The sequence below is a fragment of the Ixodes scapularis genome, unplaced genomic scaffold, assembly GCF_016920785.2.
Source record: "Ixodes scapularis isolate PalLabHiFi unplaced genomic scaffold, ASM1692078v2 ptg002746l_1__unscaffolded, whole genome shotgun sequence".
Classification (NCBI taxonomy): domain Eukaryota; kingdom Metazoa; phylum Arthropoda; class Arachnida; order Ixodida; family Ixodidae; genus Ixodes; species Ixodes scapularis.
Window position 1 is genome coordinate 164,622 of NW_024610268.1, and position 72,089 is coordinate 236,710.

At 48.3% G+C, this 72,089-nt stretch overlaps 1 protein-coding gene across 1 annotated transcript; it reads left to right on the forward strand.

Annotated features, from left to right (window-relative positions):
- Positions 1–5,373: 5,373 nt before the first annotated feature.
- Positions 5,374–53,840, forward strand: LOC120849361. The gene is made up of 4 exons (XM_040221568.1): positions 5,374–5,443; positions 9,097–9,188; positions 41,132–41,230; positions 53,733–53,840. Exons 1-4 carry the CDS (start codon positions 5,374–5,376, stop codon positions 53,838–53,840), a joined length of 369 nt encoding a protein of 122 aa, XP_040077502.1.
- The last annotated feature ends 18,249 nt before the right edge of the window (positions 53,841–72,089 follow it).

Consider the following 72,089-nt stretch of genomic DNA (forward strand, 5'->3'; position numbering starts at 1 on the left):
GCGTCGAGGCGTCGAAGCGGCTCTCGTCCAATGAGGGTCGGTCGAACTATCACGTGATCCTACACAGTACGCTGTTTCGTATTCAGCACATTTCAAAGTGTTCAAAAGCATTTTTATTTTCCATTTAAAAATTGAAAAGGTGTTTCTTTTGACACACAAACCCGTTTTATTTACTTATTTTTTTCATTTAATTCTCATTTTGTAGCATTTGCGTCAACATTTACATCGCGTGTCGAGAATTCTGTTATTTGGCAACGCTGATAACGCGCGGTCGGCGGTGCTTGGCTTTGTCTGCATGCGGGTGCCCCCGCGTTAGCTTCCGCGCGAGCGGTCATAGCGCGTCGCGTTTTCGCGTGTAGAAAAACGCGCCATGCGGTCTACGCAATTTCATCACCTTCATAGTCGATGCTTTTGTTATTAAGAAAATACCGTGCCATTTAAGGATACTTAACTTCAATACATTTTCGCTTCAACAGTATGCCGGTGCAAGCATGTCCTCGAATATATATATATATATATATATTTTTTTTTGTCGTGCAACGCCTGTTGTTCTATTGCATAGTACGTACGAATTTAAAATGATGAAGTGCCGCTTGACATCTAAAATACATTTTCTGTGAGCCAATCGCGCGTTTTATGGCGGGACGTAAAATATTAGAAAGAACCGCAAAGTCGACCCCCAGCAATAGTCATTTCCAAACCGCACGATGGTGACGAAGAAATAATTTGTTGATATGTAGATCAGTGTGGGAACACATCTTCAGCAGGTGTCAGACGTAGCTAAGAGTCGCTGCGGGCTATCAATTCGCATCAGGAGTTGGCAGTTTGGTGCCACTGTAGAATTCTGCGAGAATATTTGGTTTTGCGGCAGTGGTTCATCATGCAATCTCATTGGTGAAGGAGCGATAATGAGATTTTCGGAACTCATCACTCTGCGTTTCTTGAGTTGTCAGCGACCATGGTCGGTCGTTACTTTATAAAATATTTAAGATTGATGTGCTGCACTTGTTTTACATTAGTTTGAAATATACTTTAATTAAAAAATGGTTGTAAGCATAGCTTTGATAGCACTTTACCTTTTAAAGGTAATGAATGTAGGTCATAATTAGGGCAAACTGGTAAACCAGTTTAAAGTCATAGAAGATAGGAGTAATTCTTGCAAATAACTACCATATTTTACGGGTAATGCTATAGTCGGCGCACAGTATGCAGTCCAAAGAGGAGAATTCTGACTAGGATGCTTTTTCTCGAATAGTCGGCACCTAGTGCATTGTCTGTACATATGAGGACTCGTGTCTTTTGTGGGCGAGCGCACGCTGAATCCCCTTTTTCAGGCTTCGGCACAGCAAGTAATCTTTCTTTATTCTGTGTAGGCATTTATTTCAGAAGCTTTGTATGAGTTCTAAAGCCTCTCGATGTGTTTGTGTTCGTCTTGCTGATGTCATCAATGAGCTAATGCATGAGGTCCCTGCCTCATGCGGCCCTTGGAAGCGGATGGGGGCGGGGCACTCACTCCTGTCGCGTGTTTCGTGCGTTCACAAAACAATAGATGTCGACACTTGTAGGAAACGTGACGCGTGAATTTTATCAAGAGGCTTTATGATGTCCGCATCTTCACACTCTTCTACTGAATATCGAACTTCTTTGCAGCTACGCGGTTTGACTTCGCCTCTTCAGCGCTCAGTATGAAGGATGCCGCGAACTCTCTTTCTATCAGAGCCATCGCAGACGTAATTCCTCAACGCTTCCACTATCGCTGCTTGATCTCTAGAAATGTGTTTACATCCAAGAAGAGGGGTGGTTTGCTGACAAGCCAAGAGTTATTCCCCTCCGGCTAAAAGTGAATGTGTCACCTATGCAGGAACGTACACTCGCTAAATAGCTGTCCTTAACTATTGTCTGCTTATAGTCAAAAAGGTTCTTAACATATAAGGGAACTGAACCACGTCCTTATTTACGAGCAGCGTGTAGCATTCCTGACTATATGAAATGGCTCGAACCAAAATAAATAAAAAAATATGATGAAGGGGTAGATTTAACGAGGGGTGCTTTATATAAATATCAGTCCACCATGGATTATTTGCGTGGTTTACCAAGTAGTATGACGCGCTCAGCATCCCTCTGGCCCCAAAAGCTCTAAATTGTACTCACCTTAAAACCAAATGTTTTATTCAGGTTTCTTTGAATTTTTTACGATACGTTTATGGTACACCCTCGAAGTGTCCACACTACTGCTAGTTTAGGCAATTTATTAGTTTATTACTCGTCACTCCTCCACCTACAAGCCTCTTTGATGGTCATTGACGCAACATGATGGTAATCCGGAGAAATATATGTACGTGTTCCACCTGGTTTGGGAATAAAATACGAGTGAATATATAGCAGGACAATGAAGATACATTTTGCAATATGAATACATAAATCGAAAACAATGGTTAAGGAAATTTATGTTTTACGGAGTTTCAAGAAGCATAAAAAACAATGAATTTTGATTCGTTTTTTGTAACTCAGTTATGATTGGATCATTAGAAATTTCCAAAATTTGTCATTTTTATATTGTATCTTAGTTGCAAAACAAGAAACAAATGCAGAATGTATTTTGCATGGTTTCGTGAATTTTTGTGATGATTGAACCATTACAAACTCCATATATAGATATTTTTCTGGTTGTGATATCCTTATGCCAATAAGTTATGTACCGGCGATTCATCGAATTGGTTTTTCTTTGCAAATCAAGCGGAAGAGATATGTATTCCGAATAATATTATATCAAGCCTGTTAAAATATCGATGTTATATACGTATACGAGAGACGAGGAATTAATTAAAAAGTGTTCAAAGACAGAACAGCGTTAACATTACAAGAGTGCATCATATAAATATTGTAACAAGCCAAATAACAATTAATAACAGAACCTGGAATCGATAGAATTTTATGCTTGTGATTTCCGGGTTGGAGCACATGTTCTGTGCGTCTAAGCTCACAGCAAACCAGGTAAGTTGATTTCAAGAAAAGCAATACGTCTAGACATTCTTTTATGCGATGGAATCCTTCGATAACCCTCCACTTTAATTCATTTTAACACGAATTCTACCAGCAGTAACTTTACAGACTTACACGAATACGACTCACTTTGCATCTACTTGAGACAGTACGCGGTTTTTCTAAGAGCGGATTCGCCTGCTTCAAGCATAGCCAGCAGGCATTGACAGCAGTCATTCAGGTACAGGTTCGTCGCTGCGTAGTTAAAAAATATCATGTTAAGCCGGTGAAATGAACCGCTACAGGAGTTGTCTATACCCAGTTTCTGGCGTATTCGGATAGTTTCTCCACAATAATATTTTGTATCCACTGCTTGGGGCCTTGGAGCAGCAACGCACAACTGTTTGACATTTGTAGTTTAGTGTCTAGCGTGAAAAGTGTTATTGTGACGACCATCCTGACTTTTCTGGTGGGGACGAACAATTTTGTAAAAAAATCTTAGCATAGTCGGCACCTATATGTGGTGAATACAACGTAGAATATCATCTTTAAAATCGTACAGCTCTTTTGTGGGAAAAATGTTCTATTCTGAAAAGAAAACACCGTAAAACGAACTTCGCGGAGGTACAAACGGCTGTAAGAAGGTTATTTTTAATCGCATATTCCATGCAGTTTTTGTTTTCTCTTCTCAAGGCAGGACAATGCTCGTCGAATTGAGTCTAAGGGCCAAGTTTACAGTCGCAGTTTTTGTCTCCTCCTCCTATCTGCTTCCTAAGCAACCATTGGCGAGAAAACGTTTATGCAATCGCCGGTTGCTAGGAACACGCCTACATTCTGGGGTATAGATAAGCCACCGAACTTCAACAATTCAGACAATCAGTCGCCGCTTCAAGTTTCATGCGCAAGAAAGCGGTACGTGAGTTTTATATAGAATATAGACGTCTTTGTATATTTTTGTAGGCGCACAGTATTCGATGGTGTAAGTAGCAATGTTGTTCTGTTATCCCGGCCGTTCTTTTTGTCATTTTCTCGATTAAAAACATTATTATTCCTCAAGATTAACACCGAAGTTTGTTTGCTAAAACACCACATCTAAAGGGTTTTCTCAGATATTTGCAGAACCCCAAAAAGTGACCTAGACTGCAGTGCACCGCTTGCAGAAAAAATAATTACAAGAGCAATATGTGGAAGCCCTGCAAACACTATGCTGCCGGCGAACTTTTGTTCGGTGTTTATTTCACTAGGCCCAGCTCATTATGTCCCGTTTTTATTTTTTTCTGGTGTGAAAAATATTTTAACGATTGCACATGCGGTTATCTGTCCATATAATCTTCTGCATTAAAAATTGCAAGGACATCTTCGCTTTTTTCTGCCTTGTTTTGTGTGTGAAGCCGGACTTACTGTATCACAAAAGCGATTTCAAACCACGTGAATTTGGTTTTTCATGGGCGCTAACGGTGTATAATTGTCAAAATTAGTTTTCTTAATTTTTGCAAGGTTATCGTATTTTTTTTATTATTAGCAATGTAATTTTTTGTATGTGTTCCTAACATTCGCATATATGCCGGATTAAACGAACATCACACAATACTTTCCGCAAAATATGCATACATCTGTGACACAACACATCAAGCGATTTTAACATTTTGCCTCCACAGGGTGTTTTTTAAGCTTAACAGATATGTTTAAAAAAAAAGCCGTGAAAACTACACTTAGGCGGTTTGTGCAGGTGATTTATAAGGGCAGGGGGCATAGTACAAGTGGCTAATCGTGACAATCAGTTGGCTAATTAAGAAATTTTTGTAAATTACTTTCATAAATAGTGGAAATAGACATATGGTTCCAATCAGAAACTTGCTGAGCGTCATCGGAAGCCACCAAATCAGTAATTTTTAGGAAGACTTTGATCGCGTCAGAAGAGCAGCAGTGCGTTAAAGTTGCCACTCGTGCAGCAGGCGCAATAACGGTGCCATAAAGTGCGCGGACGATTTTTTTGTCTTTTATCATAGTCCCCGCATTGTACCTGTTTCACGAGTGGTACCTTTAGCGCGCTACTACGCTTCCCACGCGCTCAAACTATTTGTAAAAATAATTGATTTGGGGGTTTTCGATGACGCTGCGCGTCTTTCTAATTGGAAACATGTCTATTTTCACTCATTGAATATTAATTAGCATATTTTATTTAATTAAGAGAATGTTTGTTACGATTAGCCTATTATGCTTTGCCCCCCTGACCTTATAACTCACCTACACAAACTGCATAAGTGTAGCTTTCAAAGTTCTTTTTAAACAGATTTGTTAAATAAAAAAGAATAAAAAAATATTTGCGAAGAAGTTGCGTTGCTGATCGTTTTGAGGATATATTTATGTGATTGTTGCTTTTTCAGGAGTATGTCGCCATTTAGAAAAATGCAGCTCTCTGTTTCCGCCGTGATGCTCATTCTACCAGCACTTCAAAGCGGTAAGTAGAATTAAGGAAATAGAAATATAACAACTATATTTTCTGTGTGACTTTTCTGCAGATACGTTTCCTCGATTTAATTTTCTTAATTAATTTTTAGCGTCCTTTCTGAGATTGGTGCCATCGTTTTTTTTTTTTCGAACTACGATAGTCATTTCAAGCAACGGTTGTCTGACGAGGTACTAGCAAGTGTTGCTAATATGCTTATGAAATAGAACAAGTCAGTGTTGCAGTAACATATAACAGTGTGACACACGCCACAGTGTTGAACTGCCAATCTTTTTAATATATTCGTTTGAGAAATTGCATGAGCTTGAGGTCGCAAAAGGCTCCTGTGACTCCCCAGGGTATTATTGTTTGGAAATCTAGACAGGGAATGAGGGAACGAATCTAAGTTACTTAAAAAATAAACGTGATTAGCAGTTCTCTAGATAACAAATAAAATCAGTTTTATTCAGACAACCAGCCAGTAGTACAGTTGTCTTAGGGGCCGACACAAGAAGACAACGACATAACTGACGAGGCAGCAGCCCCCAACCCCGGTCTTACCATTCAGCAAGCCCATACGAATGAAATGTTTGACAAAGAAAAAAAGTCACAAGACTGAGAGATACCGAATATCAAAAAAGCACATTCACAATAAAAAACACACACAAAAAATCACGCGACATAAAAAGTCACAATCAAGGAAATGAAACCCAGAAATTCACCATAGGCGACAAAACTACAGAAATCCATCTCTTTAAACCTCCACATACACAACACAGAAAGTGGCACCACGCAAAAAGTAGCACAAGAAATGACACCACCACAATTCAAGGCATTCATTACCCAGGCAGCAAAGGGAAACCATATTTTTTCCTAACCTTGCAAAGAAACGCGGCTCTAAAAAGATGGCATCAGTGTACCAAAAGCAACAAACCCTCACTCTTGATACGACCTAGTATATCCGAATTATCTATTTCTTTGGAGCTTGGACAGGCATACTTGCCTCGATAATAATCATGCCATTAGCTACATGGTTACGAAATTTGGGAATTTGATTATCTAATCTCTGTATGGCATAGCACACATTAGTAACATATCTCGAGTACAAAATAACATCAGTAATATTAGCGATCGAAGCGAAAAAATGGTTCCAACCAATCAATGCTCAACGTTGGGGAAAGTAGGCGTAACACGTACTTTAAGTAAAGTACAACGTATATGAGAGGAGATGTATTTTAAGTAAAGTAGGAAGGTACACCGGGTGCAATGTGCTTAAAGTAAAATACAATAAATAGACCGTCCTTTCAAAGTAAACACAAAGTACTCTATAACACAATATTTTATGACGACCTTTCCCTCCCCTATACAGTGATATTTTAACTGGTATGCATTGCCCCAGGGGTAATCGGGGGTGTATCACTTATTTTTTTAAATGGCTGCGAATACTGATTGAAGCCAAGTGGCCACAGAGTCGTTATTTTCAGAAATGACGCCAAATTCAGAAGTCTTTTCGACCTCTGAATTTCGCGCCGGTTGCACTGGCTTGTTGCATCCAAGGGCGTTAAACGTACTAGGAGGGAACATGACGTCAGCCCCATAGCTTCCGCAAGCAATCCTCTCGTAAAGGAGTGTCCTCTCCTTAAAGGGGCCCTCCAACAGTATTTGAGCGTCGACTTTTTTTTGCGGTTTCTACACGCTAGTGGTCCCGGTAATTCAGTGGACAACGAAAGAGTTTGAAAATATTAGCGCATCATATTTTAATTTGACAACTCGGAAACACGTCCTCCGACGGTGGCGCCGCGAGGTGCCGAATGCGCGCGCATAACGGCGCTTCCTTTCACTACACGTCACATTCTCTGGGTTTCGTGATTGGCGAGAGCCGTCCCAGAAATTTTGAAGCGAAATAAAGTATATCACACGTTAACCGTCGTTATTTCTCTAACAAGTCATTTTTATAGAGCTAATAAAGTTGCAAAGTAAAGTTCAAAAAGGGCGAAAACAACGCCTTGTCGCTCATGCGCGCCTCCCAGCGGCGCCCACGACGTACCACCGCGAGCCAGAGCCTCCAAGATAAGTACACTTATCTAGGAGGCTCTGCGCGAGCAGACGACAAGTGATCTGTGCAGACAACGCGCATCGTATTTTCACTTGTGCGCCCTCGGTCCCGGTCAACTAAAAGCAGTAAGAGGAGCCAGGGGAACCCTTGTTTTCTTTTAGTGCTGTGACAGACTTTTCACTGTTCGAGTGAAGTGCGGCGACGGGACCCAGCTTATATCGTGCCCAGCGGGGACGCTCACCAGTTTGTACCTCCTACTCGCCGAGGTGGCTCCGGTGGCGGAGTTGCGGGAGACGAGTCTTCCACGGCTGTCGAAGCGGACTGAGGCAGAGACGCGTTGCGGCGCTTGCGTGAAGTCTCCTCGTACGGCGCGACACCCAGATCCGCACTCAAAATCCGATAAGCCCGGTAAATTAATCGATGATGGCAACCCGATCCCAAAGCTACGATGGTTGCAGCTAGGCCTAATGACCGACGAGCCGACCGGCCCGACGGGCTATCAACTAAACTCGCATCCAATTGGCCAACCGCTTTGCTCCAATCGCTAAATTGTTTCATTTTACGTCATGAAGCGCAATGTTTTGCTTATTTAAATTTGTTTTCTGCAATATTTAATTTGCTAATAACTCACAAAATATTGCGAATTTCTGTAATATTTTTTTTCCTCGGTGTTCCTGCTTTCATGGAGCTCCGTTTCAGCGCGAACTTCACACCGGTCAAAAAATTGTTGGTGGGCCCCTTTAAAGAAAAATCAATGACTGTGCAGGCGAGCTGATGAAAATTAATCATACTGTGACACCTGAGACTGTGGTGCGGACAAATTAAGGAACTTTTAAGTTAAAGGAAAAGACCACAGAGGAAAACGTCTCAAATCATTGAGACGTTCTTATCTGTTGTCGTTTCCTTCGACTTCAAAGTTTCTTCATTTTTACGCACCACATTCTCGTGTGTTACAATATGATTAATTGTCCTCCCCAAATCTTTTTAACCTCCTCGCTTGCGTTAACCGCGCGAGATCTAGCGAGAGTTCGGGAAGCTACGGGAAAGCCGCCCCCTGAACAAACAGAGCGATGAGTCGTGTGCTCGCGCCTCTGGTGAGAAAAGAATATCCCTCCCAGTATTTCTTCGGAGTTGACAACGCATCATTCTGTGATACACATTTAACAAGACCAGATTTGGGGATAGGACTTTAAAGTCGGGGGTTGTACTTTCCTAGAAATGTGCCAGAAAAAAAGAAAGACCAAGTAAAGCACAAGTGCGTATACCCATAGATTGTACTTCGTATAAAGTAACAGTTTTTCCAACCAACTTAATGTAGTAATTAAAATACAATGTACTTAAAATGATTTCCATCACTGTCAGTGCTTATACATATTAATTTAAAAACTACACAATTGTCTTTCTAATGCAATAAATCAAACGTACGCAGCAAAATGAAATCTACTTCTAATAGCTGAAATATGAACTGTAATGTTGAAAGGAGAATTGAATTAACATAAAAAACAAAGTTAAATCAAATTATTTATTTTTGTATTTAGGCCTAAAATGAGCTGCTGCTGCTGACATCGCCCAGCGAGCTATAGTACATTCATACCGATTTGTTTTTCAGGGGCGTCCTTGTCTGGTGCCAAACTTTACGAGGACTGTATGGATTATCTTGGCGATGCCGGAGAGTTAAAATGCGGACTCGAAGGACTTGGTGTAAGTCTTTGAAGGCATAAAAAACAATCAAATAAAAAGTAGTTATTTCCATAGATAATCGAAATCGACTCCCTAATTCTTATAATTCGGATCGTTTGAAAGTGTTTTTATCGAAGTTTTGTGTTTGATGTTAAAACACATATCTTGGTAAACACTCAATCTAGCCGACTTAGGAACGCATCGCGTAAACATAGGCGTATTTGAGTGAAAATGCACGCCACTCCTTTTTATAGCGTCGCTTCTACTGGTGTCAGTTGAAGCAAATAGTTTGACAAGCTCATGCGCTGTAGGTAATTAAGAGGTTAAAACTCCTAGACTTAAGGAATCCAGAACAGCTATATTTTGAACGTAAACTTTTTTTTTGTATAAAAATGTTTTCCGCGTCCAAAACACGGGAACTACATTTTTTTTATATAAAAATGCGTGCAACTATTAATTGACAATGTTTTGCCCTACATAGTGCGTGAAATTAGTACTGCTAATCTCGTTTTTCTCCCACTAATATCACGTTCACTTCTCACCAGAAAGACAGCACTAATGCTGAAATTATGTAACATAGGGCTCAGGCGCAATCGCACAAAGCTCTCCAGTGGGGTGTAGCCCGAAACAATCCATTCCTGTTTGAACCCCTGATGTTACGACCCATTAAAAAAAATAGTCTTTGCATTTGACGCCGTCCCTATACAACCGATGCCCAAAATGCCTTGTACACCATGTGGAGACAATAAAACGAACACCGATCCTCGCGGTGTTCAAGCTCCGACTGCCCCGCGCGGCCGCTCGCCCCCCGTTGTCGGTCCTCTTTATTCTAATTTTTTCCCGTTCCCCACACATCCCCCCCTCCCCCTCGGGGGGAATGGAGTGCTTGGTTTTGATGGCAGCGATGGCCGCCTGCAGGAAGCAGTCGCCCTCTTTGAAGAGGAAGTGGTCGTCGATGAGCTGCTGCTGCGTCTTCTTGTCCATGCCGGTCAGCGGGTAGTAGGTGCCCTTCAGCTCGCCTCCCCAGCGTGCGCAGAGTCGAGCTCACTGGGCCTCCGGCAGGCACAGGTTGAAAGGGTAGCCCTGCAACGAGCGTCCGCAGCGCACGCCGGTGGAGATGACAAACTGGTCGTCGGGGTCCACGTTGACCAGGGTGTTGAGGTCTCCGAAGTCCGTGGGCGGGTGCCTGTCGGTCGCCTTGAAAACGCCGTGGTAGTCCTCGATCACTGGGTTGAACAGGTCGGCGAATATCGTGTACAATTTGGCATCCGGGCCGCGCAGGCCGACGTCGCTGTCGAGGTTCTCCGCGCCGGACTGTATGATGTCGACCAAGGTGGCTCCAATGGCGGACTTGCGAGCCTTGAGCTTTTCGAAGACATCTTTGGTAAGGTACTTCTTGAGCAGCGACTTGCAGTCGTAAGGATCCTGGAGTTTTTTGAAGCCCGCATCCAGCTTGTATAGCGTTGCCTGGGCGACCATGTTGCTGCTGAGTTGTGATGACCACCGGAGTTGGACGATAACCAGGCCCCGTACACGAACAGTACGACCGCGCGCTTGTGAAGCGGCCTGTTTACAAACATCGTATAGGCGTCCTTTTTCTTCACACTTCTGATGTAGTGCCGAGCCGAGTCGGGTGGGTTGTAGCTTCGACCTTCATGGCTGCAATGACTCGGCCCCAGGTTCATGATCGTCTGACTCGCGACGTTCGGTGCCGCGGTGTCGTCTTTCGGCCCGACGTTCCTCTTCGGCGGATCGGGCGGCGTGACTTCGCTCGGATGTTCTGGGTCGTAGCGGGATGAACGGAGGACCGTACGATGGTGGTGGGACTCAAAAATGGTATCGGACGTGCGGTCCAAAGGACATTTGAAAGGGCGTGAATCGGAGAGCTTGGAGCGGTGCGACGGCTGGCGGGAAGAATGGTGGAAGCAGACTCTGGCTTTCGGTGGTCTGAGCTTCGACTGAAAAGTATTGACTCTGGACGCCCGCGCTGGAACGGGAGACGTTCACTGTGGTCCTGGTGTTAACGTCCACTCGGATGCGCGATCCACTCATGGCTATGGAGTTGACAGAGATGTGCTTGGCTGCTCGAGAAGGACACTGCCGGCCGCTCCTCTCCCTGCGGCTCTATAGCGACTGTGCCTGTCCGCTGGGATCCGTGCTCCCGGCGTCCTCGGAATCCTATGGTCTGAGCACGCCCGGTGTCCTATACCGCGTTCGGGGCCGTTGGCTTGCTGGATGGGGCAGGAGGGAGGGGGTAGGGAGGCGAATTAAAGCTTGTCAAGGATGACATCTTCGGGTGCGTGTGCTGCCGGGTCAGGCGCCCCAAGCCACTCGGGGCACGAGCACGACACGACGATGAGCGCCGCCTCGACGTTGGCGGATTTTAGCGGCCGAGTTGCTGCCGTTGCGTTAATTATTCTCTTGTCGTTGGCGACGCTCGGTGTGGAGCGCCCCGTGTAGTTGACTCTCCGCCGCTATAATGGGCACCTGGAACAGGGCGCATTACCCGGCACGCTTTTCGTCGGTGTAGGTCGACGGTGTGGTGGGAAGTCGGCCGGCGCCAGTCCTTGTGGGGCCTGTGGACATGTCGGTCCCAGCGCAGGCGGGAAGCGAACCCCACGAGGCTGTGATGCTTCATGATGCACCACGTCGCAGCCTCATGGGTTCGGGGGCGTTGCCGTGGGTGCTGAGGAGGCGGCCGATGGCCAAGACTGCGGCTGCCGGGGGAGCGCGACCGGTGGTAAGAGGACCGCCGCGGGGTTGGATGGCGCGGTCGTGACCACGGTCGGTCCAGTGGCATGGCTGCAGGTAGTCGAGGTCAAGAAGAGGCAGAATTAGACAAGATGGAGACGACGTTACTGAACTCTCAACACTCTTCGCCACGTTCAATAAAAGGGTTCAAGTCATTGATGTTAACAGGTCCGACGCGTGCGCCGGTGATGGGGCACCATATTTAATATGCGAGGCGTGTAATTCGCGTCTCGACCACGAATGGCCCGTCCCACTGTTTGGCGAGTGAAGCGGAAAATCCTTGGCTGGGCGTTACTGAGTGGGTGAGTGCGTCGGAGAATCTCGGACAGATCTCGGACATAAAATTCGTCGTTTCTCCGGCATTTACTATATTGGGTTCGTTGTCGTGATTGTGTTAGTTCGATATTCTCCCGGGCCATTGTCACTGTATTTCGGATGTTATCGGAGAGTCTTTGCGCAAATCTTGAATGTGATTGGCGCGGGCGAGCATCTGGGGCAAGCTCCATATTGTTTTCCATGGGTACTCTTAGCTCCCGACCATAATTCAATCGTGCCGGGGTGAATCCTGTGGTTCGGTTTTCTGTGGTATGGGTAGCAAAGGCCATCTCTGGGATACAAGAGTCCCAGTCCCGGTGTTCGTTAGTGTGCACCCCCCGGCGATATGAAGGTGAACGCCGGACCGTCGACCGGTCCGTGCTGTCAGCGCCATGACGCGGCTGCTGTGGCGACTTGCTTTCTTATCGCGCGCTTCGCCGAGATTAAGCGCTTGGATTGAGCGTTGTTCTCAGCTCTGCTGCTATTCGCCGCAGAAAGCGCGAGGATTGCGGAAGAAGCTTTTCTGACGCTATCGGTAGACAATGTGATTTAGTAGTTTTTCGTTGTGATATGTGCTAAACCGGAAGGCTGCGGAACAAATCAAAAAGTAACTTATACTTTCCGCTTCTTAAAAAGAACACAATATTGTTTCATTGTGTGATGTGTCAGCATCCACGTCGCACTTGCGACGATTAGACACATTACAAAGTGAGCATCATTATTAATCTATTGTGGATTGCTTAACACATCGCAGTGCACGCCAAAATAATTTGTTAGAAATTAGGGCTCCGCTGGAACCTGCTTAATAAATGAGCGATGCGGAAATCAAAACTCACTTCCCCGCTTTCTGCAGGGAGAAGCAGCAGATCTTAAATCGGCGCTCGATCCAAGCGCTTAATCTCGGCGAAGCGCGCGATAAGAAAGCAAGCAGCCATGGCAGCCGCGTCATGGCGCTGATAGCAGGGACCAGTCGACGGTACGGCGTTCACCTTCGTATCGCCGGCGGGTGTACAAAATTAGCATTGCCCGGAGGTTGCGATTTACTCTTTTAGTGATATTGGCCTGGGGGTGATAAGGGGAAGTACAATTATGTTGGATACTGAGAATCTCACAACACTTTTCAAATACAGTGCTGGTGTAGTAGGTGCCTGGTTTGTTAAAAGGACAACAGGATACCCAAACCGGGAAAACGTTTCTCGAAGTTCTTCCCATATCTTCTTGGATGTAAGTTGGCGCAGGGGATGAAGGTCGACCCACTTGGAGAAGTGGTCGGTTGCCACAAGGAGGTACATGTTGCCTTGTGGGCTGCGTGGAAATAAGCCCGTAATATCACACGCGAAAATTTCCCAAGGACGATGACTCTGAACCGACTGCATAAAACCCAGGGGCTTCCCGCCTTGGGGTTTTGCTGTCTGGCATTGAGGACAGCTGCGGGCGTAACGCAATACATTGCGGTTCATTTGAGGCCAGGTTGCAATGCGGCAGAGCTTTTGTTAGGTTTTTTTCCATCACTGTGACTTGCCAGGACACTGTCATGAAAGTAGCTTATAAAAGCACGTCGTATTATTTTCGGCACGACTACGCGGAATGGCGACATGGTAGGGTCACCCTCATCTGCTTGAGGTATGTACCGAAGTAAAAGGCCATTGTTGCTCTGAACGTAGTTGTCTGTGGGTGCGCATCAGTCATGTCCTGTCCCCTGGAACTGGGTTGATTTTACCGCGTAGATATTTGCTGGCACAGATCGTCTGCTCGCTGGGCTCTGAGCAGCTGTTCCCGGGTCGCAACTACACCCCAGAAAACTTCCTCGTTAGTAACAGCGACCAACTCCGCCGCTTCCTCTTTTTCCTGGGGAGGAAGGAGGCGCGAGACAAGGCGTCCGCCGCAATGTTGGATTTGCCAGGCCGGTACTCAATGGAGAAATTGTATCCCTGTAAGGTGAGAGCCCATCGAGCTAGACGTCCTGCTGGGTTTTTAAGATTTTTGAGCGAGGTCAACGCTTTGTGGTCCGTCTGAATTCTAAAGGTGGCTCCGTCAAGATACATATCGAAATTCTTGAAGGCAAATAATATTGCTAGGCACTCCTTTTCGGTGACGGTATAGTTACGCTTAGCTGCGGACAGTGTGTGACTCGCAAATGCAACGTGTCGTAAGGCCCCATTATGTTCCTGCAGAGGCACTACTCCTAGTTTGTACTCGCTGGCGTCTCTTCGTAGCACAAATGTGGCATTGAGATCGGGAAGTCTGAGGGACGCTGTATCGACAATGGCGACTGCCAGCGTTCTAAATGCTTCCTAGTGAGCTGCAGTCCAGTTCCATTGGACATCCCGGCGCAGCAGCTCATGAAGAGGTCGGGCCAAATCGGCACAGTTCGATATAAATTGGCGGTAGAATCCCACCATGCCAAGATATCTCTGTAGACTCTTTTTGTCCTGAGGAGTGGGAAATTCTATCTTTCAACCTCTCCTCCTGTGGATGGAGGAATCCATGCTCCACCACGATTTCAAGGAGCGCTGCCTTACTGGAAGCTAGCTGTACCTTCTTTGGGTTAAGCGTCAGTTCTGCATCACTCATGCGCTGCAGAACAATCTGCAAATGGTTAATGTGGTCGGCCAAGGTTTTTGAAAACACCACTACGTCGCAGTGGCGGATCCAAGGGGGGGGGGGGGGGGGGGGCGGTGGGGGCGATCGCCCCCCCCCCCCCAAACGCCTCGCCATTTTTTTTTTGTGGAGCCATTGCTTTTCCCATTTTTTGTCTTTTTGCTCGCTTTTGAAGCACATCCCTTGGTACGCCAAAAAGTGTGGCGGAAACGCGAAGGGAGTGACGCTGTTGCTTCACTTTCAAGAGCATTCGTAGTGTTAATTATGCGCCATGAAGCCCCTGTTGTCTTTCTTTTGTACGTTTTGATCCTCCTAGACACCGAGAGGAAAATATGACTCAGGAACAACCAGGAAACTGGTACATTATTGACACACGCGTCATACAATGCCACATTGTCGCGTTTTGTCTCGCGCGTATCCCGTTACGTGAATAATTATTTCCGTAAAAAAAAGCACGCTGAACACTCAAATTTGGTCTGCATGAAGCGAATAAAACTTAGGAATGAAATTAAATTATACCTTGGTAGAAAGTCTGTGCCAACCGGGGCGTACTTCTCGAAGCGAAATCTCGCGCGGAATTATGCACCTCTTTGACGGGCGGTAAACTCGGCAATCTCAAATCGGCATTTCTTTTTCTCCGGAAAGGACTTGCCAAAGGCAGTCATTTATGGCTCACGCAAAGTGAACAGGCTAAGGCACGTCTCAGTGAAGCTTGAGACTTGTGTCTAGGTGATAGCTGGCACTAAACAAAAACTTTCGTTGGGTGCCTTCACTCCAACTGTCGCATTTTGCCCCGCGTCTCATTTGGCCCATCTTACCCTACTTCACTTTGGACAAACGCAATCTATTAGTTTTGGAGCTTCCCCCACACGAGTGTTCGTGCGGTCGAGGTCTTTTTTGACATATCAGTAGTAGTAACCAGGCATTGTGCGCAGCTTTTATCGGCGCCCAGCATGCTCGGGCTCACAAGCGCTTAGCTTCGAAAGCATACACTGTAAAAAGTAACCGTCAAATTTACGGCGCTATACGCTAATAAAAACTACAAGTACGCCGTGAGGAGGAATTATCCGAAATGCACCGTAAACGAGCAAAAAAACCGAGAGGGAAACGCAAAACTTCATGGAGAAAGAAAACAGAAAGAAAAGACGCGCTTCGCTAATTGGTCACCACGCTTGACCTTTCGGAAGCTGCGGGAACCCAGAGAGTCTCCTCTCGCCCCTTCACCTCCTTTCTTTGTCCGCGCCAGCCGCGCCAACGCAGAGCGTAACTGCCTTAACTGAAAAAGGAAAAAAAAAAGAGAACTAAGAGCAAACAGTATAGCAACAATGCGACTAGCTAGAAGCAAAAACAAAAGAAAGGAACGTTGGTTGGGACAACGCGGAAAGAAGTGGAAAAAGCTGACGTTCAGTTCATTTTCCCGCCTTCCCACCCGTCTCCGCGCCATTTTGTCCTCGTTCGTTTGTGGCATTCCCGGATTTTTGTGCACCTGAAAATTTGGAGCGGAAGGCAACTGGATACTCGAGGCAGGTATTTCACTATCAATCTGCTGCTTGATTGGCAAGGATAGTGTAATGGTGGCATAAATACAACACTCTAAAAGATGTTTACTTGCAGAATTTGTAGTTTCTGTTCAAGCACGCTTGATGGTTGTGCAATTCGATGAGCACGTTTTCAGCTCTCGAATTCTTCAGTGTGTGGACGAAGGATGCTGTCGCCAGTTTGTTACCTATGATGCTCTCAGGTGTCATATTTTGAGAAGACATAGGCATTGGTACGCCTAAGGGAAGTTTGGTTTGTTTCGAGGAGTTTGGAAAGCTTTCAGTGCACTTTGCCACCATGCCTAGAGGAGTGCCACACAAGGAAGGCTTTGCTAAAACATCTAAAAGGCCACATCACCGACAGTATTTTGTTTTCGTGTTCGTGCTCCAACTGTCAGAAGGTGTGAAATCATAGTTCGATCACGGCACATTTGAACTGGGCGCATTTACGAGTGACGTGTTTCTTGGGCGACGGCGCATCGCCTGCAGGCCCGCTTCAGGTTGAGGACTCTTCGACTCGGTCGACTAGTGCGGATTCTAATGAAGACGGTGCTGTTAACGTGATGCAATCCCCTAATGATTACTACGACGTGTTAAGGTCTCTGTCTGCAGGAGAAAAAAGGAAGGCCGTAAAATACGACCTTTGTTTTTTTTGTACCTGAAGTTCAACAGACGCTTCTTATGCCGGTATCAACAGTTCAAAAAACCATTTATGAATTTCAACGTCGGCATTTCTTGTACAAACAATACATGTTCGGTCAACTTGCTGAAAGCCTTAAAAACGTGCTTGGTTCAGTCGAGGTTCATAACATCATTGAGTTCACAACATCACTATACAATGATGTTATGAACCTGAATACTACCACCTTTCTCGCCGTTTAAATTGCACCGTAAAAATAACGGCGCGCTGTAAATTTTTTTTTACCGCAAATTTGAAGGCCGACCGTAGATTTCTACGGTCCCCGTTTAAATTTATCGTAAACCAGATTTACAGTGCACCGTTATTTTTACTGTACAAGTTTGGCAGCATCAGCTGCCTGGTATTTGACCGTACATTTTACGGTCAAATTTACAGTCGGGACGCTACAGTGTAGCGTCCTGACTGGTGCCCCATACGAGCAGGCACGAATGGCGTGCACGTGAATATAGCTTTGTATAGGCTTGCAATTGCACGTGATTTTCCGCACGAGCAGAGACATTGTGTTGGCCAGATGCCCAGCTTTCTGAGGCTATGCAGTCAAAAGTACGGGAGCGTGTGCCTTGGTGTGCATAGCCACAGAAAGTTCAAAGAGTTCATCCCCTACAGGTAAACCGATACAAAACCTCTCAAGATCTATATTATGTTATCAGAGTTTAGTAAAAACGATGACTCCACAAAAAATATAAACACTCCCGCCCCCCCCCGTTTTACGCCGAGGAACCGCCCCCCCCCCCCCCCCAAATGGAGGTCTGGATCCGCCCCTGCTACGTCGTTCATGTAAGCCATTGCACAGTTAAATCTAGTATCCTCCAAGACGGTGTCCATGAGCCTCTGGAAGTTTGCGTGAGAATTAGACAGGCCAAAAGAAAGTCGATCGAATTTAACTATGGCCCATTTGGCAAATGAAGGCCATCTTGGGAGTGTCAGCCTTGGCGACAGGAATCTGGAAAAACCCTCTACTACAGTCAAGATTGCTGAAAAGGCTTGCCGATCCCAGTGTATACATTACGGACGAGATCCATGGGAAGGGGTATGCACCATTCTCGTTCTGGTGTTAAGAGGTCGATAGTCCACGAATAAACGCGCTGTTTCATCTTTCTTGGGCGCCAGGACAATAGGAAAGGCCCACGGACTGTTTGAGGGGCGTATCCTTTTGGTCTCGATCATTTCTTCTAATGCTCGGTCAAGGAGCTCTCTTTTTTGAACACTGAAGGGGCGAGCGTTGAATCGTATTGGTCGGGCATCCCCGGTATCGATTTGATGTTCTAGTATAGTCTTCCGGGGAATCTAAGTGAATATGTTGGAAAACGGCTTCAGCACTTTTGCAAGATGTTCGCGCTGAATATCTGTCCCGGAGAATGAACTCAAGGCTACACGTATATTTTGTCCTACGTCGGTGATTAGCGAAACGTCTGCGGTTTGTTCAGAACGGCGTGCTTCGCCTCGTGGGAGACGCTCTGGTATTGTCTGAGGTCTCACTGGAAAACTTAAAGGGGTTGAGTTCCAGCCATTCCGGTATTCTCCCATTGCGAGGTCTAGGATGATGCCCTCTCTGGTTATAAAATCTCTCCCAAGAACGATGCCACAAGCGAGACCTGACAGGTAAGTAAGATATTGCCGACATTTCCGTCCATCCTAGGTGAGTTGCAAGCGAGCTCCCTCGCTAGCGGATATTAGTTCGTTCGAAGCCATGAGCAACTTTTTTTGTGAGGATCGCATGATATACTACGGTCTTTACACAATTGTTTTACAAAGTCTCTAAAAAGAGATATTGTGGCACCGGTATGTAAAAAGGCTGCAATCTTCTGCCCGGCAATGTCAACTATGATCTAAGGTTCTCTGGCTCCGTTTCTGGTTCGTCGTGTCGCATCAAGAGATGGAACAAAATCGCTTGGTGCACAAAAATGAAATGCCCGAAGCAGTTTGGCGCGAATTCGCTTCCATGTCACTGCCGATGATGGTCCACTTACCCGCCAGACGCTAAACCATGTTTGTAGTGCCGTCATCATCTCGATGAAGCGGGCAACCCATTGACCGGCCCGTCCCGTCAGCTCGCTACTGTAACGTGGTTTGGGTTTGACCGGTCGCGGGTTCTTGCCCCGTGATGTACGAGCTGTCATAGTCGTGCAACCGGTATTCAATGCCGATGAGATACTCAGCTTTGATATGTCATGCTGAGTGATTCCGGGAACGTCTGAGGGAGAATCACTGCTTGCTGCATTGGGATCCTCGGACATCTTGGAAGGCGCCACGAGAGGCGCCTCGTCCGGCACATCCATGTCTCGGAGGAGCCCCCGGCGTTTCGGAGCTTGGTCCTGGGACACGTTTCGATTCACCCGGTCTGCATTAATGGCCGTGCCATCGTGGAAAGACGGGTCAAGGTTTGGATCTGCTCGTGTAACCAGGGCTGCCTCACGGAACCCTGCGGACTAAAAGGTGCGGGAGACTTGTGGGCTCGATAGGACATTCGCCGGCGACTGGCAAGCCCTCATTATCGTCGGCATACCTTGTTTCCCGACTGGATAGCTGTAGAAGAAGACGGGCAGTTTCTGCGGAAATGACCTACGCCACCGCATTGAAAACAACGAGGTGACGGTATCTGCTCCGAATTTCGGGATGGCTGGAGTCGACGGGGCATGGCAGCCGTATAGTTAGTTGCGCGGTGGTTCGTGATCGATCTCCGTGTCTCGTACCGCGCCTCTGGCGGCGGAGCACAGACTCTCTCTACCAAGGCTCGACCACCGGGTAGAGAAAGGGCGTCAATGTTAGCCAAAGCGCGATAGATTTACCTTGGTTGTGTCGACGTGTAGCTGCAGTGATGTCGGGCCCCACGTTGAAGACGCCAAATGTGGAGATAAGAAAATGACGACCAGTCTACGCGGTGTTCAAACTCCGACTGCACCGCGCGCCCGCTCGCCCCCCGGTTGTCGGTCCTCTTTATTATCGTATTTTTCAGCTCCCCACAACCTCAACCATTTTTTGAAGTCTTCTGCCTTCGTCTGAAGACCTTTCTTGTTTAAAAAGTTCGATACATATACTTTTCTTCTTTATTGTAATGCATTCTAAAACGTGCGATTCGTTCAAACAGTTATCAGTGTAGTGTATTTTGTTAGTAGCCACCTTTTTAAACGAGTTAGGAAATAACCTCTCATGTACATTTCTGTGGAGCAAACTTTGTGCAATAAGCAAAAACGTTTTTTTTGTGTGATATGTCAGATGGGGAAAACAGGGCTGCGCCTGGGACTTTACTTCGTTTTTAGGCATGCATTCGTTGCGCGCAAAAAAATATTCAGATGCCTTTGCCTTGTTCGGTAAATCAACAAAAAGAAATCGCGCCGTCAGAAAGTCGACACCCCAGATCTGATAGTTCGCCATCCAGTTGTTTTCCTGGCCCACACGCACCACTATTTGCAAGTTGCATCAAAGATATCTTTGGCGAGGCCTCATCCGCCATGATGCAGTCAGGGAAACTTAATTTTTGGTTGCGCCCACCCTGATATTTCGTTAATCTTTTGGCGACCCATCTCCATGTTGTTGTTAATTGGCCCGTGGCCCTCGGTTTTTATGGTGGTATCACTGTTCAGTGGCAATACTTCGATTCATCCAGGTGACATAGAAATAACCAGGCACAATGGTCACGGCTGAAACCCCTAGAGGGGTACCTCCTGGCGAAAAAGGAGCCACGCACGCTGTACGTGGAAAAATGGAACGAATCCGAGTGCTACCATTTTTTTTAATAAGTGACCTAATCGTACCGTCCTGTGCGCACGCCATTTCCAGACCGGTTCTTTTGTACTGTCGCCCACACTCACTACGGGGAATGAAAATGACGCCCTCCGTAGATTTCTGTCGGTAAAATAACTAGCGTGCCTGTGATCAACGCCCGCTCGAAGTCAGTGAAAACATTTTCAAGATCGGGGAGCATGATACCTGCAGCGGTGAACACATTGCTCAAGTTTTAAATGCTCGGACTTATGTCTCACGAGATCTACCGGACAACAGGAAGTACAGTGCAGGTGAATGTTTCCCATCTGATATGACGTGAATTGTCAACAGTTGGCCAAAGAAGTGAGACACAACAAAAACGAAAGTACCATCAGAAAATTATTTTTTGCTGACAAGCGCAGCAAAGTCCTAGATTTGGGATTCGTGAATATTACTGTCATCGATTATGAGAAAGGGACGGCGGTCTTCCGTCTCCTGGTAGAACGGGCTGCTTTGAGTGTCATCCGCAGTTGCAGGAAGTTCAGGCTGATGACGGCACAAATCTTGGTACACGGCATTCTTTTGGTTTGTGAAGGTGGGACTTTTTCGCAACAATCTCGCCCATGATCAAGCGATAAATAAAATCAAAATCCTGACTTAAAAAAAAAAAAAAAAACGTATTAAGATATTTAAGTATTTATCGCTTTTGCATAAAGATATATATCTTGAGACGAGAAGTAGTTCCTCATTGCGGCGTGTTGGCGCAGCGACGTGTGAATTTGACGCAACTTTTTCTTTTAGTACCAACGTCATCAGGCCCTTGACAACGGTTGTTTCATTATGAGAATGATTGTGATCTCCTGCAGAAATCATATTAGGAATGTTGAATGCATTTCGCGAATTCTCACAAACATTCAAAACGGCGTCAAACGCTCTCACTGTTCCGTTAGAGAGCTGAATAAACGCTCTAAACGCTTGTATCCTTCCGTCAGAACTGACGCAGTTCTGGTGAATGAACCATAGCTAGCGCATCGCCACACAACAGTCCCGTTAGCATTCGAGCGTTTCTTGCGAAACGTATATCCACCGAGATTTAAACACTGTCTTTTCTTCTGGGATTGTGCAGTTACAATGGAAGCCATCTTACGTCGATGGCAGCAACAGCTATATGCCAGTTGGGTCAAAGCGGGAGAGTTGTTTTGAGAGAGGATGAAGTTGCACACGTTGAAATGAAAAGGTTCTTTCGGTGCGGGCTAAAACGGGGAGGGCGAACGGGAAGGCTTAAATGAAAATCGGATGAAATGGGAACCATCCTTTCGATGCGCCCAACCCCACCCAATGTTGCTAGATCAATTGTGTTGAAAACGGCAAATGAAACGTGAACCTTTTGTCGTACCGCGTCGATGACATGCGTCTCGCCCCACCAGGTGAACCGATTTATTCGACTACACGCACCAGCCGGTACAATTAACCCAGGCGTAATTTTCGGATCACATACTCAGGCGTACAAGAAAGTAAAGGTGCTTATTGTTCCAGGCAAATGGCTGTCGTAATTATATTCTTGTTTGGATGATTAAAGTTAGGTTTTGCGAGCAGAAGGGTGAACCGGTCTGATATGCAAATTAATTAAACCGCATTGGTGGAGTTTATAAGCGTAATATAGAGTAGAGCTACTTCTAGGAAAATCGCGCTAAGCGAGAGTTAAAGATTATATACTTTCTCCCCACAGAGCTCGTCACGTTACCTAAAAATCACTCTAGTGCTCGGCTATTTTATCCGCCGGTTTAAGTACCTGCAGAGGTCAGAAAACCTCCCCAGGGGCGAATAAAGTTTCGCAGCGCCTCCCCAAGCACAAGCCGCCTCGGTGGCTCCGAGGCGAGAGCGTCGGCCTACGGATCCCCATGTGGCGTGTTCGAATCCCGGCCGAGGTGCCCGCAATCTGACAGAGGCTTATTGCGGAGGAGGCGCCGTGTAACCGAGCTTTCGGTTGCACGTCAAAAGATCCTCATGTGGTCTAAATTAATCCTCAGTCCTCCGCTGGGGCGTGCCAGATGCCCGTCATTGGTTTGGTACGTAAAACCCCCAAATTTGACTTTTTCCCCAAGCACAGTACACAAAGAGCAGCCGCTGTGCTCGTGGGAGAGACCCGCTGCAGTTTTGCTCTAGAGCTAGTGCCTTTTACCCGAATTGACGCATACGACGCCAGTGAATCCATTTTCCATGAACTGAAGTGTTTGCTCACCTTCACAATGGCGGGAAACCACTCCAGTTTCGGGCATATTCTACTACACAGCTCCAATCAAGGTAAAATTTGCAATGAAGTATAGCGTACTGGGTGGAGTATCCGTATTTGTATTACCTACTCCCATTGTGCATATCCAAAGGCATGCGGACCTAGTAGAAACACGAGGCCATATGGAAAAGACGTCGCATCTATTGACAGAAAAAACGCAAAGCTAACGGGCTTTGTTTCTACCGGGGTGTTATCAAGTAACTGTTCGAACGCGAACGTTTTGCGAAGTGTATCGGAAGAAACCAGAAATCCAGGACGTGCCCACCAGCGCATAAGAAACAACGTTTCTAATAGAAGACTTGGGAGACGCTTAAGCTTCGCCTTTAAGAGTGGAACGCGATAGCGTTATCAGGCCCCGTTCGCAAACCCTTCTCATAAACTCGCGCTCGTTCCCACGCATGCAAGCGTGTGTGCGTGGTCTAGTTAGTAGCGTCACATGTCACGTGACGTCATATGACACCAATGCTACATTTTTTGTGACTCGAGCTTCTAAACGCCATCGCGTTAAAAAGATTCATTGGTGGGTCTTAGGGAATGCGTTAGCACGATCCTTGGAAATGCCACACACGTCCGCCTTTGGCAAACGCTATTGCTGACCCCTTCACTTTACTCTTGCTTCGCCCATTTTTTGCTGCCTCTTTTTGGCTTTGTTACGGGGTCAGTGCTAGCGCTTCCAAAGGGGGACGTGTGTGGCGCTTCCCAAGGGTCATGCTAACGCATTCCCTAAGAATCCATTAATGGATCTTCCCGTAATTCTTTTTGCCACCAAGTTGAACCTGCGCTTGTACGGCACTTGGTTCACACTTAATTTTGTAGTGCAAACAAAGGAATACGCCCCGCACACCTGCAAGTTCAGACTGGCTTGAGCTTAGCATCCGCGCGCGCATTGGCTTCCGCCCCGTGCCGTGGCCTCCCTCTCGCCTTTGTCCTACTCTCCTCCTCTCTCCGCGGCGCGCCTCCCTTTCCACTGCTTTGTCCGAAGACGGAGGCCGTCAGCTTTTTCCTGCCATGTGCGTAATAATACTGGCGCATTAATAACATGGAAAAGAAAATAAACTGCATCACAACCCCCGAAGAACGCCGCAGAAACAGATTCTTGTCTACTATAAGTAGGATACAGATATATGAAGAACATTTTTTTTTGTTTATTTGCTCCGACGGATGGCCACGAACGCGTTGCAAAAAGTATTCCACGTGCTCATATAAGCTCAGCGTATTAATCTTCATACCCCCCCTCCCCCCCCCCCCCAACCCAAATAACCTTACTCCTCCTGCTTAAGACCTCCTCGGCCAAGGCAGGCGATCCTCCTCTTCATATTAAAGACATGTTTCACTGACTCACTCACTCCAGAGGAAAATCTATTATATACAAAGGAACGCGAAATCGAAAAGAGATATACTCCGTTTCACCTTATGTTGTACCGCAGTGAAGACTAGAAGCGCGACCTCATAGCGTTGGCAGCTGCCCTTAACGCACGAGAGCTTGTGCCGCCGAGATGTGCCCTAAAGCAAGGAGCTCGCGCTTGTAGCCTTTCCTGCGGTACATCATAAGGTGAAACAGAGTATAGTCATCTTTGACAAGAAAGACCCGAATCGAACACGCAACCCGATCATTTGGAGACATACACTCTACCACTTCCCCAAGGGGCAGACCTGCTTAATTGGGAGAACTTGTCTACGCCGAGTACGGGAATAGTGTGGGTAACCACGTGACTATATCATGCAACCGCATCACGTAGTTCGACGAATTAGAACTTATTGAGAGGGTGCATGCATCTCAAGAAGTGGGTTGTGCCCGTCGGCAAAACTAATGAATAAAAGGAACAGAAAATTGTCGGCGCTGTAGTATTAGGCATATTCACCTTGAGGGGGCCCCCGCTGCCGTATTAGGCAGATTCGTGGGACGAGGGGAAAGCGCAAAAAGAAATCGGCTCACGACGAGAGCTTCCCTCAAAACGAGAGTCGGTGCCGCCGTTCGCGGGCCGCTTATCTAGCCAGCGAAAAAATGGACGCGCCCAGGTTAGGTGGTGTGGCTTATCCTGCAGATGGGCCGCGTCCATGATCATTTCCAAAACGTGCGCTGGAGGCACGTTCACCCCAAAAGGGCAAGGGTAGACACGGCCTCTTCGAGGAATGCGGCCTTGCCCCCGTATCCGGGATGACGTCGCCATAACGCTCCCACGGCCTACGTGTGCTAGCCCTAGATAGAAAGACACGTGGTCCACACAATTTGAAGAAACAATATTAGGTGAAGCGTTAAAACCAACCTTTATGTAGAGCAAGTGCTATCAGGGACATGATCCCTAGAGCCTTTATTTGAATACCCATTGGAATGATTTACTTTTGAAAATATTAGAATGCCGAAGATGCCTCTTAAACACGGCGTAGCAGAGACGCATCCACGCATGCAGACATCGTGTAGAGAAAAAGACGGCAGAATACCAGTGGAATATGTTTATTTGCAGCCAGCATTGCAATCAGCATCCGAAAATAAGAAATCAATACAATTTCCTGAAGCTGCTTTGCGGCGCGCCACATCGCACGTAGTTTGATCATGCAACGCGCGAACGAACTTCGGAATGAAGGAAAAGAATCTTGTACGCCTAGTCCGCGCTTTCGTCGTGAGCCGGCTGGCATACGTCCTTCCCTTCCTACGGCTCGGGGTGGCGGAGAAAGATAAATTAGACTGCTTGATTAGGAAGGCATACAAGCGAGCACTTGGCATCCCGGACTCTACGTCAAACGAAAAGCTAGGGGCGCTGGGCCTACACAACACCGTGGAAGAGATCGTCGAGGCGCAACGGACGTCTCAGCTCGAACCGCTAACGAGGAGCGCGACCGGGCGTCACATCCTTGAAGAACTGGCTATCCGCTACGAAAGACAAACGTGCGAGAAAATAGACGTGCCGAGGCGGGTCCGGGAGAAGCTTACCATCCCGAACCTGCCGCGTCAGATGCACCCCGTGCACCATGTGGAGCGACGAACGGCGAGGGCCAAGGCCCTTAGATGACTACTAGAGAAGGAAGAGGGAGTCTACTACACGGACGCTGCGAGGTACGACAGGGACGCCATGGCCGCGGCCGTGGTTGACAAGCAAGGGAAGATCGTTGCGAGCTGCAGTGTCCGGACGACAGAACCGGAGGTAGCCGAAGAAGTGGCCATCGCTCTGGCACTCAAGCTGCAAGATGCCGAGATCGTTGTCAGCAATTCACAGATGGCGATTCGCCAATACGCCAAGGGACGGATCTCGCCGGCTACGGTTCGCATACTGGGTGATCCTGAAAAGAAGGTGAAGCTGATCTGGGCTCCAGCACACTCGTCGCTCCCCGGCAACGAGGAGGCTCACGACGCGGCCCGAGGTCACACTCGCCGGGCCAGAGCAACATCGGACCCCTCCATCGAATCGTTGACGGGAGGCGGCAGACTGGTTACGTTCCGAGATATCCTCAATTATTACGCCGGCGAAAGAATGCGCTACCCTCCGGCACATCTCTCGCTGGACAAACGACAAGCGGTAGCGTGGCGGCGACTACTGACAGGCACCTACCCCAGTTTTGCCTAGCTTAGCCAAAGGTATCCGGATCGCTACAAGGGAGACTGCCAGCTATGCGGTGCAAGAGCGAGTCTTCGCCACATTGTTTGGGAATGCAGCCGGCTCGACCGCAAACCCCAGCCGCTACTGAAAAAGGTCCCCAACCAAGAGAGCTGGGAAGCTCCTTTTCTCTGCACCGACCTTAAGGTGCAGGAACAAGTCGTCCGACTGGCCGAGGACGCCGCTGGAGTCCAAGGGATTCTAGCCGCCGCCTAAGGGGTGATTGGGAGGGGACTCCTAGATGGGGGCCTCCGACCAATCGCATCGTCTTTCTGGGCGCAATTAAAGGTTGCCTAGTACTACTACAGTAACACGCACATTAACTATTTTGATAAGTTGTACCACACGGCTATCATGCCTCTCGTGAAAGTTAGTACCGTCAGATCGACGTAAGTACGCTGCGACATCGAACTGAAGTTTTGGGGTGTATTATATGGGACAACGGGTGTAATAATACACCTTTTCTTAGAGTGTTGATGGCGCACTTACGATATAAAAAACGAACTCCCAATGCAGGAGTCACACAGCACAATCACAAGTAAATCCTTTGGAAAGACACTCATCTACGCTTGAGACGAAACGCGGTAAAGTTGATACACCACGGCTCATACTGCTGCTCCCGAGTCTCAAACAGGACGTCTGCCAAAGACTCCGGCAAACTGGAGGATTGCACAGTCTGTAGGCAACTGGCCCTGTGACCCCCTCCGATCCCGGCACTGCTCCTCAGGTCAGACGGATTGCCACTTCGTAGTCCTCGTCCCACGCCGCTTCCTCAGCTAGGCCAAGGTAAGCGCTGCTTCATCGACTCCACGTGAACTGTCTTTGCCCCTGCAACCAGGTGCCTGCGTACTGAACATCCGCTTGGACCCCAACTGCTGCTGCGAACCAGTAAATGTCGCGTAACAGCCGACCCCGCGTCCCAGCAGATAGACCCCATTCGTTAGAGCGAGACTGCTTCCGCTTACCGTCGTATCAGCGTGGCTTTGCCCAGGAGGCGCTGCTGAAAAACCGGCTTGTAGCGCCCCCTGCGGTCTGTTTATCGGTATTGGGTAGTACAAGCTTGCGCATTTGAATTTTTTCCACGTGAAAACGTTAGCCGGCGGTACGAATTCCCCCCTTACGTTTGTTTCACGGCGCGGAATCGATCCAATTTTAACGGGTAAAGCTTCTTACGTTCTCTACTTCGCACAGAGAACAAACTCAGCGATGCATGCTACTACAAGCTACGTCTGCGCCGTACAAGAAACCTCAAATTTGGTATAACCGCGCTGTCACTTGCAAAAACAGGAAACTTCCTGTGATGTTGAGCTTGAGGCGAGCATTACCAGATACGTTAACGCTCCTTATAAGCAAAAGATCCAAAACTGCAGTCCACCCAACGCGATCACCTGATGACCAACCTCGAAAATGCACGAAAGCAGGCTCAAGCGATCGACCGGCGGCTGTAACGGCCGAGCAGATCGTTCCCACTGTACACTGCATCTCGAACTGTTGCAGCTTTTCTTGCGTATTTGCGCTGCAAGCTTGACGCAACATAAGATCAGCAGTAGGATCTCCGTCATCAGCCTATGCTTCTTGCCCTCTATAGTGCGCTGGTGCGCGCACACGCTAGTCTTTGGAAAGGAAAACTCTCACTGGAGATTGCGCTTTTACTGCTGATCTCAGGTTGCAAAAGAAGTGGTTTAATCGGATTGCTCAATTGGTCAGACAGTATAGACCTTTTCCACAAGCGCGCCGCCATCTTGAATTGTCGTCACTTCCAGTATGGGCGAAAACATTGTTTTGCTGTCGCCACGCCAATAGAAGGCATTTAGGATATAAGCGTAACCGTCACAAATTCTCGTTTTGGCTCCCCTCTATTTTTTTACTAGTTACAGGCTGAAACGTTTTATTATTTTTTCGTCGCCCATTCTGGATACGCCTATTATGTGGCTGGGGACGAGATTACGCGAAAAAGGTCTATAGCGTGTCCTTGTTCGTCAAATTGGCATGACAGACGTTTCGATGCGTGCCACGGCCGCTTGATCCTGAGTGGCCGTGCTTAGCGCAACAACCTGGAGGGCGAGCTTATTCATTGCTCTGGGCGGCTAGTAGTGGCCCCTTCGCTCAACTTCGCAGGGTTTCGATGGGGATCTGTAGAAGTTTACTCCGGGGTTAAGCCCTTCTTGTTCTTGACCGTCGACGGCGTCGTTGGCCGCGCTTCTTGCTCCCGGTCCCGACGTGCTTGGACGAAGGAAAATCTACTAGCTTGCGGCGAGCTCGGGTCCCCGGGGTAACGTTGCGCGGTGACGACTATACGCGGGTGAATCAATTTGAGTCGTGACCACCGGAACGCACAAATAACAGTATAGCGTACAGAGGTAAACAGCCGCCCGAACAGGTTTGTTATTGTGCAGGGCTGTGGGACTTGCATTACTCAGACACTCTATCACCCGCCACCGGAGGGCGCCACGATACGTTCGAAGCTTCAATGCAGAAGGTCTATTTCTCCAGTTCAGCCAGATTCTTTGCTAGACTGTTATCACAATCCGACCAAAATCAATAAATAATCGAAGCACAGGAACGCGAACAAAGACTCACCACATTCCCAACCCCGGTGTGCGTGTTTCGCTGTGTGCCCATGTTCCCTTCCAGTAGTCAAAACTGTCAAATCCGTTGGCACGAGAAAAGCAGGAAGATTGAGATGGGCGAAAGGCAGCGCCAAGGCTGAGCCCCCTCCCTCCTGAGCTCGAAGGAGGGTGAGGGAACGTTGACGCCTCGACCGCCAATCACAGATCGCGTGATATGCGTCACCGAGTAGACAGCCTAGATTGGAAAGAGGGTCCATCTCCAACCGCGGCGATCGGTTGCGACTCGGAAGTGCGCATGCACTGCGCACTTTCGAGCGACAAGTGGCGAGAAGAAAAGCGGAGGAAAGGCGGAGACCTTTGCAGACAATCAATGTTTTCGCCACCTTCTCGCAGCTCCTATTGCAAACGCAGCCCCTAAACCACGTGATTAAAATCGAGCAGAAGAAAACTCTCGATTGCCGAACCCGCTGGCCCGCGGCTATGCCCGCTGTGCTTTGGCAAAGCGGGGCTTTTCGTCTGTGCGGACGCCGGGGACGACGGCACTTCCGCCCTTTGAGGCACGCAGTAGCTAGCCAGCTCGCCGATCGGATACTCAACGAGAAATTTAAGCATAGTGTCGCCGTTGACTGAAAGTCGCCCGGCAACGATCCACCACGACGAGCCGATCGGAAGCCCATCGAAGAGACACGTGTTTTGCCCAGCACCGAATAGAGCCTCCATAAAAATTTTCTGCACTTCTTGTGCGAAGGCTTTCGTCGCCAACAGATCGAAGGCAGTAACGGCACCCCGGCATACCTCGGAAAACCTCACTCATGAGGGCCCTCACTCACCGTCACTCACCCTCATCTTCACAGGTAAAGTGAGAATGAGTGAGTTTCTGAACCAGGAAAATTCATGAGTGTGAGGGTGAGTGAGGGCCGTGAGGGCCGTGAGGACCGTGAGTGCGTGAGGGTCGTGAGGGCGGTGAGTGCGTGAGGGGTGTGAGGGCCATGAGTGCGTGAGGGGCGTGAGTGCGGTGAGTGGCATGAGGGCCATGAGTGCGTGAGGGGTGTGAGGGCGGTAAGTGCGTGAGTGGTGTGAGGGCCATGAGTGCGTGAGGGGCGTGAGGGCGGTGAGTGCGTGAGGCCCCATTCAGACGGAGCAACTTTCTCAGTAATGTTGGTGTTAATGGTGGGTTGTTCTCTAGCTTTTCCTATATCAACACGAATTGCTGAGATCGGGTCCGGCTCTAAATAAACGAGCAACTTGGAGCAATTTGAAGACGTTTGAAGCGGCTGCATCCAATCGGGGACGCGATATTTTCACGCGATACCTCGTGCCGGTGATGATGACAACGAAAGACTTGATTCTGGTTTGAAATTGATCGTTTTTAGAAATAAACTGTTTTAGAAAGGTGCGTTAGTATTCTTAACGCGATTTGAATGCATAAAAACACGTTTATAGCGTGTAATTGTATGTCTAAACAGTGCTAGAAAAATAAAAGTTCATGATGGTGATGGCAAATTGCAGCAATTGGTTGCTGCGTGTGAACGCAGGCGGCCCGTGTTGCTGGTGTTGCGACTTCAAGTTTCTGGGCGAAATTGCACCATCCGAAGCTGGCCTGACTGGCGTGAGGGCCATCAGTGCGTGAGGGGCGTGAGGGGTGTGAGGGCCGTGAGGGCGGTGAGCGCGTGCGAGGTGTGACGGCCGTAAGGGCGGTGAGTGGCGTGAGGGCCATGAGTGTGTGAGGGCGGTAGGTGCGTGAGGGGCGTGAGGGCGGTGAGTGGCGTGAGGGCTATGAGTGCGTGAAGGCAGTCAGGGCGGTGAGTGCGTGAGGGGCGTGAGGGCCATGAGTGAGTGAGTGGCGTGAGGGCGGTGAGTGGCGTGAGGGCCATGAGTGCGTGAGGGTGGTGAGGGCCGTGAGGGGCGTGAGGGCCATGAGCGCGTGAGGGCCGTGAGGGCGGTGAGTGTGTGAGGTCCATGAGTGAGTGAGTGGCGTGAGGGCGGTTAGTGGCGTGAGGGCCATGAGTGCGTGAGGGGCCTGAGGGCGGTGAGTGCCGTGAGGGGGGTGAGGGGCGTGACGGCCATGAGTGCGTGAGGGCCGTGAGGGCGGTGAGTGTGTGAGGTGCATGAGGGCCATGAGTGAGTGAGTTGCGTGAGGGTGGTGAGTGGTGTGAGGGCCATGAGTGCGTGAGGGGCGTGAGGGCCGTGAGGGGCGTGAGGGCCATGAGTGCGTGAGGGCCATGAGGGCGGTGAGGGGCGTGAGGGCCATGAGTGCGTGAGGGGCGTGAGGGCCGTGAGGTTCAGTAAGGGTGTGAAGGGCTGAAGGTGAGCGGGACCGTGAGGAGGAGGGTGAGTGAGGGGCTGAAGGTGAGTGTAGCTGTGAGGGTGAGTGTGAGTGAGGGGCTTTGGTGAGTGTGGCTGTGAGGGTGAGGGTGAGTAAGGGCGACCTAAAATGCCGACCTCTGCACCCCGGGGCACCTCTTCAATTTAGCACTAACGACCGCAAAAAAAAAGAAGTCTGTTATTTGCGTATTTGCACGCACGGTATCGCAGTTAAAGATACTCTGCGAGTTACCACGAAAGCTCTTTGAGCCTTTAGGCACATAATGTGTTCACACATTGTGGGTTTCTCTACGGAGGTCGCTCTACTAATAATCGCCGCCCGATCGGTATGCGTTCCGCGCGTCATCTAGGGAGTGACTTAACACAACGAGAAGACAGCGAATGGGTTTACTGTACCTCCCGGTTGCCCGTCGTCGAGAGCCGGCAGTCCGGGCACGCCGACTCTTGTTGTCGCCCGTCGATCAGAGCTCACAGTCGGGGTCCGTATCCAGGCCTGTGGATCGCTTTTCCCACGACATTGCTGCGTAGGCTGGCTGTCCCGGGCTATCAATGCCCGAGTCTCGCTGCGAAACCACCCCGGGATCGTCATAGCCCAGGTCATACGGCCTGGGCTCGCCGTTTCCACCGGTCTTGCTCCAGACCTCGCTGGTGGACCGCTCCGGGGTTCGCCATAGGCCAGGCCAGGCAGCTCGGCTCTGACGTTCTTGTCCAGCTACCAGCCTCGCTCAGCACGCACCGTCTCGCGCCAGCTCGTGTCTTCTCCGTCGACCGCCTGTCACGTGCCCTCTGCCTCGTCTTTCACCCTCGACTCCCACACTCTCCCCCCCTCAAGGCCCGGACTTCGGGGTACTTCATGGGCCTCAGGGAGCCGCTGAGCTTCATGGGCGGCCGCTGTTGCTGTTGCCGGAGTGGCCACGTTGCAGCGTCCGAAAACGGCGTAGGTGGTGGTGGCTAGCGAAGCCGGCAGACAATGCCGACCTGTCTGTCGCTCGCTGTCCCACTCACCGCGATGCAGCAGGTGGCTTGCTTTAAGCTGGTCCGGCCGACGCAGACGGACTTGCCCCGTTCCGCTTAGAGGTCACAGCGGGCTTAGAAGTGCCCGCCTTAACCGTTCGTCAGGCCGAACCACTGTCAGCCACCCTGAGCACTTGGGAAAACGAACGGTCCCGTCTTCCCTCCCGGCGGGCTTCCTGGGTTACACCGTCTATGGCCGTCTTTCCAAGAAGCTATTATGCGCAGAACAAACTGTTAAATCAACACACAGCGAACAAATGCTCTGCCGCAGTTTGTGGCAATGGCCATAGCTTCCACCGCCAAATTGCTTGCCGATGAATTCGTGTACCATGCGGCTAACTCAGCAAGTCCAGAGCTCCAGAGCTCTGGACTTGCTGAGTTAGCTCCAGAGCAAACTCCAGAGCTCGCTCCTGGGTCGCCAAGAACAGGGGATTTCTTGTGTCCTACCGCAACCTCATGTTATACGTGTTCCTCATCGCGACAACGGTAGTATCCTTTCAAGACAGCGATGTGAACCGGGCAAGCCTCCTGGTTTGTATCTCGCCGAGTAAGCCTAGAAGTAAGACACGACGCTCGCGTCCTTATACCTGGGGTGCCCTTCTCACCTCGGAGCAAGCGATGCGGCAAAACCACTTGCTGCATTGCTCAACGCGTGAGTTTCCTTCAGAACAGGTAACGATGGTGTAAACCTAGCCCATCTTTTTCGCAAGCAAAGGGATCCGAAGCATGTGGCGGGATGGCCATATACTACACCCGCGTTCCGCAACGGCTACATAAAACATGTGCGACTCGATGTAAGCGTCAGCGTCCCGTTCCGTCCACGTGCATATGAGCTCTGGGGACTGCTCGGTCCTCGGAGGGGGCGGCAGCTCAGCGAGCAAGCCCGCTTTAACCGTTCATGACTCAAGGCAAGCTGGACAACTACAAACCACTTAAATGTCAACCGCCTGATCCCCGGCTAGGTCGTGTCGCGACATAACTTATTAAAAGTCTTGCTGTCACTGCCAAGACCGGCCAGAGTGAAGTCAAGTAAGAATCATATAAAACATTTCGTAGCTTTCTTGGAACGACTCCCCTCAAGGGAGAGTCGTCCCTCTGCCCTTCGTCGGTTGTTGGATTGACGCGAAGCAACTAGCCGTCTTGGCCCAGCGGTTACAAATAATACTGCTCCTTAACTCGGCTGCAAGCGTTCCCGGTGTCAACTGCAATTTACGCCAGTTTACCCAACACCCGCTGACAATCTCGTCCACTAGTGTTCCCGGTGTCAACTGCTATTCCCGCAGTGTTTCCGAAACCCACAGACAAAAGCCCATCTGTACCGCGGGCCTCGACGAGCGCTTACTTGCCTACCGCATCACCCCAAGCCGAAATCCTAAATCTGCAATGAATCCGGGCTGTTTCCCTCCTGCCAGTCGTTATCCTGCCTTCCAGCGAACATGCCGTGCCAATCCTCTGCCTCCGAAGACGATTTTCTTACATCTTAACCGCGCTCTTCGTCTTCTTCCGGTCGCATCACCTCCTGGCAACCACTATTCTGGGGTACCCGAGAAAGCGCGTCCGCAACCTCGTCCTTCGAGACCTTTAAGTACTCGATTTGAGGGGACACCTGCTGAGCTCTGCTGTGAGACAAATCGCTAAAATTCCAACATGCTTTGTCTCAACGGGCATCGTTAGCGCTACTGAACAACCCGCTCAACGAATCCGTGGGGCTCCCTGGGGACGACTAGAAGCAGAGGCATACCAAACGGGCCCCACGTTGGATGCGCCATTTTAATGTGGGTTTCTCTACGGAAGTCGCTCTACTAATAATCGCCGCCCGATCGGTATGCGTTCCGCCCGTCACCCAGGGAGTGACATAACACAACGAGAAGACAGCGAATGGGTTTACTGTACCTCCCAGTTGCCCGTCGTCGAGAGCCGGCAGTCCGGGCACGCCGACCCTTGTTGTCGCCCGTCGATCAGAGCTCACAGTCGGGGTCCGTGTCCAGGATTGTGGATCGCTTTTCCCACGCCAGTGCTGCGTAGGCTGGCTGTCCCGGGCTATCAATGCCCGAGTCTCGCTGCGGAACCAACCCGGGATCGTCGTAGCCCAGGTCATACGGCCAGGGCTCGCCGTTTCTACCGGTCTTGCTCCAGACCTCGCTGGTGGACCGCTCCGGGGTTCGCCATAGGCCAGGCCAGGCAACTCGGCTCTGACGTTCTTGTCCAGCTACCAGCCTCGCTCAGCACGCACCGTCTCGCGCCAGCTCGTGTCTTCTTCGTCGACCGCCTGTCACATGCCCTCTGCCTCGTCTTTCACCCTCGGCTCCCACAACATAAAACATTATAGCAAATGTAGTATTTTCAAAATTTAATGTCTAATCTCAAGTGAGTTCCTGTTGTGAAACGGCTGTGAAAACACATTACACGTTAAGTGTCTTTAATTTCTGATGACTCATTAGGAACACATCAAGCTCAAACCAGAAAATCGATATTCTTTTCCGTGTGAGTATGGGAGCCATGGACCATCCTTAAATCAATCGAATTATATAAATAATATTACAAAGTAGCCGAATCAGTGCGTATAAAATAGGTTCGCTGTTCAATCAGTTCGACAGAGCCGAATGCCACCCGTTTTTTGCTTTTTCTTTCTCGTCATAATTAAAGTGTAATTTGTTATATCGCAAACGGCAGTCACCGGCATATGCAGCCAGATGTTGACGTAAAGAGATGTTTCGCAATCGGATAAATAGCTCTCGCATTTCGATACATATTTTTTTATAAACTTTTGACACGGTATCTAACTCGAGAAAAGCCAAGTAGCTAACATTTAAAACTACTTAAAAAGTGTACTTGAGAACACTTACCGAAGTACATTATAAGTAGGGTTCGGAGTTTTCGGTTTAAACCGATAAAAACCGATAAAAGTACGCCGAATCCATTCTCGGAAATTCGGTTTTAACCGAAAAAGGTCAGTTTTAGGTTCGGCATTTCTTTTTAAACCAATAAAAACCGATAAAAGTACGTCGAATACATTTCTTTAAATTTAGTTTTAACCGGAAAAGGTCACGTTCACCTTCCAGTCGTACCGCAGATCCGTGGCGAAAACTGGAACGACAGTGTCTATCGAAACGTTTCCGAAGGTAAGGGATGCACGGGTGCCATCACGACGTCTTGGTTTACTGTGCGCAATCGGAACGTGAACTCCGAAATGCCCCATACCTTCGCCATGTACGAGCGTGTTTTCAAACTCGTTGTAAGGAAGGCTGATTTGATGCAAGCTCTGCATGCTGCGTTGAGCTTCAAAAAGTCACGCCGTCTCTCTTTTGGCAATCACAGCTGGTTGGTTGTCCGATTTTGGCTCAGGCAGCGCTACATCTCCTCAGCCTGCCAGTGTCCACTATTAGTGTTGAGAGGGCGTTTTCGAAGCACAGGGCCATAATAATAGGAAAGAGTGCGGATCAGCGAGGAGAAAGAACCTGGGCAGTGAGAACGTACATGTGTGTGTACTATAATAAGATAACATAATCATGATGTACAGAAGGTGAAGTTCTATGTTTATGGACATTGGCTTCATATTTGACTTGTTTGTGCTTCTCAGGTTTTTTTCTCTTTTTTTTTTCTTTTACAGTTGCACACATTTGCCAAATAAAGTGTCCACTTCTTTTCCAATGCATCTGTGGCGTTCTTCTTTGAGTGATCACAAATATTAGAGCTACAGGGATCATCTTATCCGGTGTCCGCTAGTCTTCATTTTATATTCACCGAAAAAAGCCGATAAACTTTTGTGGGCATAAATATACGCCGAAAAAACCGAAAATTGAATTTTAAAATAAACACCGAAAAAAGTACGCCGAATTTTGAAAAAATAGAAACCGAAAACGCAGAACCCTAATTATAAGTATACGGTATTAGTAAGAATTGAGTACGGTTACAGTGTAGTCTGACTACGGTTTAAGTGCATGCATAAGTTTAGTATTTACGAATATACTTTCAGTACGACAGTCTATAAGTACATTTTCAGTACGCTTTCAGTAGACGAAGTAAAGTTTTAGTACACTTGAGTACCTTTTCAGTATACCTATTTTATACTGTTTTTTTACCAAGGATTGCTGTCTTTCTCTCTACTCACTGTTCGAACGCGAACGGCGGCGTCCGGCATTCGAACGCATTCGAACCGCCAGAAGAGACAAAGCCAGCTAGGTTTGGGTATATCCAGTAATCATTAAAAGTACAGATCCAAGCTCCGACAGAAAGTAAAAACAAATTAGAAAAGAAAATATAACATTCATTTCTTGTGGCGTCATTCCAGGGAATGACGCCACAAGGGAATGACGTATCTGACAGCGCTCCGCAGAAAGGTGCCAAGATAGCTGCCAAGAAGGACATCTGTCCGTTGTGCTCTGATCCATTTTATTGGAACCAACAATATCTTAACTGCTGTGCATGCCTGCGTCGATATCATTGTAAATGTATTAACGTTCGTGGGGACGACTACAGCCTTTTCATGGCCCGAAGGCGTGAGTACTTACAAATGCAACTCGTGTTCGAGGCGACGGGACCTGGATGAAGCGAAGCTGGATGCCACCGCGACGGACACGCCCCAAAAAGACGCTATGAAGGACGGCGAGGAAGAGGGTTCCAACAACGAATCAACGGTACAGAGCAGCTCCCTCGAAATGCTCGTTTTGTCTTTGACAGCCAAAGTGGACTTGCTTGTAGGCGCAGTCAAGATAATGCGAGGGGAAAAAGCCATGATAAGAAGTGAGCTTCAACAAGCCAAATCGCTTTGGTCGCAGCTCGTCCGTGATGCTCCCAAGATTACCAATCGTGCAGCGCCTCGTGCCCACAAGAGTTACGCCGGAGCCATGAGTTGTCAGAATACTACCGAAAAAAGTCGCCACCTCGACAACGACGCTGATCGTGCAAAGGAAAAGACTGTTGGGCAAAATATCGCACCACCATCTCAGGCATGTATGTACCTCTGGCTCTGTCCCTGAGCATGCCAGCAGTATCGTCGAGGATCCATCCTCTGTGACAGCCTCAGTGACCGACGACGGACGTCCGCTCGCGAAAGTTGGTGCGTGCACAAAGGCCTCACTGTCATCGATTCCGCGGCCACTTGTAAAGCGGGCACTTTTTGTGAAGAGGCTGAGCCCGGACACGACGTGCGAGGATGTGAACAACTACCTGTCTTCAGTGCTCCAAACTGGAACATTTTAGTGTACCAAACTTCGAAGTAAGTACGATTCATACAGTTCTTTTCGTGTGAGTACTACTCTTGATTGCCTGATCAAAATTAATGTCTCTAGCGTGTGGTTAGAAGGTAGTCTCTTTAGGCCCTTTGGGGGCCCTTGCGTGACCCGGATTCAGAGCGACCAACAGCTAACGAGGACTCGTGATGGATAACATCCGTGTATACTATCAAAACGCTCGTGGGTTACGAACCAAACCTGATGTTTTCTTTGAGGGTGTCACGACTTCCAATTTTCATGTAATCTGTATCACAGAAATTTGGCTTACACAAGCAATTTCTAGCAACGAATATTTTACTGACGAATATTGCGTTTACAGATGTGACAGGGATTCAACTGGTTCGCGGGCCACTCTGGGGGGAGGGGTGCTCACGGCGGTGCATAAGTCATTATCATGTTTTCGTAGGTTTGATCTGCAAGAAGGAAATGAATGCGTTTGGGTGCAAATCAGTTTTCCGGGCCAGCCTAACTTAATAATTGGAAATTACTACTTTCCACCTCGTTCTGACACACAATCATTCATAGGCATTTTGAACTACATTTCCGGTGCTGTCGATTTGTCAACCGATGATGTGATGATCGTTGGTGACCTTAACGTGCCTGGCGTTGATTGGAATTTAAACACGATTAGTGCTGCATCAAGTGAGGCACGTGCTAGGGCCGAAGAAACAATGGAGTTCGTGAACTTCAATGGGCTTTATCAGCTTAATACTACAACAAACGGGGCTGGAAAAACGCTTGACTTGTGCATGACTAACATATCAGCAATCACTTTCGAGGCTGCTGACTGTCCTCTTGTCTCTATCGATAAGTGGCATCCACCATTCACCCTTTTCTATTTTACTTCCTGCTCGGACGTCGGCGAGTAATCAGTCTCTCGGGTATAACTACGCCCGTGGGGACTTAGTCTTTACAATCACCTTCGCAACGTAAAATGGAGCATTATTTCACTCTGTTCCAATATCGATCGCGCAGTTCAAGGTCTAACAGACATCGTAACTGCAGCCATGAATAATTTCATTCCACGCAGAAGTGGTCGACCTAGCAACGATCCTTTTTGGTTCTCCAGAGAGCTACGTGATACGTTACGTAAAAAAGCGAGGTATCATAAAAAGTACAAGAACACCGGCATAAAGAAATGGAAGAGTCTGTTTAAAGAGTATCGTTCAGCGGCCAAAAAGCTGATACGGCGTGATCGGGAGAACTGGCGAAATTCAGTTGAACGCAATTTAAAACGCGATCTTAATGCTCTGTGGAATTACGCAAGGTACACGAGGACATTTAGTCGATCGAAAATAATTGCATTACAAGACGACTCTGGATATACATCTGAGCCGTACGATGTCTGTGATCGTTTTGCTACGTTCTTCTCTTCCGTCGGTAACTTGATTACTCTGTGCACTGTTATGACCGATGCTCCTCTTGAATCTACCCGCAGCTTGGCAGTTCCGAATCTTACGCTTGAAGATGTGCTTTCCGCAATAAATAAGCTCGATTAAAAAAAGTCATGCGGTGAGGACGGAATTCCTGCTTTCATCGTAAAGGGGTGCGGGATATTTTTGCCCCTGTGTTGCTACATATTTTTAACATGTCCTTAGAGGCCAATGTATTTCCTCAAGGATGGAAGAATGCAGTGGTTGTTCCTATACATAAATTTGGCCGCACTGACTGCGTTAATAACTATAGGCATATTTCTCTTCTTTGCTCTTTTTCTAAGGTAATTGAAAAGGCAATGTATAAGCACATTTATTTTCATTTTAAATCGTCTCTTTGTTTCAACCAACATGGTTTTTGCCAAGGGCGTTCGGTGGAAATAAACCTTGTATCATTTTTGGAACACACTCTACCTAAGGTCACGTCCCGTGGGCAAGTTGATGTTATTTATTTCGATTGCTCTAAAGCTTTCGGTCTCGTAGATCATAAGTTGTTACTCGCCAAATGTTCAGCGGTGGGCATGACTAGCTCGTTTTGCAGTTGGTTGTTTAGTTATCTTGGCAGAAGACCTAATAGAGTGCTGTATGAAGGGTGTTTTTCTGCCTCATATGTTTTTAAATACTGGAGTGCCTCAAGGGTCCAACCTGGGGCCGTTGTTATTTAACATTTTTGTGAATGATTTGGCAGACAGTGTGCAGGGTTCACAGGCGCTGCAGTTTGCAGACGATGTTAAGATTTATCGCGACATTCATTCAAATACTGGCTGTCTAAAGATGGAAGACGATGTTCAGAGAGTTCTAAACTGGTGCTTAAAAACATATTTTAGTACTTAACCCCAGCAAGACCAAGGTTGTTTCCTTTTCTAGTAAGACAAGCTGCATTGAGTATGCGTATACCATGTTAGGTTCAGCTATCGCGAGGTCCGATACTATTCGTGACCTAGGAGTGCTGTTTGATTCCCCAGCTTTTCGTTTACTCAGCATGTTTCGAAAGTTGTGAATGATTCTTATCAGGTGCTAGGCGTTATTTCCCGAATGACGCGGAATTTTCGTACTTACGTTAGCATGATTCATCTATTTCGCGCCCTTGTTTTGTCTAAACTTGAGTTCTGCTCAGTCATATGGAACACCATTGGATCGACTCAATCATGTATTTTAAAAAAAAGTGGAGCGTCATCTCGTGCGTATTGTTTACGATCAATGGATTGGGAGGCGCATTTATTTTGAATATAAATACGTACTTAATATGCTTGACCTGGTACCCTTGCATAAAAGAAGATTCGCGCGAGACATGACTTTTTTGTATAAGATAGTGAACGCTACAATTGATGCACCTTTACTTTTGAGTGCGATTTCTTTCAGTGTTCCCCAAAAGCGGACCAGATTTTCTTATCTTTTCTACCCGCAGAGAGTTTGTGTACAGTTGCCGATGACACGCCTTCAGCTCCTTTACAATCGCGATAGGAGGGATTTAGAATTGTTTTAACCCCTTCTAAATTTTAGAAGAGCATTGTTGGCCGCTTGGCAAACATCTGTGCTCTGTTGTTCTCCATCGTTCTCCGTAGTTTAATTTATTTCCTTTTATCTTTTCTAAATCACGTCTTGCTTGTTTGTTGGTCTGTATCTGCTCTTTCATTGTTTGTAATATGTGCGCACTAATAAGGCCTCGAGCTGTTTGTGGGCACATTAAGCAGAATAAATAAAGAAATAAATAACGCAAACGTCCGCCGTATAGGAGGCTGCGGAAACACATTTTGGGTATGTCGACTTGATTCGTAGGATCGAGATTATATTTTGCGTCCAAATTGAGATATTTTGATTCATGCAACTCTGTTTAATTCCTCATCTCTGCTTCTATTTTTTTTTCATGACATTATGTAAACGTGTTACAGATGTTTATTGATTATGATCCATATTCCTGCACATTGAGGTGCCAACGACCCGGTACGCCGAAGTTGCCAGATGGGGTTTGCACCCCCCGCGTTGGAGTGGTAAGACACGAAGTATTCTCGTTGCCTGTGCGCTTTTTTGTTTTCTCTCGCAAGCGTCTGTGATATCAGAACTGCTCTTTTTAATTTAAAAAAAAAAGATGTTTATATTTCACTTTTACTTTTCCTAAAGGCAGAGCTGCAAATCAGATTTCTGTGTCAATTTGTTAGGTCCTAAAATAGATAGCGCTGATTAACTCTTTATAATAGACCTCTTTCAAAAGTCTGCGCCAACGAATTTCCGCCATTGCTTGATGCCAGTGTTGCGCCAAATACTTAACAAAGATATTTAAGATAAGTTGGAAAATTCCCATTTGCAAATGTATTTAGAGTAGTATTCAAGTTAGATTTGTGTACGAACTATCTTGATTACAGTACACGTACTTAAAGAAGTAATTGAATTAATTCGAAGTTACTGGCAAGATTGCTGCAAGCTGGTAATTTAAGAAAAGTCATGAAGTCATGTTGATGACTTCGCTGAAGATCACATTTTGTTGGGCTCTATTTAGGATGAAATGGAACTCACTTATCGTAAACATGGCACGTTCCATGCTTTAGTTTGAAGGCAGGCTCGACTCATGACGGCGTAATATGCCTTGCCGCGATACGCGGTTTCGGCATGTAGTCTGGCATTGCATGTCCCTAACAGCCGAACTAAAAGTTGACGAGGCAGGCTGACTTGTTGATGAGTACGCGAATGAACGACACACATGCATGCTCAGGAGGAATATCGACTCGAGGACAACAGCCACTGTCGCTGATCAATAACCAAGAGCGGTTCCTTTGTACCCGATTCAAATGCGAGAACAAGCTCCTATGCCTAGAAACTAAAAAAGTGAAAGCCGTTTACAACTTCCTGTAACGCCGAATTGGAGCGCAGCTCTTGAGGAGGAGGAGTGGAGGGTATATTCCTCCTCCTCCCTCGTGATCATGCCTGCTAGTCCTCCTCCGCTCCTGCTCCCCCTCCCTCTCTTCCGAGTACTTGTGTAGCTTGTTTCCTGAAAATAAGTCACAAGACTTCAGCGGGGGGTCACGTGACCCCCCCGGACCATACTAGACAATGAGGGGAGGAGGAGGAGGGGGAGGGCAGAGGTCCGGGGGGTCACGTGACCTCGAGGGGACGGGATCACATGACCTTGGGCGGGCCGTCACGTGACCGGCGGGGGGAGGGGAGTCACCCCCCGGGGTCACGTGACCTTGGCGGGGAGGAGGGGGGAGGAGGAGGAGCGGAGGGGGAGGAGAAGGAGGGGAAGGAGAAGGAGGGGGAGGGGCGACGCCGACGCCGCACAGGCTGGAAACGGGTCATGTGACCCCCTCCCCCGAGGTCACGTGACCCGCCCGGACCATAAGGGGAGGAGGAGGAGAAGGAGGGGGAGGAGGAGGAGGGGAGGAGGAGGGGGGGAGGAGGAGGGGAAGGAGGAGGAGAGGGAGGGGCGCGGTTACGCCGACGCCGACGGCGACGCTGACGGCGACGCCAACGGCGACGCCGACGCCGCTCAGGCTGGAAACGGGCCCCTAAGAGCTGCGCTCTAAAAAAATGAAAGCCGTTTACAAATCCTTGTAACGCCGAATTGGAGCGCAGCTCTTGAGGAGGAGTAGGGAAGGGTACTGAGGGGGGTCACGTCACCTGCGGGTAGTCACGTGACCTCGGGGGGGGGGGGGGGGTGTCACGTCACCTCGGGGGAGGGGGGGGTCACGTGATCGCGGGGGGGGGGGTCACGTGACCTTGGGGGGGGTCACCTGACCCCCCCCCCCCCGGTTACGCCGACGCCGACGCTGCTCAGGCTGGAAACGGGCCCCTAAGAGCTGCGCTCTAAAATTACCCCCCGAGGTCACGTGACCTCGGGGGGATCACGTGACCTCGGGGGGGGGGGTCACGTGACCCCCCCCCCCCGGTTACGCCGACGCCGCTCAGGCTGGAAACGGGCCCCTAAGAGCTGCGCTCTAAAAAAAAGAAGGCAAAGGGTAAGAAAGAAACACAGGAAACATGCAAAAGTGTCCACAAAACCGCTTCTAAAGCGCTTTCCCCTTCCCCCTCTGCGCCAATTCATACCGTTCTTGACACATCGAGGTTAATCTTCTCCCCCCCTCCTCCTCCTCCCCCCCCCCCCCCCCCCACCTTCTGCACCAGTTCAGACCATTAGTCACGCATTGAAGTCGAGATGCTCAAGGTTCCAGAATCGAGATCCACCAGTTTAGGAATAACTGACTCCACAGTTCACGCGGAAAGCTGGATACCCGGCTTCTCCAAGCCGGGCATCCAGCAGACCTCCTCCGTTCTACCCTGCAGAGTCTCATCACAGACCCGAACCGTCGTTCATCTAACAACAAAGGACACAGACACACACGCCCGGCTAGCATATATGTGCATAATACCGCCCACCGCCTGAAGAGTCTCGCTGCCCGGTTCGACACGAAGGTGGTTTTCACATGTAGGATGACGCTAAAACAAATGTGCCAAAGGGTGAACAACAAAAGTCGTCCACCAGAATTTACCATCAAGCACTCCGAGAAATACGTTAAATGCCAAGAAAAGCCAATTTATTCTATTCCGCTCAGTTGAGGCAGCCAATACATCGGCCAGACGGGACGATGCCCGAATGTCCGCCTTAGGGAACACTTTCTCAAAGTGAACAAGGCTTCATCCGAGACTCTTACCATCCAATTGTTGTTCATGCCCGCACCTGCCAACATTGCACCCCTAGCTATGAAAACACCACCATGCTAGGCTCACACAAGGATAAGTATGGGCGAGAAATGATTGAAGCGTTTAAGATCAAGAGTGCCACAGACAATGTTTCCGAGCCCTCGATGTCGTTATCGGCACCAGAGCTGGAATTCCTAGCGCCAGAGTTGTCGTAGAAAAAGTCTCCTCCAGTTTTCTTCTTCTTTTTCAGGAAATTAAATTCAGCTATCTTTATTTTTATTTTTTTTGTAACATCTTCTACTAGTATTTAGTTAATTTTCTCTGTGACCAAAGTGGTTCTTTATAGTGTGATGGGCATCATTTAAATGTTGTTGCTCTTTGAAAGAGCTGTGTGTCTGTCCCTCGCATATTTTCAGTGTTTTTATTCTTTCCCTGTGAGCTGACTCCACCTGGAGGAAAATTATTTTCGAGGATCTTGAGGATGAAACAATGCACGCACTCCTAGGGAGATGAAAGACACACTTTTGAGCGAGCTCGGGAGCAAAAGTTAAGCCAGAACAGACAGATAGCAAGCTTTGGTGAAGCCCATCATTTGCAGTATTCCCAAGCGCCCCGGCCCGCACTCAAGGAATCACGGGAACGGTGTTCCCTCAGCTTCCTATTGATTGTTAATTTTCGACCAACTCCTTGGTTACACAATATTTGAGCGTAATTCGAAGTCGCCCTGAACAAGCGCCCGATATACTCCAAGGGCCTGTCATATCACTTTTAAAATTGCTCGTCAACGTCAGCATTTTCGATACTGCGCATGCGGTCCACCTTTCAGCGTGGCTGAGCTGCAGAAATCTCTTACAATATGATAATTCTCGTGATTGTTTCCCCGCGGGGGGCACCTGTGAAAGCAGGTGTTTGGAGAGTGGAGTCTCCACGTACCCCGAGCCCCGCAGGGGGCGCCTGCACCTCGGGTGCTAGGTGCTTGGTGAGTAGCGTCACCATGGACCCCAGCCACGTGGGCTACCATACCCGCACGCAGGGGGCACCTACTTTAGTAGGTGCTTGGTGAGTGGCGTCACTACGAACCCCGAGCCATGTGGGTTCGCCCACCCACGTCTGGCTGTGCGTGGCGTACCCGTGTCCGGGGAAGAGGGGATCCTGGTGGTCGAGTTGAGCCCGGGGTATGTCTGGACCCTTCGGGGCCCCCCGGGCGAGTCAATACACCGCGTCGGTCCCTGCTTCTCGTAGACGGGTGTCCTGGCTTGGCCCGACCAGGATGATCCAGTCAGTCGCCTCTTCTACCCTCTTCTTCCTTCTTTCACGTTTCCTCCCACCTCTTTTTCCTTTTCTTCTGCACTCTCTTCCTTCCTTTTTCACCTCCTTAGGCGGCAAGGGCCAACCTTGAGTGGAAACAGGTCCTCTCCCTGCAACCACACTAGGGTATAGTGTCCGGGCAGCACTGGCAGAGTAATTGTGTCAGCCAAGCCTTTCTTGTTATGGCACATTACCTACCCTCCGTTGGGCTCCGTGGTGGGTGGTGCACCCGGGCACTGAATTTTATTCTCCATCTTTATGGGTCTGCAAATTAAAAAACCTTCTGATCGGGCTCCGAAAAGGGTCCGCACCGAAGTACCGCTCCAGTCTGAAAAGTCATTTGTTTCTGAAACATTTCCAAGGTTTCTTGTACTTCATTCTGAAAATGAAAAGCCACTGGGCAAACTGTCACACTTCCTTGTAGCTAAGGCTCTAGAGGGAGTTGTTGGCAAAAACTTCAATGCAAAGAAAATGGCATCTGGAGACCTCCTTGTAGAAATCAGTACAAAGCAGCAGAGTGATGCCCTCTTGGGTCTCAACTCTGTGTCAGACTATAAAGTCAGTGTCGCCTCTCACCGGAAACTGAACACCGTCCAAGGAGTAATCTTTGAGGATGACCTACTAGACACATATGACACAGAGCTGGTGGAGGGCCTCTCTAGCCAAGGAGTTGTCGCTGCACGACGAATCACAATTCGTCGTGATGGCACAGCACACAAGACAAAGCACATCGTCCTAACATTTGAGTCCGCCACACTTCCAGAGGCCGTGAAAGCTGGCTATCTTCACTGCAAGGTTCGGCCCTATGTGCCTAATCCTCGAAGGTCTTTCAAATGCCAGAGGTTTGGCCATAGTTCCCAGCAATGCCGTGGAAAAGCCACTTGTGCGAAATTTGCCAAGAATGACCACCTCACAGACACTTGCACCAACGACGCACACTGTGTGAACTGCGGGGATCCCCACCCTGCATATTCTCGATCCTGCAGAACGTGGAAGGAGGAGAAGGAGATACTTACACTCAAAGTCAAGGAAAACCTCTCCTACCCAGAGGCACGCCGTCGCTATGGATTCTTGCGTAAAGGCAGTTTTGCGCAGGTGGTGCAGCGGGGACCTGCACCACTGATGGTAGCAGCGGCCACCCAGACATCCTTTCTGGACTATGGGAGGCCACTGCAGTCCCCCACGCCCAAGCTGAAGATTCAGCTTCCAGGGCGGGCAATTTCAGCTGGGCGGTCCACTGACCCTCCCAGCCAGAGTGCGGACCTTCGCACTCCAACGGGACAACAGCCTTCATTCTGTCCGGCTGTTTCCCAGACCCAGGATGGGCCGGTGGCTACCGCAACCGTCCCTCCTCCGCAGTCTCCTTCCAGGGAAAAGGGTCGACGCTCTCGCACACACTCCCTGGAGAGGGCATCATCAAAGGAGCGGCATGGCTCTCGTGCCGCTCCTGCAGCGCCTAAGGGGCAGGAACGGATGGACCTGGGTGACGCCTCACCCAGCGCCTCCTCTGCCCCTTTGGCTGGTCGTGGGCGGGGCATGGCGCCCCGTTCCCCAAACGCAAACAAACCTATAGGAAAAGCCTCGCCTCAGGAAACTGAGGCCATGGATGAGTGTAGAGAAGTCTCCACTCATGCGCCTGACCAGGACGACATGGAGTGGCAGACTTCTAAGAGTAAACACAAAAGTAAAAAACCTGTGATCCCACCAACGTGACACTGTAAATTAATCTTTGCCACTTGCGGCAGCTTTAAAGCTTTCATTTATTTTCCCAGTGTTTCTTCTTTATTCGTATTTTAACTCCTTTTTAAAACGATGACTAATTTTCATTTTATGCAGTGGAACTGCCGGGCCTAATCAGAAATATAGATGATGTAAATTATTTTATGGACGAGCTGAGACCCATTGCACTGAGCCTGCAAGAAACACATTTAAATAACACTCATACAGAGATTTTGCGTCGGCACCAAGTTTTTAGAAAAGATAGACTCTCCCCTAATATGTCTGGAGGAGTGGCACTAGTGGTGCAGAGTGGTGTAGCTTGCACGGAGGTCCACCTTTCTACGCCTTTAGAGGCTGTAGCGGTGCGCCTTCTTGTTGACCGTTTGCTCACTGTAGTTTCTCTTTATTTGCCACCTAACTCTCCACTGCATATGAGTGAACTTGAGTTACTTGTAAAACAATTACCTCAACCTTTTTTAATTTTAGGCGATTTCAATGCCCACCACCCTTTGTGGGGTAGTTCTCGCCAGGATTCACGCGGAGGTGTCATAGAGCGGTTCCTATTATCATCTGGGTTGTGTCTTTTTAATGGGAGGGAACCCACATTGTTTAGTGCAGCTCATCAATCATTGACATATATTGACCTTTCTATATCATCACCAATTTTACTTCCATGCTTTTCATGGAAGGTTTTAAATAACCCTTTTGGGAGTGATCATTTCCCTATAGTTTTAGAAAGCACGTTGCCAATTCCTTCTATTCCGACACGACTTCCAAGGTGGAAATTGGAAAAGGCTGATTGGTCTCTTTTTTGTTTGGAGGCTTCTATTGATTCATCTGTTCTTGTAAATATGAGCCCCGAAGATGCCACGCTGTACGTTACTGAAGCCATTATAAATTCCGCATCACATAGCATTCCCCAGACTTCTGGAAAACTCCCCAAAAAGTGCAAGCCGTGGTGGAACAATGACTGCACCACGGAAATCGCAAAACAAGGCGTGGTGCATCTTTAGACGATATCCCACTCCACAGAATCTGCTTGAATTCAAGAAAAGCAGAGCGAAATCTCGCTGGGTGCGGAGGCAAGCTAAAGGCAGTTCTTGGAAAAAGTATGTCACATCTCTGAGTAGTTTTGTTTCATCAAAGGAAGTGTGGGATCTTCTTAGGAAGATTAGGGGAGACTATCGGTCTTTCAGGATACCCCTTTTTTCATCAGCAATTCCCCTTAAGGAGCAAGCAAATGTTCTTGGTGAACACTTCCAGGAAGTCTCTAACTCAGCCAACCACAGTGAATCCTTTAAGAGGTTTAGAGCAACAGCAGAAAAACAAGCTATTTCTTTTTCTGGTGCCCAGGGTGTTCCTTATAGCAAGCCATTTACACGGTGTGAGCTTGAGTTGGCTCTTGGTGTCAAAAACGAATCTGCAGCTGGGCCGGGTAGGATTCAATACGAAATGCTAAGAAGACCGTCGCATGAGTCTCTAAACAGTTTGTTTACCTTTTTAATTTATTGTGGGATGCTGCTTCTTTTCCTGACTGTTGGAAAAAGGCACACATAATCCCTCTACTAAAACCTACCAAAGACCCCTCTTTACCGACAAGCTACCGCCCAATTTCACTGACAGGCTGCCTAGGCGAAACCTACGAGAGACTCATTAATCGCCGTCTTGTACATTTTTTAGAGGCAGAGGGTGTGTTTGATACGAATCAGTGCGGCTTCCGAGCGGGCCGCTCCACGATAGATCACCTTGTCCGCTTGGAAACTTCTATTCGGGAAGCATTCGTCCATCGCCAGCACTCTGTTTCTGTCTTCTTTGATCTACAAAAGGCTTATGATACGACTTGGAAATATGGGATCCTTCGAGACTTGTATTCACATGGCGTCCGAGGTCGCATGCTTCGTTGTATTCAAAGTTTTTTGACGGGTTGGACCTTCCAAGTGCGTTTGGGCTCCATCGTTTCGGATGTCTTTCTCCAGAAGAACGACGTCCCTGAGAGTGGAGTACTAAGCGTTACACTTTTTGCCGTAAAGATTAATAGTTTGGCTAAGGTTATACCACCATCTGTATCCTATTCAATGTATGTGGATGAAGTGCAGATATCATTTTCCTCTTCTAACCTGTCCAGCTGTGAACGGCAATTGCAGCTCACAATCAATACGATGAGCAAGTGGGCTGATCAACATGGCTTCAGGTTCTCTCCTGATAAGACAGTCTGCGTTCCCTTTTCACTCCTCCGTGGCCTATCTCCAGATCAATGTGTTGCACTTGAATGACGTTGCTATATCTGTAAAGGAGGAACACAAGTTTTTAGGGATCATATTTGATAAAAAGCTCACTTTTATACCCCACTTGAAAGAGTTGAAACATAAATGCCTACGTTCATCAAGCATCCTCAAAGTCCTGTCGCATACGTCCTGGGGGTCTGACAGACGGTGCCTCTTGCGACTTTATAACTCCTTGGTGCGGTCCCGCTTGGACTATGGCGCGATTGTTTATGGTTCGGCGCGTCCGTCTGCCCTAAAAAAGTTGGACCCCATCCATCATCTGGGGCTCAGACTTGCCACGGGAGCGTTTCAAACATCACCTGTACTTAGCTCGTATGCTGATACACATCAAATGTCCTTGGAAAGACGAAGGCAATATTTGAGTCTTTGTTATGCTTACAAGATATACAGCTATCCTCAACATCCCACTTTCGACGCCCTTCAACCTTCTACATCGTTCCGACTCTATGAAAACAAGCCGAGCATTGTTCGGCCCCTGAGTTTCAGAGTACAGAGCCTGGCAACATCGCTCCACCTCCCCTTTAGTGAAGCTGCTTTGCTGAGGAGCAATGAAAGATTTGCGCCTTGGAACCTTCTGCCGATCTCTTGTGACTGGTCACTGGCCAAGTACAGAAAGATAGCTACTTCTCCACTCGTTCTTCAGCGGGAGTTTGCCGAATTGGAACAGAAATACAAGGACTACTCACACTTTTACACTGACGGATCAAAAACATCAACCTTCGTGGGGTGTGCGGTTTACTCCACTAGCTTCAGGAAAGTTCGACAACTCCACATTTATGCAAATATGTTTACTGCTGAATTGTACGGTATTTTAATGGCTGTTGAATACTTATTAGAGAACAATATTATGAAAGCAATTCTGTTTGTCGACTCCCAGAGCGTTCTTCTAGCCGTTTCGTCCTTAGCAGACAGCAAGAACCTTCTCGTGCAATGTCTTCGGGTACGACTAAACCGAGCACTTCAACTAAGACACCAGATCAAATTCTGCTGGGTCCCGAGCAACGTGGGCATTTCTGGCAATGAGAAGGCAGACTTGCTTGCTGCCTCTGCAAAGGAATGCCCCAAACTGCCTCTTGGCCTGCCACACCAAGACCTGAAACCGATCATACAGAAATCGATTATCAACTCATGGCAGCTGGATTGAGATTTGGAAAAAGAGAACAAGCTTCACAATATCAAGCCCCAACTGGGAGTATGGGAGAGTTCGTTCCATAAAGTCCGTCGGGTTGAGGTTCTCTTTTGCCGCTGAAGAATTGGTCGTACCCGTTTGACTTATTTGCACCTGCGCTATGGTGAGGATGTTAAACTTTGCGACAACTGTGGGAAAGTTATGACTGTTTTGCACATCCTGTGGCATTGCAAAGCTTTAAACTAGGAGCGCCGATCATGTTTTCCAGAACTCTTTCGAGATCACCTTCCCTTTCATCCATATTTTCTGCTTGGCGATCAACCATTTATACCATTCGATCGAGTTTTAAAGTTCCTTCATAACACTGGCCTTTTACACCAGCTGTAGCTTGCAGTTCTTTTAGATTACACCTCTAAGCCCCTTGGAAAAACCTTTGTTTTGCGCAATATGGCCTCAGTTGCTCTTGCGCCATAAAACCCCAATCATCATCGTGATTGTTTTTTTAGCAGGAATTGCTTAAAAGGCCGATAATTCACAACAACAAAAACCAGTATTTAGCTCGGAGTACGCGGGGCTGTGTATAGCATTTTTATCGTTTCTAACTTAATATCAGCATGATAATAATGTAAGAGGTTTCTGCAGCCCATCCAGGTTGAAGGGTGGACAACATGCGCAGTATTAAAAACGCTGACATTGAGGAGAAATTTTAAAAGCGATGTGACAGGTCATTGGGGTATATCAGGCGCTTGTTCAGAGTGACTTCGAATTACGCTCAAGACCTGTGTAACCGAGAATAGGGTTGAAATTACCGATCAATAAGGGGCTGAGGGGCCACCGTTCCCATGATGCTTTTAGCCCGGGCCGGGGCACTTGGGGATATAGCAGATGGTCTATAAGGCCAGCAGGATCTAGCTTCTCTGGCCGAGAAAGTGTATGTGCTCGGATGAAAACTTGTTCGCGCCTTTTTATACCAGAACCCCCTGAACCGGCGATTTTCAAAAATGGCTGAATATGATCGTACCGAGCGTTGGCGCCCTAGTCTTACAATGACGCAACCATTCTAGCTTCAGATAAAAGGTGGAATCTTGAGTGTAAAATATCGACGACGTCACCAGCAATTTGTTAGCCCCAAGCGTGACGTGTCATTAAAAGTCGATTTGAAAAAAGAAAAAAAAAATGACAAGAGGACACATAGAGGCGGGCGTACTTGGGGCTCCCTTTTGGTCTTTTGTTGGTATTTGGAGACTGCGTTTTGCCGTTCTTTGTCTCCTGTTCTGTGTTCAGTTGCTTGGCTCAAAGTTTGCGATCGGTTCAGCTTTATCCTGGATTCTGACGGTCACTAATTCCGTATATTGTTCCGGCCACGAATGTGTTTCAAGTTGCAAAACGTATTTGAGTAGTGAGTACAAGATAGTGATAAATGTAATTAAGATAGAGTAGCAAATACGTAAGACTAAAGGCATTTGTAATATACCAAAATACTGTTAAAAGTATATGAAGTACAGTATATTGAGTAGAGTATTTAAGATAGGCACAAGTCTGACTTGCTCACATACTTCACATACTCTGAGGATGTCGTGGACACGAGGCCTACGTCAGCGTTCGGCGAGGACTCGGATCCAAACACGCACTTCGTGTCCAAAAACGGCGACTGCCAATGCTGCTTGATGAACTTTTTAAGAGGGTCTATTTTATGCAGAATTAATGTGCGAACCGTTTCTATATCTTCGAGACCAAGCGTCATACTATCCGGCTCGCATAGTCGTTTTTTTTTTCTTTGTGTGTATGCAGATGATCGGATATTCGTCTATGTAAAGTGTTCGGCCGGTGCATGTTATATAAATTCTTTTAAATTTGTAAGTACGCGTGAACTTCGCTGCCTTTAACTTAACGACGACAAAAACATTTCTTATATTCCATCTATACTCACACGGCCACGTCGACTGCTAGAGGGCATCAGCTGGTAGGAAGTGTACCACCAGCATATCCTGAAATCTGACTATCGGACCGCTATACCTAAGGGCTCTCAGTATTGGAGTTAGCCAATTGATCGTCTCGTCAAAAACTGCAGTGGTCATAGATTGGGTGGCAGTGGCCACACGTAATACTGTCTGTCTTTCAGCTTATGATGAGGCTGTTTTCTCCTCGTAACCCTGCCATGTATTTCCGGACTGATTATCTACAGTAGTACTTAGCATAGGAAAACGTTATTACGTAGTAGGATTAGTATAAAACTGGTTGCAGTTTTGTCAAAATAAAGAGCGAAATTAAAATCAGAAATATTCGTAATAGTATAAACACGGCACTAGCATGTAGAAATAGTAGCATAAAAAGGCCGTGCGTGGATATTAAAAAAAAAAAAAAAAAAAAAAAACAGAAAGACAGAATTAGGTGAGCACTACTCTCAAAAGATGCCCTGTCGGTGTTCTGTCTTCCTATGTTTATTTTTCTTTTTAAGTTTTTGCACCAGATCAACGCGTTCATCTCCAAAAGAAAAACATTAGGTTCGAATGTTTCTCATTTTACACAAGCATACTGACACATGGGCTACCCTAGTCTGCTCTAATCACATGCAAAACGCCACTGACCAAGAAGCTTCTTCGTGAAGGTGTAATTTCACAGACACCTATAGACTTTTTCCTTCAACTTTTCGTTCGGAAATATTAAATGACGAAGTAACGGATTGTTGTCGCAGTCACGGTAATTGCGCTATGACGACGATTTTCAAATGCAACTTGTGCGCTGGACATGAGCACTGTAGGAACACTCGACATTGGCTCGCGAAAACCAATGCCTTGGCGAGTATTCGGCTAGTGGCTCGTGTTAAATCGCTCGAGTGGCGGGAGAATACAAACCCTGGCAATCTATAGAGCTCAGCACCTGCCATATATGCTTGGCCGACCCCGGCGCGTGGCCACGTTGAAAATTGGCAGCACATAATCGGTACGGCATCACGTGACAGCTCGTTCTGTTTGTGAGTTGAGGGGGTGAACGCCGCTTGTTTTTTATTTTCAGATCATATTTTTTTTTGCAATTTCCATTGTCTATAAAGAGAAAACAAATTTATGCTTTGTGGGATATGCACGTCAAATATTAATTCTCTGCTGTATTTTGTAAGGGTACAGGAAATGTGGCACCGCCTCTTTTATATAATGGTCAGGAAGCTAAAGGGACACTCTTTGGTGCAGGTGCTTAAACAAACTCTCCTCTCGCGTATCGGATTCCATACGTATAAAGCGCATTGTAACGCGTATTTTTGGTTGGAGCTTTTATTGCATGTTTTATTATGTAAAGGCAGTGCAATAAAAAAAAAAAAAACCTTGCATCACCGAAAAGAAAAATGCATTCAAACGTTTATATTTGTTGTTCTGATTGCTATAAAACAAACAAGTGTTGCATTTTATTTTTTCAACACAGGAGTGCACTTTAGGCCCAAGAGAAACGCTGCGCAATTGGATCGACGAATTGACGAGACAAAAAAACAGAGTTTTGATAGAATGGTGCCCAAATTTTCCGAAGAAGTAACTTTCGCTGGTGGTTGCAATAAATAAAAAAAGAATTACGTGTGCCCTTTATCTGCATCAATTCTCAATAAAAAATACTTCTTTAGTACAATTCATGTTGTAAAGTTCAGTAACATACTGAGCTTTATCCGATAAAGACTGATCCAAGAACATCCACTTTTGGGGACTTTAGACGCGCTAACGCCTGACAGCCTCGCGTACTTCATTTATAGTGATTTCTCTGTTTACCTTTTCTGCCACCGTTTTACCTACTTTCGGCATTAGCTTACACAAAATTGTAATACATGATTATTAAAAACTTTATTTTCTTTGAACTGTACTCCGCAAAAATGGACTATTTCCCACTCGATATCAGTTTGCTCAGTTAAGAGCGCGTGTTATAACCGGAGCGCCGTGATTTACGTTTTGCTTGCTACCGTTCATTCATTTTTAAACATTTTTGTCGGCTGTTCGTCTCGCTCGAGCGCCTGCATCCTGCGATGAATCTTTGCACCCTTGTACACTTTTTCGAGCATCATATTAGCGGAACCTTACAGTCTTTTAAATCATAAAAAAAAAAAAAAGTGTTTGCTTTTTGATGGTACTAAGCGCATTTAATATTTTTGACAGTAGTTTTTTTCTTTTTCTTTTCTAAATCATTCTTTTTTTAATTTTTTCTGTCCGGTTGATATGATCTTCATTTTAATATTCCCTTTCAACAGTTCCCAGTTAACGGAATTCCTATCTTTGTTCTCAAGTTTCTCTCGGATAAGCTTTTTTTTAAATTTTTGACTACCTTGTCATTATGTAGCAGTTTCTTTAAGCTTCCATGACTGCCACCATGAATCTTGTCTGGGTCGTTTCCTTTCTCCATACTGTACGAAAACCAGCGCATGGTTGAGAAGGCAATTGGTTCGACATCCGCTCGAGCTACATCACTAGACAGGTACACGCGAATGGCAGTCACTCTGCCAATGCCTATATACCTTTTCATTTCAGGAGTTGCCTGACCGGCGGGTAGAGGGCGCTGGCGCACTCGCCACCATTGGCTGTGTTCCAAAATTTACTCGATCCGGCTCCGGAGTAAAGGAATTCGTACCGTGGCGTTTCAAAACTTACTCGCGCTTACCCGATGACGTGAGAACTCGCGTTCCAGAAGCGGAGTAATTACCCATGCTACCCTCCTCGATCGGGGGGAAATGCCGGATCAAATCGAGTGAAGAGGCCACGTGATCTGTTCGTCCTCTGCTTCCTGCGCCGACGGCCGTCAAAGCTTGTTTGCTCCGTTGGCTTTGGTGGCAGACGTTCGAAATAACAAAGAAATGATGTGCAGCCATTTATGTGTGGTTATTGCAATTTGCTGTTTTCAATGTAGGCATTGATTGCACCAGATCCAGACCGTGCACGTGTCTTCCCCCAGGAACGTATACTTGTTATTTTCAAAGTGCGAGCGTAAACAGAAGCTTCTCCGCATCAAGTTTGTCCTCGGCGTTGGAGAGAAGTCCGTATTCTTACATTAAAGGATAAAAATGTTCGAACACAGTAGATAATGTAAAAATTTGTTGGTTTTTTTTTTCTCCCCAGAGGGCGTGTGCAATGAGAGATAACGCTTGTAAAGCAGTGAAGGCATCTAAGATTTTATGCATAGACCGACACGCGGAGCGACTCTGTTTACCAACACGGCCGGAAGGCCGCGCATGTGCGGTAGCTATGTGAGCAAAAGCGGCCCGTCTTTCCGTGTTATCGCCATTGCGTTGTGTGGCGTGCGCTCGTTGTTGACGTTTTAGGGACGCTTGTAGCTTTATTTGGGCGTCGTATTTTCTGACAATGCATGTCGTAGGCTATGCCCGACTATTTCAGCTCGCTACCGGAGCATGAACGGCAGCGGTATCGAAACAAATTGCGTGGACGGCGTGTCCTACGAGGATCCGTACGCCGTAAACAAGGCCTGCTGGACTACCGACGTGAAGTTGCTGCCACCGAAGTGGACGGCTCACGTCGTCGTTTATTTAGTTTTTTCGCCAAGCCAATTCACGGCCGACACAGTGCAGGCGTACAAGTCTCTCGAGGCCTACGATTACTTCGAGTCGGTTCCCACACTGTCGGCGGGATCAGCAGACTGTGGGTCTGCGAAAGCGTATTTATTAATTAGATAAATACACACAGCGTCTTGAAGTCAAGGTATGATATTTTTCCTACTCTCATGACCACAAGGCATGAGAAGCAGTAACGCTTTGTCCGCCTTGCAGTCTTGGCGGTAACACGTTTCAAGTAACGGCGTTGCCGGTAACGCGTTACTCTTTTCAGTAACGTAGTAACCTACTCGTTACGTTTTCGACACAGTAACGGGTAACGTACTTACGTTACTATTTCAAGTAACGTAGTTCCGTTACAAGTTACTACTTCCCAACTCTTAAAGAAATTACACTTCAATTTTTTCCGTGTTTTAGGCGTCAAGCCATGTCTTTCTTTGCGTTTTTTTTTCGTGAATATCTAGGTGAAACCGTAAAAAGAGATAAAGTAATTATGTTCAGTTTCTGCACGAACATAATGGTTCTTGATATATGAGCTTGCGCATACCTGTATCTTCAAAACTGTAAAATGTGTTAAATCATAATTAAAAAAAAAGTAAAGCAGAAGTAACGTGCGCTACTTTTTATCGGTAGCGGTAACGCGTTCCTTTTATTTTTAGGTAACATAGCTCAGTAACGCGTACCTTTTATTTGCAAGTAACGAGTAACGTATTTCGTTACTTTTTTTTGGTGACGCGTATACAACACTGCCCTTCTGTCGCAGATCTGTCTGGTAGCACGGGCGTTGCGAGCCTCCGACGAGCGCTTGGCCGGTGCTTTGTGCGCGAACACCATGGGAACAAAATCCGGGTGGTCTCGATCAGACAACGGTTTCCCTGCACATAAGCAAGCCCCGGGACGGAGATTGAAATGGAAGCCGCACTTGCCAAAGTGCTTGCCGTACAAACGGTCGTTCGCGCGAGGCGACCATTCTTTTCGATCCTCGGATATTATCCACCTTCTATGCGTTTCAGAGTTTGCCGGGAACTTGTGGAAACTCACCCCGCTACTTTTCTTGTACAGTTTGGTGCTATTAACGGCAACACAGCTTCGCGGCATGCTGAAATGCTATGACGCCCATGCGAAATGTGCGCGCTTTTGCCCACACCACCCAACTCCGCGCGATCGCAGCGCCGCCGCAGCTCCATGACGTCAAGTCCGCGTGTCGGTCTGTAGGATCAGTCAACAAACCCACCACATTTCCCTCCCTTAAAAAAGTGGTTTGATTTTATAATCATACTCGCGTCAAAGCGAACGTAAGTTACATATCAGCGTTCAGAATGCCCCATGCGCTCTACCGCTACACCGTGTGGAAGCAATACCTGCAAAACGTAATTGGTGCTAATTATGATGAGTTGAGGCTGCTTGTGGCACCTGGATTAGACTTACAGCGATCGCGAAGATTAATCAAAACAAAAATATTGATGTGTAACTGAAAGGAATAAGTAATTTTTATCTCAATATACAGCCCAAAAGGAAGGTGAGCAAAAGGAGCTGGTGGAGCCATCTCAGAAAACACCGCGTCGTCACTGTCAAAGAAAACCTTCGAAGCAGTTAACATAATCGTCTCTATCTGGTTCCTCCATGATCAAGAGAGATTGTCTGCTATTTATCGCCATCGCTGCTATGTTTTCTTTTTGCCGTAGCCCAAGACGAAGGCAATCCGCGTAGTATCCAGGTGATTATCCCAGCCGTTCCAAAATCGAGTCGCGGACCGTTTACTCGCGATATCACGTGGTATTACCCGCTGACGTGGGTGACAGGTTACTCGGGTAAAATTTGGAACATATTCTTTAGGTTATTTCAATTTGGTCGGTTTCGGTTTCAACGTGCACGCTATTGTGATGATGTTTCATCATTCATGCAGTCTTGGGTAGTAACGCGTTACTAGTAACGCGTTACTGTAATTTCGTTACTTTTTTGGTAACTTGTAACTGTAACGAGTTACTTTTTTGGTAACTTGTAACTGTAACGAGTTACTTTTTTAAAATGTAACTTGTAACTGTAGTTCTATTACTTTTTTCTGAAGTAACGATGAAAGTAACGACGTTACTTTTGTCGTTACTTTGCAGTGTTTTATGAATAATATATCACTGATCGAGTACAATTTAGATTTTCCTTTCACTCTTAAAATCGTCTATTCCGACATTTCGAGTGTCATGTTGGCCTTGCACAAACTTGTGAATACGTTCTTTCTCACGAGTCACGACCCGAATATAGCCACGTGTAGCTTATCATGAAATAAATGTAGTTACATTCACGCACGCGCTTGTACTTTGTGACTGAACACTTACATCTTAGTGTCTTGAAGCACTACTTATTCTGTGGTTTTTCTTTTTTGTGTGAAAACACTTTTTAATCGGGTGAATCAACCGTGAAACAACAATACACGCGGAGGGCACTGCACATATTTCGTATTTTGATTAGCACCTCAACTCCACACTGCGCATGTTTCGTATTTTGATTTGCTCCACTACACTGGCGTGGAAATTTTCAAACACTAGTTCCGAGAAGCAACTTCTGCTGAGTTACAATATGAAGTAAAAAACATACTGTTTATTTTATGCAATAAGGCTTGGTGAGGGGCATTTTCTAGTTTTTCCTATTTTTTGTTTTATAGAAAAGTAACTGAAAAGTAACGTCGTTACTTTTTAAAAGTAACTGTAACGAGTTACTCTTTTGTTGCGGTAACTCTAACGGTAACTTCGCTACTTTTTTCTGAAAGTAACTGTAACTGTAACGAATTACTTTTTAAAAGTAACTTACCCAAGACTGGTTTCATGCCACTTTCGATTAATTTTGCGATATCAATTTCTTTCTTGTAGCACACAGCGAATGAAACAATAGTGTTGAGCGACTTGGCAAACCACGAAGTGGTTTCATGCGTAAATTGCGATCTTTTTACGAACACTATATGCGTCTGATTCCGTCCATCGTTAATTTTGGCCAGGTTCGGCGGTGAAACAGCTTCGCTGATGCACAGGGAGGAGCACCTATTTCCACATCCGTACCCGCGGACACTAATTTTAAGAAAATAAAAAGAGCAGGACAAGCTCCGCCTGCAGCGTGCGCTCGTTGCCTGCCGCCGTGCTTTGGCTGTGCGTGCACCGAGCGGTACGGAAGGTAGATAGCTCGCGCTCAAGTTAGATATTGAACTGATCATCTTATATTGCAACATACTATATTGCATCAGTGCTTAGTGAAAAAGCAGGTCGACAACATCATTAACAATCTGCTGAATCATCAAGAACAAATGAACTGACAAGTTTACTGTTCGATGTTTGGTTTCCGTACAGCAACCTTTTCTAACTTCGAGACTGGAAACGTCTTTTATAATGACTAGAAAAGTTTCATATAATCACGTAGACAATATAAAAAAGTGATATTGCCTTGGCCTGTTTTATTTAAAGAAATTATGTGCTCGAGAAATATTTTGATAGACCAGCCTAGGCTGACTAGAAAATCTCTTTAACTTAAGTACTCATTAACAGCATTTCAACATATTCGCCTTATGAAATAAACTTTGTTTTATGGACATTTTCTTTCGATGTTCTCAAGGTATGAGAACGGTGAGATAAGTGAATGCCAGACTTCAAATGAAATCTGATATTCATCTTCCGTAAAATTTGCCGAATGAAATTGAAGAGCGCAAAAGAAATGATCTCCGATAAGTTTGGCTGAAGTCGAACGCCAGGCGCCACCTAATGGACCTGTGTAGAGAGCTAGCTCTTCACTGATTTGAAACCATGTGCTTTGCACACTTTGACGTCACCAGCTACTGAAAGTAACCCCCTATTCGCCGCCGACAACCGGCTGCACTCGGGTGATTTTCATGCAGAAGGATTCTTTTCGGCGTCACATTTTGTGAATCATAGGCACTATCAAGCTGTGTGTGACAGTTTCTTACGCAGGGTAGTCCAAAAATTTGTGTTGAAATAAATTAATTGAAGCTGCATGGTTATATTAAATAATGACTTAAGCAACTGCAAGACTAGGGACCTGGAACCAAGCACGATATACAATTCCGTGGAATTCATAAATAAATCGATAAAGAGAATGCTTATATCACACACACGAGTAAGAACATAAAACAGATATAGGCGCGATATTGCGAACAAAAGTTGCCTAATGTTAAAGGGATGGTGAACCGAAATTTGGATTTAAAAAAAAGAAAACAAAAAACGATGCTGGAGATGTAGGCTGCACGCTACAATCCCTATAACACTACTAGTAAGGCGATACCTCATATGGACGGCCGTATTTTTGGAAAAAGAAGTCGAGATTATGGCGCACCGTGCATTCACGAGGGCGCCCATCAAACCATTCGGCCAATCCTGGCCGCGACACGATCACATGGTCGTGTTGCCGCGGGGTCGATCGGGATCTCGAATTCAGCTCCCGACGCGCCGCTTTCTCTCCTAGCCACTGGAGGGCGCTGCAGGCGCCCCCGTGGCAGGACAGAGTTGCAGGAATTACTGTGCATCTGTGGTAGGGAAGGAGAGGAATTAGGTTTAGAATTCAGTAGCGAAAAATCAGCAGTCATGATTTTTAACGAGGATGAAGTTGAGAGGCTGAAGATACAGAATATTACAGTTGAGAGAGCTAGTAAATACAAGTATCTAGGAGTATGGATATGTGATGGTGCAGAATATCTCAGTGAGCATGAAAAGTATATAATAGGTAAGGGCAACAGAAATGCAGCTGTAATGAAAAATAGAGCACTTTGGAATTACAACAGGTACGAGGTGGTGAGAGAGATTTGGAAAGGGGTCATGGTGCCTGGCTTGACTTTTGGAAACGCAGTGCTATGCATGAAATCCGAAGTGCATGCGAGACTAGAAATAAAACAGCGTGGAGTAGGTAGACTGGCTTTGGGGGCACATTGCAAAACGCCAAACCAGGGAGTACAAGGAGACATGGGATGGGCATCATTTGAGAGCAGGGAAGCGGTGAGCAAGATAGAATTTGAGGCTAGGTTGAGGCAAATGGATGGGGAGCAATGGGCACGAAAGGTTTTCAGCTATTTATACATGAGGAGTGTAGACACAAAGTGGAGACAACGCACTAGGAAATTGAGAGGAAAGTTTTTGGGCTATAGCGAAGATACGGAAGAGCAAGTCTCAGTTAAGAAGAAAGTTACGGCCACAGAAAGAGATCGGTGGCTAGAGGGAATGCAGACAAAGACGGTTCTGGAAAGCTATAGATTAAACAAGAGTTATTGCCAAAGAAAGCATTTATGACAATTCTAGGGGAAGCTCATTGCTGTTTGAGGCGAGGACGGGTGTTCTGCGAACCAGAACATACAGAGTGAAGTACCAGGAAATTGATACAGTGTGCACTGCTTGTGGAGAGGAGGACGAGACTCTACTGTAAAGGGTTCACCCTATGCCTACCGAAGACAACATAGATTTAATAAAGTCATTGGGCTTTAGAGACAGCGAAGGGAGAGTGGATTTCAAGACTGTAGAGATTACCAAGCAAAGATTAAGTGAATGGTGGCAGAAATCGAGAGAAAACTAGGTATTTTCTTATTCACTGATGGCAAGGGGGTTTCATAGCCTCACTTTCCTTGCGGTGCGGAGTGAATATAGATTTCGCATTTAAATATTCTAAGCTTAAATGGTAAAACAAAATGGCTAGGTGGCGTAAGCTACCGCCCGATCCAAAGGGCTCAGGCGTATTCATCCATCCATCCATCCATCCATCCATCCATGGCAGGCGAGGAGAAACCTCCTCGCCCATCGATAGAGATATACTCAGTGGGGCAGGGGGCGAGAGGCCTCTAAGAACTCCGGACGCGACCGAGACGCAGGCACTGGCAGGCAAGTGGGTGGCGACCGGATCTAGGATATCGCGGGACGAGAGGACTAAGGGCCTTCTTTGTGTTTAGCGTTGGTCTTAAGTGCGTCTGTAAATATTTGACTAATGTCGCGTGTATTTGTAGTTTAGATTAAGTGTTTGGTAGAGTTGTGTTTTATTGTACGAATAAACGGGGAGCGGAATCCCGCTTCCGTGAAAGAACCAGGCTGGGCTCGGTTTGTTGACGGACCACGTGGGAAATGGCGAATCGGCGGCGGTACGCGATTTCCTACAAATGGCGCATCAACGTTGGGGCTGGCGTCCGTCGACGACACTGCGTGAAAGTTCACGCGGGGCGGTCCCCCTGGTTGGCGGGTCTATACCGCGGCACTCTGAAGGTGGAAAGGGCACGTCCAAACAAGTGTTCGGGATGGCCGCGGGTAATTTCGCGCTAACAGATTTAATGTTTTTGGCGGACGTCGCGACGACACAAGCGGAAAAAGATCGACGGCTCTCGGGGTTGGCGGAGGGGAACGCCGCGGAGATGACTGTAGTGCCGGAAACGCCGACGGTATCGCCGGTAGTGTCTATGCCGCAAAGCACGGAGATGTCCCGTGAATCCATGGCGTTGGTTGCGGCGTTCGCTCAGGCCTTACAGAGCATGCAGAGGGAAACGCCGTCACCGAAAACCCTCATCCGCATTCCGGTGCCGGAGTACAGCGGACACAGGGATCGAGCTCTGAGCGCGACCGACGTCTTGCTGGAAATCCAGCGATATCGGAAGGGTACCGGCCTGACCGAGAAGGAGACGCTAGGCAGGGTTCTGCCGGCGGCTATTGTAGGCCCAGCAGCCAGGTGGCATCGCCTTGTGGGCGAGTCAGCCGGAACACTCGACTAGTTCACGGCCCTCTTCCGACAAGAGTTCTTGCCGGCAGACTACCTGCCAAGAATGCGCAATGCACTGGAGGAAAGAACGCAGGCTCCCGCTGAGCCCTTCGGAGAGTACGCAGGAACTCCTGCAGATCGCCGATCCGAATGCTACGAACCAGGAGCAGGTCGAGCGGGTGGTGAGGCAGGCGCATCCCACCCTTTCGCGGTATCTGCGTGGGCGCCCATTCGGAAGTCTGAGTGAGCTCGCACAGGAGGCACGCAGGGTTCAGGCCGACATACTGGCGGAGCGCAGGTACCACCTTCCCCCAGCACCAATCGACACGCTCGAACCCCGATGCGCGTGGCAGGGGCCGGTGCCACGTGGGTATCGACGGGGGGAGGCCGCAATGGCGGAGGCCAGCGGGGAGCTGAGCGGGAATCCCTGGGAGCTCACGGATGACGCCTTGGAGCCAGGATCGCGCCGAGGAGGGAGCGCGGCCGTCCACGCGACGGCATTCGGGCCGACCGGCTCACCACGGATCGCCGCAGCCCAGGAGCAGGCTGCCGCCGACCCGCTGCCACAAAGGGGTGCGCGCATCGGCCGTCCCACTGGGGAGAATCCTATCCCAGCTTGGCGAGGCCGTTGCTTTCGGTGCCACGAAATCGGGCACTATAGGCGCGACTGCACAAGGGAGATTCCGGGAAACGGAGGAGGCCGCCGATAAAGTTATCGGCGGCGAAACAGACCAACGAGCGGGTCCCCGACACCCCATCGACCGTGTGCGTGCCGACGGCGTATCAAGTCGGAACAGCGACAAGCACCGCGGCCCCATTTATTTCCCTGACGGTGGCGGGAAAGGAGTTCGCAGCTCTTCTGGATAGCGGGGCTAGTGCGTCGCCAGACTCAGACATCTCCAACAGAAGTCCGTTCGGGTGAGGCATGGGGAGACCACTTTCCAGTTGGCTTGTGGGTCGACGACTTCGAGGGGAGCAGTGCGTCTCGTGGTACGTTGGAATCAACGCGCACAGAGACAGCGGTTCGTCCATTTGGCCGGGCTGACAGCGCCCATCATTCTGGGACGGGATTTCCTGGCCCACACTGGCATCATCATTGACGTGGCAAGTGGCGGGTACCGAGAGGGGGCACATGCACCCCTTTCAAGTTTCCGAGAGCGCTCCATGGGGGCCATGGCGGCAGTGCTGGGGAAAGCGACAGAACAGGAAAGAACCGACCACGACGACGCCATGCCCATGAGTCACCCAACTCCGAGCTCCGCCGAGCACTGCGACGAAATGGGCCACCCGTTGGCCAATGCCGATGGACTGTCCCGACCAGAGCGAGAGAGGTTGGCGGCTTTGCTGGACAACTTTGACGAAATGTTCACCGAACAGCCGGTCTGCACTAAGCAGGTGCAACATTGCATTGAAACTGGGGGCGCACGCCCTTGGAAGTCCAATCCGCGTCCTGTGAGCCTGGCGAAGCGAAAAGCGATAGATGCCGCAGTCGATGAGCTCTTGAAGTCGGGAATCATTCGCCGGTCATCAGGACCCTGGGGATTCCCGGTGGTTTTGGTGCCCAAGAAGAACGGAACATCGAGACTCTGCGTCGATTATCGGCGCTTGAACGCGGTGACCGTAAAAGATGCGTATCCGTTTCCGAGCATCGAAGAAATCATCTCGAATCTGGGGAAGGTGAAGTATTTCACTACCCTCGACGCAAGCAAAGGCTACCTCCAAGTGGAGATGAGCCCGGGCGACGAAAGCAAAACTGCATTCGTGTGTCACCGAGGGTTGTTCGAGTTTACTCGGATGCCGTTCGGATTAGCAGGTGCACCGAGGACAGTCAGCGGTTGATCGACGGGGTGCTCGGAGATGCCAAGTGGCAGCACGCGCTCGCGTAGCTGGACGACATCATTGTGTACTCGGAAACTTTCGAGGACCACCTTCGTCACCTCGAGGACGTGTTGCGTAAACTACGAATCGCCGGCCTCACACTAAACCCGACTAAAGCCCAAATTGGAGCTTCTGAGATCAGCTTGTTGGGATTCCGGATCGAGAGAGGAAACGTTTCCCCCGACGCGGGCAAGTTGCGGGCGATCTTGGAGTTGCCAGTCCCTACCGATGTCGGGGAGGTGCGCTGTTTTCTCGGCATGATAGGATACTACCAAGCCTACATCCCGAACTGCGCAGCCATGCAGGCACCCCTCACGCAGTTGCTGAGGAAAGCGGCTCCCAGGAGCTGGGAGGCGCCGCAGGAGGAGGCGTTCCTCCAGCTGACCGAGGCCTTGGCGCGTACAGCATCCCTCAAACTGCCAGACCTGAATATGCCCTTCACGATCCAGACGGACGCCAGCGACCAGGGACTCGGCGCGGTGCTCTTACAGAAGACAGAGGGAGAGATCCGCCTGGTGGCATTTGCCAGCCGGGCGCTGAATACGGCGGAGAAGAACTACACGGTGAGTGAGCGCGAATGCCTCGCCATCATTTTTGCTTTTAAGAAGTTCGATCACAGAATTCACGATCGAGACGGATCATATGGCCCTCGCGTGGCTCTCCCGAATCAAGGAACCCGCCGGAAGACTGGCGCGCTGGGCCTTGACACTGCAGAAGTACGAGTACTGAATTCGGTACCGGAAGGGCACGACAAATGTGGTGGCCGACGCGCTCTCCCGCGCACCCGTGGATCCCCCACCGCGCAAGGCAGCAGACTACGGAAGCGGGGCCATCCCCCGGGAGACGGGAAATCCCGCCTCGCGTTCCGCTCCCCACAGTGGCGGCGTCGCGCAGCTGGCTGAGGCGATTACCTCACTGGGACCGGCGTTCAACCGAACGGAACTGTTCGAAGCACAGCAGAGCGATTCGTTTTGTCGCGCTATCTTCGACCGGCTCAGGCAAGAGATGGATCCTGACCAGACGGGCGTAAAGACGCACCGGCACTCCGGAACACCGAGAGGGCCAAGTGCCATCGCCCAGGAGTCAGACATCGAAGCAGGTGAGCTGGAATCTTACCTGATCGATGGGGACGGCGTCCTGCAGCGCTACTTCCCGGAAGAGAGCGATTCAAGTGAGTCGTTCTAGACCGTGATTCCCCGCGATCTCAGAGTGGCAGCGCTGCGTCACTACCACGATGCGGACGGTCACGGCAGTTCACCGGAGTCGTGGCATAAGCTGCGCCGTTTCGCTACCTGGCCGGGCATGAAGGGGCAGCTGTGCCGTTATGTCCGTAGCTGCGCAGTGTGCCAAGAGCGCAAGCCCAGGGGTGGCAGACCACCCGGCCGGCTCGAGCACATCGTGAGTACGCGGCCATGGGAGATCGCAGCCTGCGACTTGATGGGGCCCCTGACGCGGTCCAGCGGAGGCTGTCAACATGTGTTGGTAGTAACTTGCCACTTCACCGGGTTCGTTGAGATGTTTCCAATGCGGAAGGTGACAGCCAAGGGAGTCCTGAGCAGGCTGTCCGAGGTCTGGTGTCGCTACGGGTTCCCCGAGAGACTGGTGAGTGACAACGCCTCGATATTTTGCTCGAAAGTCTTCACGGCAATCTGCCAGGCCTTCGGGATTAAGCATTGTAAGACTTCGTGTTACCATCCCCAAGCAAATGTGACCGAGCGGCGGAACCGCGACATCAAGCCGCTGCTCGGGGCGTAGGCTCGAAAGCAGCGGGACTGGGATCTGCATTTGGATTCGATTTCGTTTTCATTGCGGTCCAACCTCAACCGCAGCACTGGGTTCACGCCTGCGCTTTTGAACTTCGGCAGAAAACTCTACGCCGACCTATGCGGTTCTTCGCCCGCGACAGAGCGCGGCCAGAGCGGTGTCCTCGCACGAGGATTTCGCGACGCGCACAAGAGAGCGACGGTCGCGGGCGCTGGACGCCGCCCGCGGAAACAGGGCTCGCGCGCGGGCGGAGCAGAAGAACACCTATGACAAAGCGCACCGCGATGCGCAGTTCGAGGTGGGCGACACCGTTCTGCGGCGAAGTCACGTGCAGAGCGATGCGAGTAAGTTCTTCTCGGCGGCGTTGGCCCCCAAGTGGGTTGGCCCCCTTGTCATCGATTCCAAGAAGTCTCGACTGACATACACGCTGAGGGACCAGAATTCTGATCTCGTCCGCGGGACAGTTCACATCGGCGAACTGAAACCCGTTTTCCCCAGGGAAGGGGATGAGCCGGTGAAGCGGCTGCAAAGGGGCATTCGCGGGCGCCAACGATCTCAGGATTTCCAGGGACCACCGCGGCACAGCTACAACACGCGTAGCCGGAGGCAACCCGATGAGATCGGAACCTCGTAGAGTGCGTGGCCCGGGAAAGGAAAGAAGAGGGGGGAGCGATCCGAAATCGGCGTTCCCGGCATTGTGTTTTTGTTTTTCTTTGTGGGTGGGGGAGGGGTGTCTTCGAACCCTCAGTGTTGGTTTTTGTTTCTTGCTTTTGCTGTGGAATGTTTTTATTATTTTGTGTGTGTGTGTGTGCTGCGTTGCTGTTGGTGTTGCGGTACTGCTCCCTCGCTGGGCGCGCGCCTCGAACATTTCCCATCTTGTGTGTCATCGCCCCTGCGGCTGCTGCTTCGAGACGCACATGGCCAGCTTTCTGGGACATGCCGGCCTAGTTCCTGACTTTCACGCCACGTGGCGTATCAACCTTGAACCGACTCTGAAACGCCGGTGCGTCGGTCCACCGCTATCTTAACCTCCTTTCTTATAGCTCGTTCCCCCTCACGCCCTTTCATCTTTTTACCTAGCGACCGCATTTTGGAAGAAAACGCTTCATCACGCGTCATAGGCGTAGAAGCCTATCGGTCGGAGAAAAGCGAGGTTTGGGGGGAAGTGTTACCTACTATTGTAGAGTCAGTGCTGTATTCACCTCAGCTGGTCCTATGCGCGAACCCACACTAGATTATTCTAGCGAAGAAGTGTCGGACGCTCGACCACGTGACAACGCGCCCACCAATCGCGGCACGAGGGCGCGTTGTCTCGTGGTGCTTTTATATTTCGCGTGCGTTCTTTCTAGGCCGGAAAAAAATAAGCAAGCAAATCCTACCTAGGAACCCTAAGCCTACCATGCTTCAAACACCTCAGTCGTGTGTCTCAGGGCCGTCCACAAGTTGCAAATATATTTCGTATCGCCTTATGCGCGAGCGAAGTCAAAGCTAGAAGTGCGAGCCCAGCGCTCTGAGTGTTCCTGTTTCGCACGTGTGCCTGTGGATTGCAAGCATTATTCAAGGCAGCCTGCTTGTACTTGTACCTTTGGCTTCGCTCGCAGATAACGTGAAACGAAGTATAGATGTTTTTCGAAATTATCCAAGCCCAAGGAGCATGCTACAGTGTAATTTGACGCGACGTGCACCAGTGCGTTCTGACGTGCACACACTGATGGACGCGCGGGCAACGTGCCATTTGCTTAAAACTTTTGGTTTCAAATTACCGCTCCAGACGGCAGCATACAGATCGCGTGTACCTACAGACACAACATGCTTCTTGATGATTGGGTAATTTTTCGAAATGTCTGTTAACTCTTTGACCTTTCAATCAATATTAGAAAAGTAGCTTACTTGTGTTCAGCATCACGGCTGATGTTATATTGCTGAACCCATTTGATATGTTCTCCCGCTGTGACGACGAACTTGAGAATAAAAGTCCGTCCTAGACGCATGATTGAAATCAGTGCTTCTGGCAAGATGCTCACAAAAAATATCCATCGTCAACTGCAAACTAAGAATTCACTTTAGTGCCCCTTTAATCTGTGTTGGCGCTAGCTGTAAGTAACACTATTCAAAATGGTTTTTAATAAAATTCGCCAATTCTATTTGTTTTACTAGTGGAACTTCCACGCACATGATTTAAAACACCATTTTGAATATATTGGGAAATTGGACGAAGAGCGTTGTCAAGACGCACAGAACATCGTGGAATGGATGTCGAGAGTGTCAAACTGCCCTTTATATGATGTATAAGCATGTCGATGCACAGTGTAAAATTTGAATAGTTCAGTGGAAAAACTGAACGCCTGGCGGTCCGATTTGTAATGAGGGTCTATCATGCGAACAAGGCTACGAATCGTTATTCGCACGTCAGACCAGGTACAAGACTGACACGCCGCTCTTGAAAGCCCAGCACAGCGCAAGAAGACTAGTTCACTAACACACGCCCCGTTGGAGCCTGGGACCTTGCTAGTTTGCAGATAACTCATTCCACCAAAACACAAAACTAATCTTTATCTTTTTCTTTTTAAAGCATGTAGAATGTCGCGTTCTGCTTAAGGTTGCACGGCAATGACGCAAAAGAAAAGAAACTTGGAGGACACTTAAGCTTCGCCTTTAAGAGTGGAACGCGATTGCGTTATCGGGGCCCATTCGCATCGGCTTCTCATTCGCTTCTCATGCTCTTGAGTCACACAACGACCTAGTTCTCATGACACAACACTCTTCGTTCCCAAGCCGTGCAAGCTGCCTTACGTGGCTAAGTGAGTAGCGTGCTGGCGCGCAACCGACAGGACGTGGGTTCAAATCCCGCCTAAGATTCTTCAAATATTTCTTCGTAGAAAATGAATTACCTCATAAAGTGAAATCATTTGAGACATGCGGCGATCCTTAATTCGCATTACATGTAGTCTTTTTATCACTTTCATTCCACGCGTGACGTCACTTTTCACGTGAGCGTTGTGGGTTGTTTGAAATTTCCGCGCGGGGTCATGTGGCTGTGACGTCATCACCCTGTTGACCAATCCCGGGCTTTCGCGTCACGCCACCGACGTCAGCTTTTCTGCAACACGAGCTCATTAACACTATGGCGTTAAAACACACTGGGAGCTGATTCTATTCACATGAAGACGCGCCGAAAGACGACAAAACATTATTCCGCGGCAAGAAAGTGTTCTTTTAAACCGTCGCAGCCCTTTTGCAATAAAGCAAAACAAACTGAGTAAGGGCACACATTTATCATATCCCCGCACGGTGGTGCCGGGTACCAGTTTGTTCACTCCGCTGGTTGCGTGATAGGAAAACAACACCCACTCGTCAGTTGATTGTGAGCGCGCATAAATGTTGACATTTTACCTACACTCGGGTTCACCCCTAAGCTGACAATGCGATGTAAACTACATGTTCATCGGACGAATCAATCGACTGCCTGTTATCGCTTCACCCAGAGTGTGATCACGTGTGGCAAGAACGACAGGTGACTGGTCCAGCAAGTACGTAGCTTCCACCACACTGTCAGCTTAGGAGTGTTGGCGAGGAAAAACCAATAAATGTGCCTTGAAACATCAGGGCCGGCTTGCTCGAACCAGCGTCTGAGATGAGACCGTTTGAAGGAAAGAAAGCCTGCCAAACACGGGGCGCGTGAGCATTTGAGACGCGACTTCACGCGCCACTCCGCTCATGCGCTAGCTTTGGCAGTGCTTTCTTTCAGACAGTCCTATCTCAGACAATGGTTCGAGCTAGGGTGCCTTAGTTCGAGCAAGCCGGCCCTGTTTTAAGGAACCTTATTCTTTTGTGTTTATATGCCAAATCAACGCAGAGCATCCATACTTCGTTTCACCTTCAGTCCGAGCGCAGCGGACGCTACGAGCCTACCCAGCCAATCCAGCGCCGGGAGAGTATCACGTGACCTTGTGGTTGGGCGGAGCGACACGCGGAGCTCAAGATCACGCGATACTGCCCCGGCGCTGGATTGGCTGGGACGGCGCGTAGCATCCACTGCGCTCGGACTGAAGGTGAAACTAAGTATAGCACAACCCAGCGAAGGATTGATGATTTATTCAGAAAACCTAGGGGTATTTTGACGTGCAACCAAAATGTCGTGGAGACAAGATCGAACAGCCACGCTGCTTCATGCGTGGGGGCAACAAACAAAAATTGCTTGTTTATTATTGGTCCGAGAAGCCGAAGGCGATTATTCACGATGCGCGAAGCGTAGGAAATAAATTTGTGTCCAAGTTCTCGCGTGACCAAAATAGAGGTTGGAGCGACGAGCTCGAGCCCACACAGTGGAATGTGGTTTTAATTTTTTCGTTGTGTGTACCGCAACCATTGTTCTTATCCTGCGTAAAATTGAAAAGGACAATCGTGGTGACGCAACAGTCGCCATGGAAAACGAGGGACGTCTCTACAAGCAAGCCGATCTCCACGAACCAAGGCAAAGACCGGAGAAAGGAGCGCCATTACAGTAGTGAGAATCACATAAAGAAGCTTCATCAAGTCAAAGATGACGCTGACGTCCCTTAAACCGACGCGGACACAAACGAGCCTGAACGTGCATCCCTTGAGAGTCGGGACCATCCTACCCGCGGTCAAACGAGGAGAGAAGAAACACACAAGGCGAGCATCCAGAAGACGGCAAAGCGGCTGGCCATATTACAGGTGGCCAGGGAAGCCACAAACAGTCACCAGCGACCCAGATCACTCATGTGCACCGATTCGCCAGAAGCCTTCAGAAAATGCACACTTTTCTATTGGCAGGCCGGCGTCACACTTCAAATTCGAAGCTTCGTGAAATAACTGAGTCGTCATAGACCGGATCTCGGGTGACGAAGGCAATCCGGGAAACAAAAGGTTGAACAACACCGCGATTGCGCAGCAGTACGGATGTACCCACTCACTCGCGGTTCCTCGAACCGCGAGAAGATAGGCCCGGCATAGCGCGGTCTCAGACGAGGCATAGAGAGATGATCTGTTAGCCTGCAAATTCAGGCTAATCTCCCTCCTCCCACCAGATTCTCACCCAATTTCACCGGGCTAGAGCCGGGGGGAACAGGTGATTCTCAGGCGGCATCAGACCAAGACAGCTATCACCTATAATCGCTCTTTTCTGGCAGACAAGTTTTTGCAGACCTACGGACCCAGACGACCTATGAATCGCCCCCAACATTGAACACTGTAGGGCCCTGGCGATATGTTCGCACTTCGTAAGGGACTGGGCCGGGGACTCGCGATATCGCGAAGCGTGGCATATAAGCTCTCCCGAAGAGGAAACGAGGTTCACATCATACGAAGGATGGGCCCTCCCGAATATGGGAAGCTCTCATAGAAAACACATAGTTGAATCTATTAGAGTTTCTCCGTCTATGAGGGCTGGCGAAGCATATGTTGTTACCTTTTTCCCTCCCCCTTCCTTTCACCCCAGATGGCGTTAACCAAGAAAAGATTACATGAATCGTTTTCTGAGAAGCGATACATACATATTGTACTACTACTACTGCAGGGAAACAGTAAATGCATTTTGTACTACGACTTATCTCAAAACAAACACAGATGGACAACAAACTCGAGAAAGCGCCCCATCTAGGTCGTTCTCCTTTCCATTAGATCTTATGTATCCCATCCAGCGTACTATGTTACATGCACGACTGTATTCATTCTTGCTTAATCTGTGCCTGGATTACCGCCAGCATGAAGGTGTATGTAAAAATTCTATGTCTGTCTTTTTAGGTGTTGCTACTCCACAAATTTTAATATTGTACCACAAATACTGGAATCGCGTGCGACAACACAACGTAAAAGAATATATATATTTATGTTAATACGTTGAGCAAACA

Excerpts from the sequence above, each read along its gene's own strand:
- LOC120849361 (XM_040221568.1), top strand. The coding sequence starts at position 5,374 with ATGTCGCCATTTAGAAAAATGCAGCTCTCTGTTTCCGCCGTGATGCTC. Across the intron at positions 5,444-9,096 it reads TCTACCAGCACTTCAAAGCG|GGGCGTCCTTGTCTGGTGCC; the intron begins GTAAGTAGAATT and ends TTTGTTTTTCAG. Across the intron at positions 9,189-41,131 it reads GCGGACTCGAAGGACTTGGT|ATGTTTATTGATTATGATCC; the intron begins GTAAGTCTTTGA and ends AACGTGTTACAG.